Raw genomic sequence first — 60,948 nt, 5'->3', positions numbered from 1 at the left:
AGTCTAGCTACTGTGGAGAGAACGGTTGGGAAGAATCAGGACAGCAGGCTGGCTGGTGAGGAGTCTGGGGCATTCTCTGAAACGCAGATAGTGGGAAGGCTGGAGTGAGTTGATTCTGGTGGGGAGCAAAAGAACCAGATGCAGTCAGAGACTTTTAACAGCTCACTTTCAGTGAGCAGCACTTACTAAAATGCTGGGCACTAAGTTCTTTTTTAATGGTTAATTCATTTCATCCTCACAGTGAGCCCCAAGGCAGGGACTTTGATTACCCCATTTTACAGAAAAGGAAACTGAGTCGCAGAGAGGTGGAGTTCCTGCAGCTAAGAAGCAACATCTCCAGGACTGAATGCAAGCAAGTCTGTCTGACCCCAGAGGCTGAGGACCCACCACAACAGCCCTGGAAAGTGGCAAATTAGGAGGTAAGGCCAGGTGGGTGGTGGGGGGAGCAGTAGGGTAAGGATAAGATGTGGCCCCTGGGATTATCATCCTGGGTAAGGGACAAGGAGGCCCCTGGAGCCTCGGGGTGTGGGGGGTCAGTTTTAGTGTATGGTGGGGGCGGAAGCCAGTGGCAGTGGGCTGAGGAATGAGGGAGGGTGAGACAGAGAGATAGATGGCTCTTCAAAGATTTATTCTGAAGGGAAGGAGAAAGAGAGAGACAGAGGCAGTTAGAGGGGTCAAGCAGTCAGAGAGGGATCTTTTCAGGCAGGGAAACTTGAATATCTTTCTGCTGGAGATGGGCTGGAAATGGGTGAGCGAGCTGGACAACGGGTCATGCAGGGGGTGCCTGAAGGGGATGGTCACGGGGAGGAATCACAATGTCAGGTATCACACGCCGACCTGAGCAGAGAGCTCAGGGAAGGGCTGCCTGGGAAACCAGGCAGCTGGGAAGTTGCGGTGGGTTTGGTGGCAGGAGAGGACAATAGCTTCTGCATTCCCTGGGAAATAGGAAGCCAAGTCAGCCCTTGAGGGTTTGGGGAGGTGGGGTTAGAGGCATGGAAGGTGGCATGATCAGGGAGTGTGAGCTGACTGCGAGGGATGCCCTGGAGGGGCTGGCATCCAGGGGTCAGAGGGTGAGGAGATGAGGAGAATCCAGGGCTTCACTGAGCCAGAGTGTAGAAAGGCAGGCTCCTGAGGCAGAGGGCAATGGGAGGAGGCCATGAAGGGAAGGGAAGGGAGCAAGGATGGCCCATTGTGTGTGTGAGGAACAGAGTCACATTCCTCTAAGCAAATGTGATTGGGGGGGACAGCAGGAGGGGTGCCCCTGTGGAGGACAGACAAGTGGGTGCTCTCCACAGAGCTCCTACAGCCTCTCAGGGGAACCAGGCAGAGCCTGGGCCTCCTCCAGGAGTCTCCTTTGACGTTTGCCTTGACTCTAAAGAAACTGCTTCAGGTGAAATCACAGGAACCCCCCCTCTCTTCCCCTGCAGGCCACAGTCCTGCCCAACCCCTTGGGAGAGGCCCGGCCGCCCCCTGTTAGAAAGTGATTCCACCCTGGGCGTTTGCATCAGCCCAGCCAAGGGAAAACCTCCTCTGTAGGCTGGCTGATTGCAATCATGAAGGGAAATGAGCTGATGGCTCCAAGCCCTGGGTGAGGCATGGGGAGGCCCTGGTAGGGCTGGGGCAGGATGGGGTCTGTAGGAGAGAGACCCTGTGAGTCTCAGTATGGGTCCTTGGGCCTTGTCCTGTGGATCCCTGCCAGCCTGGCTGGGTCCTGCCTATGGCCTAGACACATTCAGAGTGGGGTGCAGTGTCTGAGGTCGTGGCCCCGGGGACCCATGCATCCAGAGATTCACTCCTGCTCCTTCCTGTCCCTTGCCCCCACAGGCCTGCTGGACTTTTCTGGGTGCCCACCACTGTCAGGGACCCAGGCCTGAGTCATCATGACAGGCCCTTCTGCCACCCTCTCCATGGCATCTTGTGTCAGATTTAGTCTCTCTGTGACCTCAGTTGTGCTTCCACTGGTGGCCCTGACCACACCATCTGGTTTGATCAATACAAACGGCAGCTCAGGGCTCCTGGCTGGCCATGCAGTACCATTAGGTTTCACATGCCCACCTGAGCAAAGAGCATAGGAAAGAGACACCTGGGTGAGCCCAGATGGAGAGGCCTAGTTTTCCTGTCCCACCCAGTTCTATACTCCTTCCCTGGGGCCTGTACCGTCTCAACCGGTGCACCCTCAGCTTTTTATTCCAATCTGCAGGGACATGGCCTTCTTGGGGGCACTTCTGTGCCAAGTGGACATCCTCCCCAAGCCCAGTCCAATAGAGAAGATAGGTGGGGAAGCACAGTTTAGGACGATAAGCCTGGTGGGGTGGGGAGTGAGGTGGCAAAAGGGAGCCCAGAAATGGGGCAGCCTCTCCTTGCTGGACTGTGGGGCAGCTAAGATCTCAAGGATGGTCTGGAGCCAGGCAAGTCACAGAGGAAGCGTTCCCAAGTAGAACTGTCTGTTGGCCTCAAGCCTACTGGGCACTGCTTCAATATCGGGGGGGGGGGGGGGCGGGGGGCCATATCATTCTTGTTATTGCTAAATGTATAAGCATTCAGTGCCCATCTCTCTCTTGTTTCTCCCTGGAACACAAAGATTTGGGACATGCATGCATTCCTGTTGTGCTCATTATATTTATCTCAAACAAAACCAGGAGCAGAGAAGGGACAGGCATAAAAGGCCCTCAGCCCCACAGTCCTCCTTCTCCAAGAAGCTGCCCCCAAACTGTGAGATGACAGTGTTGGGACTTAAGTGCTAATATCAATGTTTCAGGCTCTTAAAAAATACAGTTGACCTTTGAACAACATGGGTTTGAACTGAGAGGTTTCACTTATACATAGATTTTTTTTCCCAATAAATACATATATCGGAGATTGGCAACAGTTTGAAAAAACTGACAGACAAGATGCGGAGCCTAGAAATATTGAAAAAATTAAGAAAAAATTATATCATGAATGCTTAAAATATATGTGGATACTAGTCTGTTCTTATGTAGGTGAAAAGTGAGTGAAATATTTAACACAAAATTAATAATGTGTTAGTTTCCTTACTGTTTCATATCTTTGCTTTCAAAGGATTACATTATGGTACAATATGCCTCTTTTTCTTATACCTGGAGAAATTTCACATCAGCCTATCATCACAGTTAGGTGTTTTTTTTTTTTTTAAATGTAACAGTATTTCCAGTACTGTATTATGAATATGACTGCAATACTGTATGCCATAACAGTTGTGTGATGGTTCATTCATTGGTGGATAGGCTAAGCTACCATGAAGTAATCCTGTTTATTACACTGGGCTACAGTAAAGCAATCATTTTGCTCCTTCTTCATTATCAATGCCTGAATTATTATACCTGTAAAAAAATATGAATTTCTTTTCCACATTATCTTCTCATTTTTGATGTCTACTGTTAGTAATACACATATTATCTATAGTGTTTGGTATTGTATAAGATAGCATTGTTGTAGGTACTGACAGACAGTTCATCTTAGAAACAGACTTCATACACTTATGGAACCAATAAATATAGTGCATGCATGCTGAGTCACTTCAGTCATGTCCCAACTCTTTGCAGTCCCATGGACTGTCTCCTGCCACACTGGAGTGGTTTGCCATGCCCTCCTCCAGGGGATCTATCTACCCCACCCAGGGATCAAACACACATCTCTTACATCCCCTCCATGGGCAGACCGGTTCTTTACCCCTAGCGCCACCTGGGAAGCCCCAGTAAATACATTACTATACTGTAAATGTATTTTATTTTCCTTGTGATTTTCTTCTCAAGTGGCACAGTGGTAATGAATCTGCCTGCCAGTGCAGGAGACTCAGGTTTTGATCCCTGGCTCGGGAAGATTCCCCTGGAATAGAAAATGGCAACCCACTCCAGTATTCTTGCCTGGAAAATTCCACAGACAGAGGAGCCTGGCGGGCCACAGTCCATGGGGTTGCAAAGAGTTGGGACCAACTGAACATGCACGCACATGGTTTTTTTAATGACTTTTTTTTCTGGTTATTTGATTTTAAGAATACAGTATATAATACTTGGGCTTCTCAGGTGGCTCGGTAGTAAAGAATCCACCTGCCAATGCAAGAAACTCAGGAGGTGCGGTTTTGATCCCTGGGTCGGGAAGATCCCCTGGAGAAAGGAAATGGCAATACACTCCAGTATTCTCTCCTGGGAAATCCCATGGACAGAGGAGCTCGGAGGGCTACGGTCCATGGGGTTGCAAAAGAATCGGACATGACTGAACACGAACAGATGATGTTCCCAAGCAAAATCTTGTCTTCCTGTCAAGCAGAAAGCAGGAGACCAGTGAGGGTGATTGGCGGAGAGGCAGAGCTGTCGGAGGACAAAAGGACCACATCCCAGCTGGGCAGAGGCACAGACGAGCCTGGGGGAACTCAGAGCCAGGCTGCCCTCTCACCTGCAACCACTCTGTCTGGGGGGACAGTAGCTCTTATCTTCCTTGGTAAGGTTAAAGTGAAATCCTTTGAGGAAATTCCCTGGTGGTTCAATGGTTAAGACTCTACGCTTTCACTACCAAGGGCACAGGTTTTGGTTGCTGGTAAGGAAACAAAGACCCTACCAACCTTGTGGCCAAGAAGAGAAGAAAGAAAAAAATATCCCTTTGAGAACAATTTTTCAAGTTTTACTGATCTTGAGTTCCAGAAAATTATGAATAGATTGATTTGTTTGTTGTGGAGGTTTCTATATCAGAAAAGGGTATCAGCCCATCTGGGGCTTTTTCACACACCCCACCATCACCCCATTTCCCAATCTCTCCCTCCTGCCACTCCACAGGGCTGATAAGAGAGGCCAGGCCATTTCAGATTTCCACAGGATCAGGGAGGACCCCAGTTGCTCCCAGCAGCTCAGAGATGTGGCGGTTCCTCTGCCTCCGGCTTCTTCATTTTCCTTCCCTTCAGCTTCCCAAACCCCTGGCCCTTAGAGACCCCTGAAACCAACCTCAGGTCTGATTCTCCTGGTATGTCCCCTCTGGAATCCAGAATAACCTTACTAATCACCTCTTTGAGTAACTGGGGCCACGCTGGGCATGGGGGAGGGACGGCCCAGCTCAACCTCAGAATAGTGGTGCTCATGGGTTCTCTCTTCTCCCCTGCAGGAATCCAAACACTTTATCAGTGGCATGTGTTGAAGGTGAGTGCTGAATCTGAGGGCCCACTGTCTCTGCTGGTATTATGCCATCGTGTTGCTGGTCCTTGCTCTGGGCTTGAGTGCATTGGGGTCAGACACACCTGCATGGTCTCATCTTTACTGGCATGTTAATAGATCTCAGTTCAGTTCGGTTCATTTGCTCAGTTGTGTCCGACTCTTTGCAACCTTATGGACTGCAGCACACCAAGCTTCCCTGTCCATCACCAACTCCCACTCAAATCAGCTTGAGCTCCCAACTCACTCAAACTCATGTCCGTTAAGTTGGTGATGCCATCCAACCATCTCATCCTCTGTCATCCCCTTCTCCTTACTGAAGTCTTAACTTTACCTTGTGTCTTAATGGCAGATATGTCCATCAGTCTATTCTTTGCCTCGTGTGGAGTTGTGTAGTGGATGTTTTTCCCCAAGTGTGGGAGTTCTAAAATTTTGTTTTCGCAAAGCTGGCTTTCTTTCCTTTGGGTTCTTCTCTGGCGGCTGGTTAGAAAAGAGTTCTCCATTCACCCAAGCCCCCTCCCCAGCCCACCTGGAGCTAGAGGATGGGATGAGCCCTGCCTTGACTGGGCTTTGCCAGAACACGTTCTGACCACCTCAAGTGTATGCCCTTAGGGCAGCTGGGTTCTTCCTGGGGTTGGGGTCAGGATAGAGCTGGTAAGGTGGAGGGCTGTGGGAGATGGTAGAGGGCTCTGCTGGGGACCTTGCCAGAAAGGAGGAAGGAGGGGTGACAGACAAGACCACAGGAAGGACACCCCTCCCTGGCCCTGCCACACACAGTCTTGGTCCCTGCAGAGAAAGGCCCATCTGGAGTCTAACCTGGCTGCCTTTTGGAACACCAGAGAGAAGTCTGTCAGTGTATTTAATGTGTTTCTAACTATCAGTAAAAATCTGAAGAAGCTTGAGATATGTGAGGCTGGGGAGGGTCCCTCCAGCTCTGGGGTCTCCACGTCTCCAGCAGAGCCCATTCCAGATCAGAATGAGTGAACTTGTCTTTCTTTTTTCCAAGTCAGAAGCAGCATTGCTGCCCCTGTTTCCCAGTTCCTGTCCCTCCTTGGCAACCAAACCCCCCTGGGCTGGGGGCAGAGCTGCTACCTGATACCCGCTTAGTCACAGAGGCCCCATTGCCTTCCCAGCTTCCCCCAAAGGCTGACTGCCTTCTCTTGTCTCTGGTCCACAGGAACTCCTATAAGCCTTGATGGTCCCCATGGCCACATCCCAAGTAAGCTGCCAACTGGGCTGGGGTGCCCACCACCCAGACTTAGCACAGCACCTGCCTTACCTTCTGCCTTTCCCACACCTGACCCAAATGTCTGATTTCTTCAAAGGGAGTAGAGAATATCCTAGCAAGAGACTGTAACAGGTTTTTGAGGAAGTTGAGTATCTTCCTGAAAACTCAGGATGATGCCCTTGAGTCCTTACTGAGCTTCCCACAAACCCTCACAACCTTGTGTAGAGTCCTTGAGTCCAGGCCTTGGACCTCCCAGGGCACAAACTGGGCTCAAGTCCTGGGTCTTAGTCCTCCTCCTTATGTTCCAGTTACTGCTCTGCTCCATCATGGATCTTGGCTGTTGAACATCTGGATTCTGAGCCGGGCTACTCAAGTTTGGTCTCAGGGTTACCAACAATTGTGTCATAGGTTTATGTCGCAATTTATCTTTTTTAACCTACCCTATTATGGAGTTATCTATCTTAATAACGGAGGCCTCTAAGGGGCCTCTGAGCGGAGCTCACAGGGAGTGTGACATCATTTTCATTTGTGTCTCAGATTTCAAGGGGCTCCTTCTCTGGGAAAAACAATCGCTTTGTAAAGAGTCACTCTGTGCCCCATGTTGCATTTCTAGAGGTTTCTCCACCTGACTAGGGTCTGGGTCATGATTCCTACACTCTGTGGTCAATTTCTTTAATACTGTGGGTTTGATTCCTCTTGGGGTTTTGGCTTCTAGTGTTTCCCTAGTATTTTCCTGTCCTATACCCTGATTGGGCTCACCCAGATCCTGCTTCTGGCTTGGTCACCCCATGGACCTCACCCCCTGCTCATTGCTCTCTCCCCACCACCAGCATCTGCTTCTTTGTACCTCTCATCATTCCCATTGGCACCCACATCCTGACCCAGGCCTGGCTGCCTGAGTCCCCACCACAGCCCAGGCCAACCTCCCAGCCTATTTCCCACCGCTGTCAGAGAGGCCTTTCTGGACACCTTTCCACTCATATCACCCCTTCTTTGTCCCTCCAGTGGTCAATCTACTTGGCCCAGGCTCCAGGAGGAACATAGCCTAGTTTCCCTCCTAAGGGAATCCTCCCCTGAGGATCCACAGTGCTCCTTCCAGGCCAGGAAACAAGTGATCCTTGTCAGTTTGGGATCCTAGTCCCCTGAAATCCTCTCACCCCTGTTTAAATAGACCTTTAGTTCTCTCTCACACTTCCTTCCCTCCTCTATCTCCTGGGAGCCATACTCAGGGCGGGGGGGTCTACCGCATAAGAAAAGCATAGCCCACAATACGCAATATGAAATGTGCTCATTTTTATATTCTAAAACCCTCCCATCAGATTCAGTATAAATAGCTCTAATGGCCATACACTTAGCGACTACAGTGTTGCCTACTCCTACCTAACTGGTTGTTGATTAGATGCCATTGCTTTTTCTGAGGGCTTGCCAAGTGGCTCATTGGTAAAGAATCTGCCTGCCAAATGCTGAAGATGTGGGTTTGATCCCTGGATCAGGAAGATCCTCTGGAGAAGGGAATGGCTACCCACTCCAGTATTCCTGCCTGGGAAATCTCATGGACAGAGGAACCTGGTGGGCTATAGTCCATGGGTTCAAAAAATAATCAGACATGACTTAGGGACTAAACACCACACCACAGGCTTGTTCTTAACTACCCCCTCAAGATTAAATGACAATTTAACAGGGTAGGATTTTACTGTATTGCCGTGGAAAAGAGAACCAGCACTGAACCCTGTGTTTCTCTGAGCCAAGAAAACTGTTAGAACAGAGGGTTTAGAACCTTCTGTGCTACCACAGTTTGGTGAAGCAAGAATGTATAGTTTCTTCTGGCCTGAGTGGGCATTTGGAAGTTCAAAGGGCTGCAACCCTAAGTGAAGAAGGCTGCCTGCCAGGCAAGGGGACCCATGAGGAAAGGATCACAGGATGACCACAGTGATGGAGCTGGGGACTCAGAAGAGGTCAGGCAAAGGGCTTTCACTTGACGGGGAGCTGTGAAGTAGGGAGTTCCTCCCTGTCCTGTAGGGAATCCTGAAGGATGCATATGTGTGCCCCACAGGGACCCCCACCCACCACAGAGAACCTCACAGCCAGATAAGCCCAGGCTGAAAAGCAACATCAGACAAGAGGATGGCAGGAGTGCTTGTCATGTAGGAGCCGTGAGTCTCATTCATCCTCCTCACCCAGTACACCCAGCCCTGGGCAGGGGAAGAAACGCAGTCAAATTGCGTCTAAGTTGCACTAATTCTCTTTTATATCCCCAGTGGCTCAAGAGTTGAGAGTCTCCCCAAGAAGTTGACCAGTCAGGAGAGGACTGGTCAGGTAGGAAGGGACACACTTGAAGGCAGTGATTAGAAAAAACAAAAATGATGTTCCTTGTGTGCCCTGCATCATGGAAATCTTTCCATAGCCCTTGCAGTTCCCGAGCATCCTAAGCCCAGCTGCTGTGGTCTCTACTGAGGCCCCTCCATGCCTGTCACTCGATGCTGGTAATTTTCACACATTTGTTTCCCAATTCAAACACCCTGGCTAACTAGCTCCTTCTGTAGGAGACCTATGAGCTATGGATAAAATTCCACTCCTGCAGAAGTGGGGGGCAGTTCCCCAAGACTGAGAGAGGAAGGTGTGGATGCATTTTCATCACACATTTTCTGTCTCTGACTCACACACGTCTTCTTCAAGGACACTTCTTTGGCAGCTTAAGCTCTTCAGATCCTGGACAGTTACCCTCTCTGAGCTGTGCCTGCCTCCCGGGTCCTACACCTCCTCCTCCCCTCTGTGCACAGGACCCAACATTTGGTTTCTAACATAACTCATCTTATAGTGTATCTGCCGGAGTGTAGATTGAAACATTTGCTTGACTCTTGTGTCTTCTACCTGTACTAGAATTTCATAGATTTGTGAAAGACTTTTTCAACGCTGATAAACTTTTTCAGGCTTAACTTCTGAGTCACATTCCTGTCTTTCCGACAAATGTGCCTAGTACTCCATGAGCCTGGGGTGAGTTTAGAAGGCCTGTAACTGGGAATGCCACACTTTATTTCTGCCCAGATAAACATGCCAATAGGACCATGATGTCAGGGACCGAAGATGGGAAGTGGATTTGGAGCCTGTGGGTCTCTCAGGACTTGGTAGTTGTGATTGTACTGGCCTCTCTGATGGTTGTTTTCTCTCATTCTTCCTTTCTTTGGCTGTATCACTTAGCATGTTGCATCTTAGTTCCCTAATCAGGGATTGAACCTGGACCCCTGGCAGTGAATGCAGAGGGTCATAACCACTGGACTGCCAGGGAATTCTCTAATGGTTGTTTTCTTAACTGAAATTGCATTAGTTCCTTGCTTTGAAACGCCTCATCTTTGTTAATACACCAGTGTTCATAGCAGCTATCTTAGTCTGTATGGGCTGCTTTAACTAAATACCATAGACAGGGTAGCTAAAAAATAAACAGAAATTTATTTCTCACAGTTTTGGAGGCTGAAAAGTCCAAGATCAAGATGCTAGCAGATTTGGTGTCTGATGAAGGGCTGTTTCTTGGTTTATAGATGGTTGTCCTTTCACTGTAACACATGGAGTAAGAAGCAAGGGAGCTCTCTTCAGTCTCTTTTATAAGGGCACAAATCCCACTCATTTAGTCTCTGTCCTCATGCCTTAATCATCTTCAGAGTCCCCACCTCTGGATACCATGGGGATGAGATTTCAGCATATGAATTCTGGAAGAACAAAAACATTCAAGCTACAGTAGCAAGAATATTCACAATAGCCAAAAGATGGAAACAACCCAAGTGTTCATCAGTAGATGAATGGACAAACAATAATATGGTAAATACATACAATGGAATGTTATTCAGCCTTCAAAAGGGAGGGAATTGTGACACATGCTACAGCGCGGATGGAACTTGAAGACATTGTGCTAAGTGAAATAAGCCAGACCCCAAAGGACAAATACTGTAGTCTGTTTATATACTTGAGGTACTTCAAGCAATCAGATTCCCAGAGACAGAATGTAGAATGGAGGTTGCCAGGGGCTGGGAGGATGGGGAATGAGGAGTTATCCTTTATTAGGTGCAGAGTTTCTGTTTGGGAAGATGGAAAAGGAGAAGGATGGTGGTGATGGTTTCACAACAATGTGAATGCACTTGTTGCCACTGAACTGTACACTTAAAAATTATTTAAATGGTAAATTTTATGTTATATATATATTTTATTATGAAAAAAAAAATCTAGCCTGAATGCTTTCTTAACTGACCTGGGACTCTTCTTGAGGTTTATTTACTCAGTGTAGCGACAGGGCCCTCAGAGTACCAGTCACTGCATTCTCTCCACCCCTATCCCTGGCCCTCCTTCAGCTGGGGGTCCTTGGCCCCTCACTGCCTAGTGAATGCCTCCTCATCCTGAGACCCAGGTCATGGTCACCTCTGTGTGGCCCTCCCAGCCTCCTCACCCACCCGGAGAGCAATGCCTTCCCTCCTGTGTGGCTTGGTTACACCTACATTTCTCTCTGTTAATGAGAACATGTGTCCCAGGCACAGACGTTTCCATGGTGAACCACGTCGGCTTCCTCCCATGCTAAAGTCCTGGGTGGGAGTTTGGGGACTAGCCTGGGAGTCCTGGGAGAATAAACATTCTGGGCCCAGACCCCAGGCAGTCAGGTGCAAGCAGTTGGAAGCACCATGTGAAGACGGCTCTAATGGCTGGAAACCCACTGCTTATGGCAGGCTCTGGCCATGATATTTGAGAATGTCAGCTAAGTAGATTTAGATCTGCCATGGAGTTCTCTCAGGGTAGGAGGGAAAGAGGCCGGTGGGAAAGGCAATGAATGGTTTTACCATCTTGCTAAACTCTCTCCATTCTATAAGTTTTTCTCATTCTCTTTGGTTTTCCAGACTTGAAAATTTTTTACTGATCTAGTAGAAATAAATAATACCTCATTGTGATTTAATCTGCCTTGTGTGCTGGTTACTAATGAGGTTAAGAACTTTTTATATGTTTATCAACCATTTGAATTTCCTCTAATGTGAAGTACCCATCCAACATTTTGCTCTGGGATTGTCTGCAACTTTCTTATTCGTAGGATTTCTTTAAACGCTCTGCAGATTGTGTACATTGCATATATCTTCTCCCACACCGTTTCTTATCTTGTCAATCCATGGTATCTTTTGAAGGACAAAAGTTCTTCATTTTAATGTAGTCAAATCTTACCTTTATTAGTAGGGCTTTGTGTATCTTATTTAGTAATTTCTTACGTCCCTACCTCAAGGCCATAGGTTTTCTCATATATAATACTATATAAAAACTTCGTAGTTTTGCTTTTCACACTGATGTGTTTCATTGACCTGGGATGGTATAAGGTAGGGCCCTGGTTTGTTTCCACATTGGTACTCATTTGTGCGTGCATGCACAGTTGTGTCAGATGTGTCCAACTCTTTGCGACCCTATGGGCTGTATCCTACCAGGCTCCTCTGTCCATGGGATTCTCCAGGCAAGAATACTGGAGTGGGTTGCCATGCCCTCCTCCAGGGGATATTCCCAACCCAAGGGTCAAACCTGTGTCTCCTGTGGCTTCTACATCATAGGCAGATTCTTTACTGCTTGAGCCACCGGGGAAGTCCTGATACTCATTTGTACTGTACCGTTTTGAGAAGTCTGTCCTATCTCTATTGAATTGCATTACTATCTAGATCATATTTCAAGGGTTCATTTATATGTGGGTGTGGATCTCTCTCTGGATTGTCTATTCTGTTCCATTGGTCTGTTTGTCTCTTTTTGAACCAATATCACACCATCTTAAATTTTATAATTCATCTTTATGATATATGATATATCTGGTAGAGCAAATTCTCCCACCTTGTCCTTTTTCCTCAAGAGTGTCTTGGCTATTCTTTATCCACATCACTTTTAAATCAGCTTGTCAATTTCTGCCCTAACCCCACCCCACCCCACCTCCCAAAATGTTGGGAGTTTGAGATCGCATTTTTTCCTGTAAATCATTTTAAGCATAATGATATCCTTTTAAGAGATAACCCATGAATTTAGTTTGTCCTTTTTAATTTCTGTAATGTCTCTCAGTAAAGTTTAAAATTTTCTCAGTAGAGAACTTTTACATCTTTCGTTAGATTTATTCTTAGGAAGTTGGTGTTTTGGTGTAATATTAATAATGATACCTTCTTTAAAATTCATATTAATATATTTCTGATATAGAGACACATAATTTTTATAGATTGATTTTGTATCCAATGAATTTATAAACTCTCTTATCAATATTTAAACTTTACCTATAGATCTTTCTAAACTTTATACATATACAAGTAAATCGTCTGTGAATAATGACATTTCGCTTCTACTTTTCTTATTTTCATATCTTTTTTTCTTCTCTTTCCAAACTATACAGGCTAGGACGTACTATACAGTGTTAAACAGAAATAGTGCTATCATGTATCCTTGTCTTGTTACAGATCTCAAAGAGAAAGATTCAATCATTTTACCATTAAGTATGATGTTTCCTCTAAGTATATTGCACATATCCCTTATCAGATTCAGGAAGTTTTCTTCCATTCCCAGGTTTGCTGAGAGTTTTTGTTAAGCATGAATGGATATTAATTGTATCAGAAAATTTTCCACCTATATTGAGATGATCATGTTTTTTTTTTCTTTAATCTGTTAATGTGATGAATCAAATTAATTTATTTTAGAGTTAACATAATCTGTATTCCAGATAAACCCAACATGGTTATCATATATTATTATCATTTTTATGTATTGTTAGTTTGTGTGTCCTAGTTTTCATTAGGATTTTTGCATCTGTGTTTATGAGTGAGATTGAGAGGAACACCATGTCATGAGAGGAACACTGATTTGCTTGGTACAAGCCCAGTTAATACTTGTCATCCTGATATCATTATTAATAACATTTTCTTTCACTCTCAAATGTCCCCTTGTTTGGATGATAAAGAATATCATCATTCTAGTAAGACTGCCTTCTCAAAGAGAAAGACTCAATCATCTGTCCAGTTTTGGTATCTTAGCAATGTTTCTTCGTATTACATTTCCTGGAAGAGATTGTGTAAGATTGGAACTATGTCTTCCTTGAATATTTTGGAAGAAGTCACTGTTTGAACCCATTTGGGGTCAGAGTTTCCTTACTGAATCCATCATTTTGTAGATTATAAGATTATTCATGTTTTCTATTTCTCCTTGAGTCAATTTTGAGGTTATAATTTTACCTTAATTTGTTGTTTTCTTCTAAATTTTGTTTGCATGCTGCTGCTGTTAAGTCGCTTCAGTCGTGTCCAATTCTGTGCGACCTCATAGATGGCAACCCACCAGGCTCCCCCGTCCCTGGAATTCTCCAGGCAAGAACACTGGAGTGTGTTGCCATTTCCTTCTCCAATGCAGGAAAGTGAAAAGTGAAAGTGAAGTCGCTCAGTCGTGTCCGACTCTTAGCGACCCCACGGACTGCAGCCTACCAGGCTCCTCCATCCGTGGGATCTTCCAGGCAAGAGTACTGGAGTGGGGTGCCATTGCCTTCTCCGTTTGTTTGCATGTGACTTTCCAAATTGTGCTACTGTCTTTTGAATGTCTGCAGTGTCAGTAGTGATGGTCCTCATGTTGGTTCTTAATTCTTCTCTCTACTTTTTATTATTTCACTAGAGGTTTGTTAATTGTTTAAAATTTTTCAAAAAGCCAGTTTTTGAGCTTTGTTGATCCTTCCTAGCATATGCTCTGTTTATATTTCATTACTGTTTGCTCTCTGTCTATGGCCATACCACCCTGAACGAGCCTGATCTCTTCCATCTGTTCTTTAATTTCCTTTCATTCACTTTCTTTGGGTTTACTTTGCTGTTCTTCCTCAGATTTCTTGACATGGATGACTAACCTTTTATTTTACACTCTTTACTTTTTTCTAATATATGTACTTAAGGCTCTGAACCAAATAATTTTTCCATAAAAGGCCAGATAGTAAATATATTTGATAAATCTTTCCCAAAATGACTCAATTCTGACATAATAGCATGAACTCAGAAACAGGCAATAAATAAACAAATGGAAGAACTTGCGTTCCTGTAAGTTTTTGTTTTTTGTTTTTTTTTTTAACAAAATAAGACTGGGCTGGATTTTGGATTTTGGTTAGGTTTTGCCAAGCTCTGCTCTAAAATTTGTTCTATGTACTGCTTTAGTAACATCTAACGAATTTTGGTTAAATTGTATTTTGAATTTTTTTATTCAGTTCAAATGTTTTCTAATTTCCATTTTGAATTCTTTGACATGTGGGCTATTTTTGAAGTGTATTTCTTAAGATCCATGTGTTTGGGGTTTCTAGTTTTCTTTCTTTTTTTCCTACTAATTTCTTCTTAATTTTTAAAAATTAATTTCCTTTTTTGTTGTTGTTGTTGTTGAACTGAGCTGGATCTTAGTTATAGCACATGGGCTTTTAGTTGCAGCATATGAGATGGAGGTCCTTGACCAGGGATCGTACCCGACCCCCTGCCTTGGAAGTTTGGAGTCTTAACCACTGGACCACCAGGGAAGTCCCTCCTTGATTGTTTTTTGGTAGGATAATATGTTCCTTATCAGTGCTGCTCAATAGAAATACAATGGAAAGCCACATATATAATTAAAAATTTTCCACATTTAAAAAAGTAAAAAGAAGCAGGTGGAAATTAGTCTTAATAGTGTGTTTCATCTAACCTCATATATCCAAAGTAGTATCACTTCAACATGGAATCCATATAAAAATAATTCATATTGTATTTTAGATTCTTTTCCTTTTTTTGTCCTGTCTTCAAAATACAATGTGTATTTTCCACATACAGCACATCATAATTAGGACTAACCATATTTCAAGTCCTCAACATGTGCCCAGTGGTTATGATATTGGATGGTGTAGCTCCATATTATGTCACCCTTGGAAATCTGTTAAGACTTACTTTGTCCTCTGCGCTTAGTCACTCAGTTGTGTCCAACTCTTTGCGACTTCATAGACTGTAGCCTGCCAGGCTCCTCTGTCCATGGGAATCTCCAGGCAAGAATACTGGAGTGGGTTGCCATTTCCTCCTCCAGGGGATCTTCCCAACCCAGGGATGGCACCCAGGTCTCTCGCATTGCAGGAGGATTCTTTACAATCTGAGCCACCAAGGAAGCCCAAGAATACTGGAGTGGGAAGCCTATCCCTTCTCCAGGGGATCTTCCTGATCCAGGAATCAAACTGGGGTCTCCTGCGTTACAGGTGAATCCTTTACCAACTGAGCTACCAGGTAAAGTAAGACTTACTTTATGGCTTAGTATACAGTCAATTTTTATAAATATTCCATGTATACTTGAAAAGGTTCTGTTTTCTTTAGTTACTGAATAAAGCATTTTTATACAAAATGCATTTATCAAAATTTGGGACATTTTCTCACTATGTTGTTCAAATCTTTATATCCTTACTTAATTTTGGGTATATTATTCTGTCAATCACAGAGTGGTATGTGAAAATTCTCCACCATGATTATGAATTTGTCTAATTATCCTTATAGTTCTGTCAGTTACCTTTATATATTTTGAAATTATACATATAATATTTAGATTGTACTTTCTTGAACTGTTCATTGTTATAAAGTGACAATGAATTTTAAAATCCTCTCGTTTCTAAAAAGATATTTGTCTTAAAGCCAATTTTGTCTTACTTCACTTTCTTTGCTATTGCTTGTGTGTTATATCCTTCTGTAGTCTTTTGCTTTCAACTTCTTTTACACTTTAGATATGTCTCTTTTTTTGCTTTTTTTTTTTGGCTGCACCAAGCAGCATGAAGGATCCTAGTTCCCTGACCAGGGATCAAACCCGTGCACCCTGCAGTGGGAACTCAAGGGTCTCAACCACTGGACAGCCAGAGAAGTCCTACCCCTTTTGCATTTTAATCTAGTCAGACAGTCTATCTTTTACCAGAATGTTTAGCTGCTTTTAATTTGAATCTAATATTGCTGTCATATTCTGGATAAATTTTATCATTTTACATAGTGACTTTCATTTGTCCTGTCTTATTTATTTATTTTTGTTCTTTTGGGTTAGTTTTTTTCTTAAAAAAAAATCAAGTTTTCTCCTCTACTAGTTTGGAACACCTCTAGCCAAACCATAGAGAAGTACCCTTATACACTGAGATCCCTTCAATCCCTCTGGCCAAACTTGAGGAGCGAACAGGACTTTGGCTCCATCTACCCCAAACGCTCCTTCCTACCAGCCCAGGAGACCTTTATCAAGTTGGGCAAGAGACCTGGCCCTAAATCTTCTTGCATTCGTTCCCTGTGTCCTGAATACCTTAAGAGTCTGAGCTTTTGAAAGTCTAGAGCTTTTTCTATGTTTCTGAGGTAACAGCTGTCCTTGAAAGTCCCATGCACTTCATATTCCAGCTGCTGAAACTGGGGAAGCCTTGTGGGGCAGCAGAATTTACTGGGAAAACACAACTAGCTTAGTATTTCCAAACGTTCTCCTTTTATGTAATTGTCATCGGGTCTTCTTTCTTTGGTTTCTTGGGAAATACAGGAAGTTAATAAGGAAAGCCAGGAGCCCAGGGACCTCAAATGACAAAGGAGGGGAGTGAGGTCTGGGTGGCCGTTTTGTTCCCCCCACCCAGCCTCATCTCTCCCTTTTTTTCTGTGCCAGTGTGTGCTCTGAGCCCACTACCCAAGAAAGCTGCCCTGAAAGAGGGCACTGCTGGAGGCTTTGCTTCAGCTGGAGCATGTGGGCATTCAAGTCTAGAGATTTCACTCTCCTGCTCCTCAAAATGCTTCAGGGTTTCTCTGTTACTTAAGGCCTTGGTTCTTTATTCCTCCACCCTCATCTCCCACCATTCCCTCAGCCCCTGCAGCTCATGCTCCTGTCTCTCCCATCCAGGCCTTTCTTCTCTTGTTCTTGCACTCTAGAATGAATGCTGGTGTCCTCCCCTCCCCCCACCCCCACCTTCCCGCATCTCCCTCCTCCTGCTCTCTCAGGCTTTAGCTCAGATACTTCTTCCTCCAGGAAACCTCGACAGCTGGGTCAGATACCTGTTCCGGGCTCAGAAAGCCCCTGTGCTTTTCCTCAGTGGACTGAAGACTTTATTCTCCCCTTTTCCCCCACTCCATGCAGCTTGTGGGATCTTAGTTCCTCGACCAGGGATTGAACCTTCACCTTCAGTAGTGAAAGCGTGGCGTCCTAACCACTGGAGCACCTCTTTTAATGGTCATTTGCCCACCTTTATCACTACACTGTTTGGATTGTGTCTTCTTTGCTCATATAATCTCAACTCCATGTCTAGGTGACAACAGTCCCATCATAAAGTCTTGTTGATTAATTGAGTGGTTGAATGTCTTCTTTCCTTTCTCTCTGTTCTTTTTTTCTCTTTCTCTCCTTCCTTTCTTCCTTCATGACTTGTTCATTCGTGTCTTTTGCCCATTTTTTCACTGGCGGGTCAAGTGTTTTCCTTGTAAGAGCTTTCCATATATTAAGGTTAGCAGCACTTTGTAGGTGATATTTGTGCAAAACATTTTATACAGCATGTTAATTATGTATTAATGTAATTCATGGTGATTGATATTTCATATGTAGAAGTTTTAAATTTGCATGCCACAATGTACACTAGCCTTTCTGGGTTACTTTTGGAGAGATATTAGGCAATGGGAGACATTAGGAAGCCTTCTGGAGTACTGGAAATATCCTAGATGCTTATCTGAGTATTGCTTACAGAAGTGTATACATATATAAAAAATCATTGAATTGCACACATAATACCTGTACATATTGTTATATATAAGGTATAACTCAAAAAGAAGTTTAAAAATCAGTTTCCCTTTTTACTTGTGAGTTTTGTTCACTGATTTTTTAAAAGCAGTTTTATTTAGATACTACTGACATACATTTTTTAAAAATAATTTTAAAATTTTATTATTTTTGGCTGCACTGACTCTTCATTGTCTTGTGTGGGCTTCGTCTAGTTGCAGTAAGTGGGGGCTTCTCCCTAGTTGTGGTGCACAGGCTTCTCATGAGTTGGCTTCTCTTATTGCAGAGCACTGGCTACAGGGAGTGTGGGCTTCAGCAGTTGCATCTCTTGGGCTCTGGAGTGCAGGCTCAGTAGCTGTGGCAGGAATTTGATTGCCCCAAGGCATGTGGAATCTTCCTGGACTGGGGATGGAACCCATGTCCCCTGCATTGGCAGGCAGACATGGATTTCATGTCTTTACCTCTTGACTACCAGGGAAGTCCCTAAACTGCACATTTTAAAATTGTACAATTTGATAAATTTTAGCATATGTATTCAAGTGTAAGGGCTTGATAGTTGGCTCAGTGGTATAGAATCTGCCTGCCAGTGTAAGCGACGTGGGTTCGACCCCTGGGTGGGGAAGATCCCCTGGAAGAGGAAATGGCAACCCGCTCCAGTATTCTTGCCTGGAAAAATCCCATGGACAGAGGAGCCTGGAGGGCTACAGTCCATGGGGTCAAAAAGAGTTGGACATGACTGAGCGACTGAGCGCAGCACACAACACATTCAAGTGTAAAACCGTAACCATAATCAAGATTGTGAACATATGCATCGCCCCAAGAAGTTTCCTCATACTCCTTTATAATCTCTTCCTCCTACCCATTCACCACTATTTACATTTTCTAGAATTCTATGTAAATGGACACAAATAGTATGTAATCTTCTTTGTCTGGCTTCTTTTAGTCAGCATAAGTATTTTGAGATTTATCTGTGCTGGTGTATGTATCAATAGTGCCATCCTTTTTTTAATGATTTTTTTAATTGAAGTATAGTTAATTTATAAGATTGTTTTAAAGTACACAGCAAAGTGATTGTGTATATGTATATACACATTTATATATATATATATGTTTTGTTACATTCAGTCACTCAGTTGTGTCTGCCTCTTTGTGACCCCATGGACTGCAGTACACTAGGCTTCCCTCTCTCCAGGCTATTCTCCTGGAGTTTGCTCAGACTCATGTCCATTGAATCAGTGATGCCATCCAACCATCTCATCCTCTGTCACCCTCTTCTCCTCCTGCCTTCAATCTTTCCCAGCATCAGGGTTTTTTTCAGCGAGTTTCGGCTCTTCACATCATGTGGCCAAAGTATTGGAGCTTCAGCTTCAGCGTCAGTCCTTCCAATGCACATTCAGGATTGATTTCCTTTAGGATTGACTGATTTGATCTTCTTGCTGTCCAAGAACTCTCAAAAGTCTTCTCTAACACCACAGTTTGACAGCATCTGTTCTTCAGTGCTCAGCCTTCTTTATGGTCCAACTCTCACATCTGTATATGACTACTGGAAAAACCATGGCTTTGACTAGACGGACCTTTGTCAGCAAAGTGATGTCTCTGCTTTTTAATACACTATCTAGGTTTGTCATAGCTTTTCTTCCAAGGAGCAAGCGTCTTTTAATTTCATGGCTATAGTCACTGTCTGCAGTGATTTTTGGAGCCCAAGAAAATAGTCTGCCACTGTTTACATTTTTCCCCCATCTATTTGCCATGAAGTAATGGGACTGGATGCCATGATCTTAGTTTTCTGAATGTTGAGTTTTAAGCCAACTTTTTCTCTATTTCAGCTTTAAGAGGCCCTTTTGTTCCTCTTCTCTTATATATGCTCTTTTTCAGATTCTTTTCCATTATAGATTATTACAAAATATTGAATATAGTTTCCTGTGCTGTAGAGCAGGTCTTTGCTGTTTACCTATTTTATATATAATAGTGTGTATATCTTAATCTCAAACTTCTAATTTATCTCTGCCCCTCTACCCCGCTCTCTCCTTTGGTAACCATGTTTGTTTTCTATGTCTGTCAGTCTATTTCTGTTTTGTAAATAAGTTCATTTGTATCATTTTTTAAGATTCTACATTTAAGTGATATCATATGATTATGACTTAATTCCCTCAGTATGATGGTCTCTAGGTCCATCCATGTTGCTACGAATGTATAGTACCTTCCTTTATATTGCTGAGTAGTGCTTCGTTGTATGGCTAGTCAATAATTTGTTTAACCATTTATCTAGTGATGAAAAATGTGGGTTGTTTCCAGTTTGGGGGCTACTACACATAAAACTGCTACAATTCAAGTGCAAGTCTGTATGTGGACATATACTTTGATTTCTCTTGGATAAATTCTTTCACTGATTTTTATTCTTAGAAAATCCTCTCCCACCAAATGAGAGGATATATATTTTATTTTCTATTTGGGTTTTTTTTTTTTTTACATTTCATTTTAATCAGCTGGAGTTAATTTTATTGGGTAGTGTGAGGTAGGGATTTCAACAGACTTTTCCTCCCAAAATAGCCATTTTCTCTATCACCATTTAATGAAGAATTGGTTCCTTCCTCCTTGATTTATAATATGTAGTTCCCCTCCCTGCTGTTGTTCCAGGAATTGGGACAATTGTAGGAAATTCCCTTCCCACACACTTCCAGCCCCCTGTAATATCCCTCAATTAATTCTGAGTATCCCCATAGCATATCTTGTGGTTACACAACTCATGCTGATAAAGTTCACACACTTTCTCAGATATTGGAGTCACTCACACCCAAGTTCAACTCTCCACTGATTGGCAAGAGATTTGGGCATCTGTCCCATTTGTGAAGGGATCAGATATTGCCAGAGTGGGCAGACAAGAGTGACCCATGCTGAAGATGGCAAAGCCAACTCATGAGACCACCCTTTTAGCCATAACCACTTCCTTTCTGCTTGACTTTGCAGGATGAGGCTGGTAAGAATCTTGGTTAGAGATGATGAGTCTTGCATGCCAGGCTGAAAGTCCTGCTCTGCGCACAATCCTTCACTGGGTACTGAGGATGTAGAGGTTCCTTATCTTTAAGCCCCGCACTCAAGAAGCTCACCAACAAGTAAACAGACAATTATGGTTCATTCACTCATTCCATTTATGTGTTGTGTGGGTGTGTGGGTGTGTGTGTGTGTGCACATGCATGGCGCACGCGCTCAGTCGTGTCTGACTCTTTTTTTCTTTTTTTTTTTTTATTAGTTGGAGGCTAATTACTTCACAACATTTCAGTGGGTTTTGTCATACATTGATATGAATCAGCCATAGATTTACATGTATTCCCCATCCCAATCCCCCCTCCCACCTCCCTCTCCACCTGATTCCTCTGGGTCTTCCCAGTGCACCAGGCCCGAGCACTTGTCTCATGCATCCCACCTGGGCTGGTGACCTGTTTCACCATAGATAATATACATGCTGTTCTTTCGAAACATCCCACCCTCACCTTCTCCCAGAGAGTTCAAAAATCTGTTCTGTACTTCTGTGTCTCTTTTTCTGTTTTGCATATAGGGTTATCATTACCATCTTTCTAAATTCCATATATATGTGTTAGTATGCTGTAATGTTCTTTATCTTTATGGCTTACTTCACTCTGTATAATGGGCTCGAGTTTCATCCATCTCATTAGAACTGATCCAAATGAATTCTTTTTAACAGCTGAGTTAATATTCCATGGTGTATATGTACCACAGCTTTCTTATCCATTCGTCTGCTGATGGGCATCTAGGTTGCTTCCATGTCCTGGCTATTATAAACAGTGCTGCGATGAACATTGGGGTGCACGTGTCTCTTTCAGATCTAGTTTCCTCAGTGTGTATGTCCAGAAGTGGGATTGCTGGGTCATATGGCAGTTCTATTTCCAGGTTTTTAAGAAATGTGTCTGACTCTTTGATACCCATGAGTATAGCCTGCCAGGCTCCTCTGTCCGTGGAAGACGAGAATACTAAAATGGGTTGCTATTTCCTTCTCCAGGGGATCTTCCTGACCCAGGGATAGAACCTGTGTCTCTTGCATCTCGTGCATTGGCAGGCAGATTCTTTACCACTAATACGACCTAGGAAGCCTTAATATTCATTGACCACTAGCTAAATACCAGATGCTCCTCTGAGGGCTTAGGATACACAAGTGAACAAAACAGTCAAAGATCCCTGCCCTTGTGCCGCTTGGCAGGGAGAAAGACAATACAATGATGAGGTCCTAATAAAAAGTATACATATGATACGTTAGAAGGTGATAAATGCTTTGGAAAAAGTAGATCAGATAAGGGATCTGGGAATGGTGAGGAGGGAGGGACAGTGAATTAAAATATGGTGGCCAAGGTGGACCCTTGAGGATCTTGGTGGCAGTCTCCTTGAGAATAGACTGTAGTGCCAGGACAGTGGGAGCAAAGAGAAGTGTCCCCACCCAGCTGGTGAGGGGTGATGGAGGGCTTCCAGTGCCTCTTGAAGGATATGATGGGAAGTCAGCTGACAGGAAAGAAGACAGCAGGGAAGAGTGTTCTAGGCAGAGAAGGCAGCGTAGGCAACCATGACAGAAAGAGTGGCCCTGTAGAGCGCCACAGATGGCTCACTCCAGCTGGAGGGCCGGGGCAGGTGAGGGGGCAGTGTCCCCGCTGAAACCAGAGACAGCTTGAGTGAAGCTCACAGCCCAGGAATGTCAGACTGCAGGTGGGCCCTCATCACAGTAATTGCATCTGTGCTCATTGCTTAGCGGATCTGTGATTTTTTTTTTTCCAGAGCCAGGAGCTGGAGTAGTGGGGAGCTCTGCCGGCCTGTATTGAGTGCAGGTCTGCCAGAGCTATCTGGTCCCTCAGAGCCAGAGCTTCCCCGCCCCAAGATCCCAAGCTGACTGTCGCTAGTCATGCCCTGCTCATAGAGCACACACCTTGGGAAAGGTGGGGGTGGGGACAGTGTGCCTGTCCCTGGGTCTCTGAAGCTAGTCTGGCAGGGTAGCCACTGAGACTGTAGCTGTGGCTTCTGATCTCAGAAGGAGGCAGGAAGCTGTGGCCAAGGCCCCAGTAGCATTTGCTCCTCTAAAAGGAGAAGAAGTGTGTGCCAGGAAATGTGTGCAGCAGCCCCTTCCTGGCCTGGGCCTGAGTGGCCTCAGTCTGGCCAGTTCCTGGATCTGACCTGAGGCCTTGTGATGGCAGCATTGCCCACTCACTTCTTCCCTCCACAACAGAATGCCCGCTTTTGGGGTGACAGTGGTCAGGGTGGCCAGTGACGCCAAAGCCTCTGGGCCCCAGCAGTAGTGGAATCTGTGACCACAGGCCTCAGGGTGACTGGAGACCTCCCCACACACACCCCGCCCCAGGGCCTCTCTGGGTTGGGGCTTCCCATGACTGTAGCCGCAGAGGTTTCTCAGGCCCTTTTTCTCTGACGCTTTTTCCATAGAACAGCTAGGAACGAATGTGAACCACTATCTGGAGCCCAGGTCTCTGAAAGCCTCACGGATTCTCCCCTGCTCCCCGTCATCTGCCTCCACACCCGAACTCTGTCCAGAAGCCTAGTCGAGGACTCAGGTCTTCCATTGCAGTGGGACTCAGCCATCTTCTGCTTCTATGATGGCCAGAAGCACTGCAGAGATTCACACTCTGTCCAAATGCAATGAATGTTAGGTCTTGGGATATAACAGTTAACAAGACTGGGCCTGCCATCAAGGAGCAACGAGGAGAGGGAGAGAGACAGATAATAAAGAAGTGAACACATGCACAAACAAGACAATTTCATACAGGCATAAGTGCTGTTAATAAAATAAGGCACTATGATAGGGTTTAACTGGGTGAGCACCATGAGACGGGGTCCTCAGATAAGGCCTCCTGAGGAGGGGAACATCTGAGTTCAGACCTGAGTGACAACTAGAAAAGCCACTCTAGGAAGAAGTGAGGGTATAGAAGAGCAGTGCCAAGGCCTTGCATGGGAGTACGGGGAGACTTTGAGGAAGATGGAGCTAGTGCAGCTGGGAGGGGGCAGCGGAAGGGGATGTGTCAGAAAGGTAGGCTGGGCTAGAGCACGAACAGCCTGTAGGCCTGGTAAGGACTCCGAATTCTATTCCAAGTTGCAGGATTTTAAAGCAGGATAATGATGTAATCTAATTTAGGTTTTTCAAAGATTCATCAGGCTGCTGAGAGACAGTAGACAGTAGTGGGCCAAAAATAGGAGAGCGTGAACTCTCTATATATTTTGAAAACAGAACTGAAAGACCTGCTGACAGACAAAGGGTGTGAGAGTTTGAAAGGAGTCAGGGATGAGTTGGAAGATTTTGACTGAACCATTGAATGGATTGGGGTGCCATGAACGGAAATGGGCAGGACCACAAAAAAGTAGGTTGAAGAGTTGTGGGAACACGAGAGTTCTGTGTTTTCTTTCATATGTTCATGATGCTTCAATTAGCAAATAACAGAAAGTACAAGTAAAACTGGTCTAAACATCAGGTGGGATGTATTGACTCTGATTCCTGAGAAGTCCAGAGTTCAGGCATGTTTTGATCCTTGAATCCTCAGTCTGGCTTTGTCCTCAACCTGGCTTCCTGCAGTGAAATAAAATGGCTATACACCCACCAAAGAAGGAGCTTCTACTACCCAACCATTAAACAGAGTTTCTGAACTTTTGTTCAATTTGGTTGGATCAATTTAGGACCCCAATCGCTGTCGCAAGTGGGAATAGGATTATACTAATTTTCTTCACCAATCAGAGACAGTCTCTGGAGCTGTGGACAGGAATGTATGCTTACAAAAGGTAGGGGGGTGGGTAGGGATGGAATGGATGCTGAGGAAGCACCCCTAAGGGCCACAGAACCATGGTTCATTGGAGATGTCTCTTAGATGTGCAGTGGGAACTACCAAGGGGAAAGCTGGATGTAGGATCCGAAGCTCATGAGAGAGGTCAGACTAGGAAATAAACATTTGTCATTGGTGTATAGATAGTACTTATGGAGCTTCCCTGGTGGCACAGTGAAAAAGAATCCACTTGCTAGTGCAGAATACCTAGGTTTGATCCCTGAGTCAGGAAGATCCCCTGAAGAAGAAAATGACAACCCACTCCAATATTCTTGCTTAGGAAATCTCACAGACAGAGTAGTATGGTGGGCTACAGTCCATGAGGTTGCAAAGAATCAGACATGACCTAGCAACTAAACAACAACATGATAGTTCTTGTAGCATGAGCCTAGAAGAGGATACCTGAGGAGTATAAATGGAAATCTGATAATTCATCCCTGGGGTATGCGAACATTCAGAGGAAGGACTGCTTCTGAAGAGAAGCCAGCAAAGGGAGAACAAAGTTGCAGCCAGAGAGGTACAAGGAAAGCCTGGGGAATTGTAGTCATAGACTTAAGAGAGGGAAGTATACAGGAGAATGTTTTCCTTCAGCTGAGTTGAAAGCTGCTGAGCAAAAAAGCAACATGAGAACAAAGAACTGGATGCTGGATTTGATAACCTTGACAAGTGACTCATGGGAAGACAAACTATAGATGAGGAAGTAAAGTATAGATATAGATGACTTTCAAGACATTTTGCTGTCAGTGAGAAAGAAAAAAGGTGTGACATGTGGGAGGGTCATGGAATCAAGTCAAGCTTAGTTCATCATGATTGGGTCCAGTGCCCATGTGGTTCACAGCTGCAATCCAAGAGGAGCAGCCAGACCACAGGATGGTCATTTTCTTCTCTCTTTTGGGTTGAATGTGGACTTGGAGCAGCCCTGGGCTAGGAGCCCCTTTGCCTCTCAGACCACTTGGTGTCAGAGCATGCAGCCTACCATGTCGTGACTACCCACATATCCATCTCCTCTCAATGCCCCAGGCTGGCACAAGGATAAAGGACTGAACCCCATTCACTGTGGCACCAGCACAGGAGGAAAGTCCTGGGTGTTGACAAGAAAGGCTGATAGCGAGTTGGAAGGGCTGGGGAATGGAAGGGCTGGGCAGCAGTGCATATGGGGCTGGACAGGAACTGAAGTAAAGGGTGAGGGACAGGAAAGCTCCAGTGGCCAGCATGGTGGCCAAGAACAGCATGAGTTCTGAAAAGTCATGAGACCTTGTTTGTGTGGGATGTATATAGTTAAGGGTGGTGAAAAGGGAGAGCTGGGATCACTGAAGAGATTGACCAGAAGGGGAAGGCAAGAACAGGATCCTAAAGGTGTCTGGGTCATACTGGAGTCTGTGCTAAGATGATGGTGGTACTTCCCTGGGAGAAGTCCTATAAGTAGTCTAAGCTGTTGCATGTGTCACGATCACATTTTGAAGTATTGCTCTTCTGAGCGCTGTTGTCTCTTAGCTCATGCCATAAAGAGGAAATGTGTGCGCATGCATGCTCAGTCACTTCAGTCATCTCCGACTCTTTGAGACCCCATGGACTGTGGCCCACCAGGCTCCTCTGTCCAAGGGGTTCTCCAGGCAAGAATACTGGCGTGGGTTGCCATGCCCTCCTCCAGGGGATCTTCCTGACCCAGGAATCGAACCTGCGTCTCCTGCATTGCAGGCAGATTCTTTACCCACTGAACCACCTGGGAAGCCCCATTAAGAGGAAATACCAAACTCCAATATAGAACTTCATTCAGTGAAAGAAGCCACATGGGACATGGTCAGCCTGCAGAGACCATCACTCTAATTCCCAGGGGTAAGATATATCCAGACTGACTCTGGGACCTCAGGTCTCTTGGGAAAAGAGACTTGGCTGGACTGATTGTTTTGAGGGTGAAAGGGGGATATCTATAACAGCTCAGCATGTGGGAAAGAATCTTGGCCACCCATTGCCTGGACACTAGAAGGAGTCTAAAAGTGACAACATTTGATAAATGAAAGTGAACAGTGATCAGATAATGAGTGATCGATTCTGAAACCTAATTTTCAAAAAGGCAGCACAGGTTCAAAGGAAAAAAGAAAAAAGCCAGGTTAGGAAAGGTTGAGTCAAATAGTGAGCAACCTCTGTCCTCAGTGGAGGCTAGGGCCTCAGCCATGCCTGGGGATGAGAGGACATCCCCTGACCTCATGGGAAAGACACTGTAATCAGGATCAATATGATTTTGTGGGGGAGGATATTAAGAGAAAGACCTATAAGATGTTCCTTTGCCTGGACTTTTCTTTCCTCCCACTATCTGGATTCCACACCCACTCCTGCTCATGTGGCCCTTCCCCAGCATCTCCTCACTCCAGCCCCAGAGCAGCCAGCCCACCCCTACCCAGCCTGTCTTCTCTTCACCACCTCCTACACCGGTCCCACTAACCCATTCTTTGATTTTCATTCTGGGCTACAAATATGATATACATTCATTAGAAACAACTTGGAAAACTCAGAAAAGTACCAAAAGGGGTACAAAAACCACCTTCAGTGCCAAACTTGGAGGCAGTTACTTTCTCCTGACACATCATTTTGTATCTTTTTTGACACCCTTACAACCACATCTTATTTTATTTATTTTTTTAGCTGGAACCATGCTTACAGTCCAGTTTATAAATTTTATGAAACAGATTTCATGAGAGTAGGAATGTTATCTATTTTGTTCACTGCTGTTCAGTAGCACGTGGTGGTCACTCAATAAATATTTGTTAGAAGAGTGGATTTTATAATTTGTTTTCACTTAATGCAATGTAACTGTTTTCTGGCATTTTTTTGTGTATTCTCTTATGCTGTTATTTTTTTTTTTTTTGTATGCAGTATATTTTACTCCCATGAAATAAAACACATTTTTTTTTCATATTTGCTGAAAAGTAAAACAATAATATTGTACGAAATGTTATACATTTCGGGTGGGTTGTACATAGATAGCAGTTTCAGAAACATCATTGCATCCACCAGAGAAACTATTCTAAAACTGATATTCACACATTTTTTATAATAATAATATGTTAGAAACATACAGTGTGACATTTAGTATATACATTCCTTTGCTTGCAAGTGAAAAATCCTAATCGCTTCTGTATAACATGCTTTATTTTAAAGCCTAACCTTTAAAAACACTGTTGTGATATTACTAACAACTGCTTTTTATAAAATTAATTTGACATTTCGATATATATACATCCTTTCAGTCATTTTAATGTTAACAATGCTAAACTTAAAAAATAACAAGCTTATAGTAATGTTAAAATGTCATATCGTCAAACATTTGTGTGTCCTCGCAACTGCTAGAAATACTTTTAGTGAAAGATGTCAGACGTTGAGAAAATTCCTTTGAAATCAAAGGAGCTCTCTTTAATTCAGTGGTTTCCTTTTCTCCCTGTATCTTCTCTCTCTCTCCCTTTCTTTCTTAGTGCCCACGACCTTCTAGCATAATTCCGTCTTTCACGGGCAGAGCTGCCCCATGCATGGTCCCAGGATCCCCGTGCAGTGGGGCGCGGCTCACTCGGGCCGGTCCTCCGCGTACCGGCAAGCACTCAGGTCGGACGCCGGGCTCTGCACGCTGGCGTAGCCGAAGCCGGAGTGCTGCTTTGCTTTCCGTCTCAGGCTGGCCGGGCTCGAGTTACACGTGTCCCTATAAACGGACGGAGGAGTCGGCGGCGCGTAAGGGCAGGCGGGCCTCGGCACCGCGGAATTCATATGCTGTTATTTTTAACTGCTGCATGGTATTTTATCCTATGTGTATACAATATTTTTTAATCTAACCCACTGTTAGTAGATATTGAAGTTGCCTTGAATTTTTTTATACTACAGGTAATACCTGGCTGAACATCTTTGAGTATTCATATATAGGTATTTCTACACATTACTTTCAGAAGATAGATTTCTAGAATTGAAATTGCTGGATTGAATGTGCTTCTATATGTTTGTCTAATTGCTCTCCCACCCCAAAAGGCTGATTTACATACATGTCCTTAACCCTTTTCAGTGGAATCTATTATCATGTTTTAAACTTATAGTGAAGATGTACCTTATTTTTACTGAATTTTTTTGATTACTTGTGAAATTGGCTAATTTTTATGTTTACACGCTATATATATTTTTTTTTCTTTTCCATATTACTTAGTTTTCTTCTTGCACCTTATTTTTCTCAGACTCTCTTCTTTTTCTATTTGATTTCTAAGAGCTCCTCATATAATAAATATTTCTGAGTGGCAAAATTTTAAAATTTCATGTTGTATCTTTGTTTAGTCTTTGAGCTTTCTGATAATTGATCTATTTCTGTGCCATAGATTTGATTTTTGTGTTACTCGTTATATTATTTTTTGTAGTATTTTAGTTTTTAGTGTTATTCTACTTTCAAAAATGTCTCTTGGTCAGTATTGTGGATTAACATTCTTCGAATTAAATTTAAACCCATTTTGTTACGTTTTAAAATGAGAGTGCATTAAATATAAATATAAACTTTGGAGAGAATTGGTGTCTTTGTAGTATTTAGTGTTGTAATCTAAGAATATCATTCATCTCTTAATTCATTGGAGCCTTCTTTTATGTTCATCTATAAAGTTTTATAGTGCTCTTCATCTCAATCCGGAACATACCTCGTTTATTCCCATTTTCTATTTTTTATTGTTGTTTCTTTAGTAAAGGAAATATTTTCCTGTAATGTTTGTTTTCACACTTCATAAATATTCAATCACCTTACAAACACTTCTGTGCAGTACAATAGTTTTTAGTTTCTTCTCTTGGAGTTTCTACCCTCTAGGTGCTCACTTTTGGTCTTTCCTCCTTCTCTCTTCTATTTATATACAGGTGGAGGCAGAACTAAGTTTGAATACCTCAAATCAGAGGACAGGTCATCATGGGCCCCTGTTCTCAGAAGAATATGGATGATCTTCTCCCAGTGGGATCATTTGTGCTTACCTTGGAAAGACGAGTCTGATCTGGAGGCAAAGATGTCCAGAGTGAGACAGGAGGGACGCAGTTCGCCCAGCCAAGGAACTTCAGAAACAGGTCTCCTGGGAGGAGCAAGAACTAGGTAGAGCAGAAAGCACCTGGGGGGAGTTGTAGGTAATATGGCTAGAGACTCAGTATAGAAACTGGCTGTGGGTGTTTGGAGCTACCGGAGGCCCTGAATTCCTCATCTGGCAGGAAGATCTGCCCTTGAGGAACATGGGAATGGGAATGGGAGAGCCCAAGGGAAAAGAAGGACTGAATGTGCATATGTCATGGGGCAGGATCTGTGGAAGAGCACCAGAGGGAGCAGAGGTGCTTGAAAGGAGAGGACCTGTCTGCCAATCTCCTTTCGTCAAGTGCCCATGTCTGCTCTCACACCTGAAGGCATCCTTCCTGAGCCTTTCCATGGGCATAAGTTTAGAGGTCCATCCTCCTGGCTCCTAAAAGGCTCATGCTGACTCAGGAACACACACACACACACAAAATGTTGTCCCCAGCACAAACTGTGTCTACTCCACCTAAACAGGTCTTGTTGATATTTACAACTGCTGCTTTAAGATTTCTCTTTCATTCTGAAATCCTACAACACCCGACTTAATTATTGAGTGTCTTCTGGATACCAGATTAAGAGCACATAGCAGCCTGTGTAGTGAGTGGAGGAGGTGGCAGGTGGCAGGCATCTCCTGTATGCAGAGGGCGGCCTTGTGGGTTTCAGTCTGATGCTCCCACAGGTGTCAGTGGCTGAATCACCTCCCTCACTCCTTACCCCACGTTCTCGGGAAATTCACCTTGTGAAACTGTCCTGTCTTCACTACACACTTGGGCCCAGCACGTCCATCCGGCATGTTTCAGATTCCATTACCTTTTTTTCTTTTGGGGGAACTTTAATTCTACGGATTAAAAATACTTTTTTGACATTATTTTGAGTGAGGTTGGAGTCATACAGCACATGTATGCAGGATGCACTGGTATTTTAGGTGGATTCCCTGCTGTGTGTCATCACTGAGACCTTGTGGTTCACCCGGTGTTTCTACAAATGCAGGGGATGTTCCCTTTCTTTCTCTCCAAGGTTTACCCCCACACAAACCACAGTGAAGCTTTTAATAGCTTTGGGGATGACAGCAAAGACTTGAGTTATATTTGGTATCTTTTCCCATTAGAAAGTAGATAGACTCCTGAATTCAAATATCTTCTTCCCAAGAAATTAACTCTTGCTTTTTTCCTTTTTACCTAGAAAATCCTCTATTTCTAACTTTAGGAGATTTTGCTGAGAAAAGATATTGAATTGTTGTGGACTCCTCTTTAATATGACAAAGGACACAGGCTTTGGAGTCAGATGGCTTTGGACAAATCTCAGGTTAGCTCTGAAATCTTGAGCAAGTTCCTTCAGCCCTCTGAACCTCAGTATGCTCATCTGCAAAATTAGATATTTTAGTAAAATTGATCACAAGCAATAATAACGTACTCAAGCCAGATAAAGATTGACTCGAGGTCACTGGGAAGTACCTCACTTGCTCCAAATGCAGGAATGTAGCTGGGCCTCCAGGGTACACCAGAATCAGGAATACAGCCACAGTTGGAAATGCAGGTCACAAGTTCAGAATCTATCAAGGACTGGCTAAAAAAAAAAAAAACCTTTCCCTAGGGACTTTTTTGAGATGCAACACAGTTGGGCCTGAGGCCTCTTCTGGTCTGGTTTTTTTACACTGACTTCCTTCACCCCTCACTGGCCCATGGAGAACTCAACAATGAATTTCTCTTTGTTTCTCATCTTTGCTTCTCTGGGAGTATATGCTTCATTTTTCATGTTCTCTGCAGATGTGCACTCTCTGCAGAAAAGGACTAAAATTCCAATTCAAAATTCCCTTGGATGAACTACACTGGGTTCAGCCATTGTACCGGTTATTGGTCATTTGGACCAATCATGGGTGACGGGTAGAGTCACCTGTGTGAACATGGCAGCTCTTATTGTAAAGCTATGGATGGATTGAAGGTCATAGTGCAACTGGTGCAGAGATAATCCTGGCATCCTTATAGAGTTGCTACGGTAGAATATGAGCTCATCATATAATTACCCCTGGGTGGTGCTCAACAACTCTTTAGGTACTGCCCTGATTGCTTGTTTGATATCAGCCTGGCACACTAGAGGTACATGTTGTTTTATTTTAGTGTAAATTCAAGTTACATATTTAATCATCAGTTAAAATTTTGTTTAGGAGATTTTGTGCCTATATTTATATCTGGTATTAGCCTATCAATTTTTCGTTGTTTAAAAATTTGATGTCACATCAACTTTTGGAATTCTATGTATATTTACTTTGTAAATTAAATGATAAAATTTTTTTATAGTTTCAAATACTTTATATGATATAGGCATTATTTATGTCTTCAAATGAAATAAAATTCTCCTTAGAGGGTATACCTGTGCTCAGTCATGTCCAACTCTTTGCAACCCCATAAACTGAAGCTGCCAGTTTCCTCTGTCCATGGAATTTCCCAGACAAGAATACTAGAGTGGGGTGCCATTTCTTTCTCCAGAGGATCTTCCTGACACAGGGTTTGAACCTAAGTCTCCTGTGTCTCCTGCATTGGCAAGCAGGTGGATTCTTTATCACTGAGCCACCTGGGAAGTCCTCTTTAGGGAGTAATGGTTAACATATTAGACTGGGAGTCAGAATGTCCACATTTTAGTCTTTGTCTTAATTTTCTGTGTGACCTCAAGCAAGTCCCTGCTCCTCCCTGGGATTCTATGGGATTAGGGAGGACAGGACAGCTGGCTCATATGTTTTGAGCCACCACTCAGCTGGTTCTTCTGGGGAGTCAGCCACTGGTCATTGGGGTTGGTTCTTTTGGCAGTCCCCTTCTGTACCTTTCTGGTGCCTTCTAGCAGATTTCTAGCCAGTGGTATTTTCCCTGCCTTTGAAGTGCTCTATGTTGTGCTCTTGTTTCTCTCCTGGCCCTGAGAGCGGCCTCTTAAAGTACTGTTTTTGTTATTTGTGGGTCTGAGCCCACTGGGCAGTGTCTTTGACATTGATTTTTTGGTTCCCTGTAATAAGCTCTGAGACTGGGAAGCAGCCTGACTCCCTCCAGGGAATGTACCATCCTGTTCTGAAAATTCACTTCTCCTTAGACTTCCCAGCACCGGCCCCTCCCCAAGAGCTCTTCCATCACTTCTAAAAAGGCCTGCCTCTGCCTGCCTCCCTATAGTCTCTAACATCTTCCTGGGCTAACATGAGCCTCTCTCAAGGTCCTCAGGGCCACCTCCAGTCCTGACCACGTGGCCTTTGAATGACCACCAGAGAAAGGAAAGACTTGGGCACATGCAAGAAGACCACAAATCAGGATATGAGGAGTCTGGTAGCACTGACCCTCTACTCACACCTTGCAATTCATGCCATGTAAGAGGGGACATCATTCTCATTTCTGTCATGATCTTCCCATGACATGCTTCTCCCTCTCCAGCATTCCAACCCTTTCTGAGCCAAGAGAGAGCTCTGGAAATGCTCCTTATTAAAATAGATTTTTCCTTGTTACAGAAATGCCTATTCATTTTAGAAAAGTTGAAAAATACAGGTAAATTCAAAGAAGAGAGAAAAAAAGAAACTCTTATAACCCCACCAGTCAATGATAATCACTATTAACTTTCCTTCCATTTTTTTCCATGAATGTATATTGCCTAGAAAATCCCATTGACACAGGAGACTGGCAGGCTACAGTCCATGGGGTCGCAAGAGTTGGACATAACTTAATGACTAAACCACGATACGTGCTTTTAAACATAGGTGGCTCAGATGGTAAAGAATCTGCCTGCAGTGCAGGAGATCTGGGTTCAATTCCTGGGTCAGAGAATCCCCTGAAGAAGGGAATGGCAACCCACTCCAGTATTCCTGCCTGGAGAATTCCATGAACAGAGGAGCCTGACAGGCTACAGTCCATCGGGTTGCCAAGAGTCGGACACGACTAAGTGACTTCACACTACAACACATGAAAATCATCCTGAATATATTGTTTTGTAACCTACATTTTTTACCTGGCCACATGCCGCGAACATCTCTCTGTGTCATTCCACAGTCTTCTGCATCATCATTTTTATGGGCAGCAGAGCGTCCTACGGATGTACAAAAATGAATTCTGCTTTGGGATTGGACTTTTGGATAGTTTCCACCTTGGCACTATTGTAAATAATACTGCGGTGACAATCCTCATGGACAAAAAAAATCCTGATTTTTTTTTTTTCCCTCCATGTTAATTCCTAAGCGAACCTGCTGGTGGTAGTCAGAGTTTAAGCATTTTTTAAGGTTTGTGACCCAGCTTGCCAAGCTTCCCATCAGAAAGGGTTTGCAGTAAGTCAGACACTGAGGTGTCCGCATTTTCTCCTGATCTTTACCCTGCTTTTATTGTTGAGTTCATCTGGCCTGGCGGTGGGCTAAGCTGCCTAGGTTGCCACCAGGAAAAAGGGGCTGGATTCTGGCTAGATGGGAAGAGTGATAGAAGGGAGGGACTTCCAGGTGAGTGAGGTGTGGATTATGGAAGCCTGGTCCTTCCTCCTCTTACAGGGATCAGCACCCCTATGACCTAGACTTTGGAAGAAGGAGACGGAAAAACAGCGGCATTAAGGCAGCTACTTCACATCTCACCTGAATGAGCAGCTAGGCAGAGAAGGGCAGCATTTCTTCTTTCTGGAATTGCCTGTCTTTGTCCTTTGCTTATTTGTCTTTTTATTCTTGATTTGAGTTATAGGTCAAACCCTTCTTCTGTTGCCAGTGTTACAGTTTTTGCAAGTTTTCTATTTATCTTTTAGATTTTTTAATGGTGGTTTTTTTTAACACGGAGACATTTAGAATTTGCATGTAGTCAGATCTTCAAATCTACCAGTCTTTTCCTTTGTGGTTTCTGCCTTCTTTGTTGTGCTGAAAAAGATTTTCCCTACCCCCAGATGGTATAAGCATTCAACCAAATTTTCTTTGAAATGATTCATTTGTTTTATTTCCAAAATCTTTCAGGTATGGTTTGTTTTCCATCAGTCCTGACCTTGTGTGAGCTGGAGACATATGCACAGGTGTCTCAGGGACCAGTAGTAGCGGCTTGATCAGCCCCGTGGATGCAGGACAAATTCCAAGGGCTTCATCTTTGTCTTTCTCTGGCTCCCAGGAGCCCTCTAGTTATCTAGTTGACCTTTTTAAGAGAAAAGAATATAGCTGCCTTTGATTGGCTCATCAGAGAATTTTCAATCAAAAGAAACCCAAATGAGTGGGTTAATTGATTTCTGACAGTTTGGCAATGGCACTTCCATAGCACAAGTACATTTCATGTGGGCTGACTTTTTGTTTGTTTGTTCATTGCGGTATCCCCAGTACCTACACAATGCTTTGCACTTAGTGGGGACTCAGCACAGTACTTGTTAACCAAATAGTTAACTGAATGAATGCATGGACATCATGTATCCTTTTTTTTTTTTTTTTTAAATTTAAAGAGGTAATAAAATAAGGAAAGTACTTATGTGGTCAGGTTTTAAAAAGTAGCATATGATACCAAATAAATTTATCCTTCATTCATTTAGCAAATATTTATTGAATTGTTCTATGCATGAGAAAAATGGTTGATGTAATTGATTAAATGAGTTAACATATTGTGTTAGTCTTCCAGTACTGCCATAACAAAATACCACATATTGGGTGGCTTAAACAATAGAAATTTATTTCCTCATGTATCTGGAGGCTAGAAGTCCGAGATTAAGGTGTTGGCAAGGTTGGTTTCTGGTGAGGCCCCTCTCGGCTTGCAGATGGCTGCCTTCTTGCTGATTCTTGACAAGACCTCACTCTGCCCGTGTGTCCTTGTGTCTTGTCCTCTTCCTGTAAGGACACCAGCTCTGTTGGATTAGGACTCTCCCCTTATGAACTCATTTTACCTTAATTATCCCTTGAAAGGCCCTGTTTCCAAATACAGTCATATGGCAGACTTCAACATGTAAATTTGGGGAAGACACAATTCAGTCCATAACTCATATGTAAATCATATGTCAGAAATGCTGAGGAATAGTGGCTGACCCATATTAATACTAAGCACTATATAAACACTTATTATGAAATACACAAAATTGCACTGGTGATTATCCTTGGGGAATAATTTCCAAGCATTTCTATGTTGAACAATTTTATTAACTTGGGGGAAAAGCACTACTATTCAATAAAAGACATGAGTTGAACACGGTTTGCAACCATGTCATCATATATTCAAAACCTTTGCTCTGGATAGGATTTCAAGTTCTTGGCTCAGCTGTCCAGATTTGTGGCTGTCATAGTAAAGAGAAACAAAGGTCTGGCTTGGCTCAACCAGGCTCAGCAGCCAGCATCTCCGTCTCCTAGCGTGTACTGTGGTGGGGGTGGTGGGCATTGTATTGTGTGCCCAGTCCCAGGTCCACCTTCTAGAGGGCTGGAAAGACCTTTAACAGTGGGGCAGTGAGTAGGTCAGCCTGAGTACTTGGTTGCAAACAACAAAATTCATACTCACTACTTTAAGCAGAAAGAGTATATATTTTAAAATGTTAGGAAGTTGGTAGGACTCAAGAAGCAGGGTTAAATCTCAGCTCTCAGAAACAGCTCCCAAATCTATTACTCATCACTCTGCTACCTGCCTTGTGTCAGCAAGATGGAGCCCACATGTAGGACTCTCACCTGCTCATTGCTGGCTTTTGAATCAAAGGCTCATGAGGGTTCATCTCACTGGTATAGTCTAAGTCACTTATCTACCCCTTCCTGCAAGAGCGGCTAGATAAGAGAGTTTTCTGGGTTCTACCTTGGGAAGGAGGTACTTACAATGTGGGGAACTATCCAAAAATAGGAGAGTGTTCAAAAATATTGGAGAGCTCAAATAACAGAGGGTCCATCACTGTCGGAGCAGCATGGCCCAGATGTCCTAAGTGTAGGAAAACCTGGGTCCAGGGTGACTGAGTCCATCCTTGATTGGCTGTCAGGGTCACTAGAAGGCTGGACTTAGAATGGACACGAGGCCCCAGAGAATAGAAAGTGGCCACTTGTGATGATGAAGAGGCATCAGAGTTATTTCCAGTTAGTTTTGATGCCCAGAAACCTCTAGATCCACCTCTTATACCAGTGAACATAGAGAGGGACAGAAACTTGCTCAGGGCTGCTCTGCATGACAGAATCAGAGCCAGGACTGGGAGTGGTGTCCTATGTCGCACCCTTTATGCCTGGCAAGATTTAGAGCCCTACTCAAATATTTCCCTCTCCCCAGGATGTCTCCCCTGGGTGGGATGTGTGTCATCATGTTCACCACCCTGGACTGCTATTACTGCTGCTTCCTACTTGCCTCTCCTGCCCCCTCAGTGCCCAGCAGGGGGCAGGCACATTATTAGTAAACAAGAGCTGAATGAATGAACAAACGAGTCTGGAGGCGAGAACTGCTATGTGACCTGAGGCAGACGCTCTCATCGCTAGACTTCAGTTTCCTGCTCTGTTAAATGTCATAATGTTCTCTGCATTCTTTGGGTCAAGCCCTGTGCCAAGGCTGAAAATATGATCAGGATCCTGCCTACCTGCCCTCTCAGAGATGCTGATCTGAGAGGAGATGGCATAAACAGCACTGACCATTCCTGTGGCTGGCTGACCTTGCTAACAAAGAGAGAAATCCAAGGGTCCTCCAGCTCTTGCCTAGGTATCTCTGGGCCCCCAGTTCACTCCTGTTGGGTTCCATGATTGCCACACCCATGTAGAGTCACAACTTCCCAAGCTCACAAATGGTGCATAGATGGAAAACCGCAGAGTGGAAAGGAAGTCTCTGAAGCCCAGGACAGGAAAGAGCAAGACCCCTCACCTAGTGACAGGAACAGACCCATAGAGGAGAAGGATCTGGTCTTGCTATCCCCATTCCTCAGGGAGGACCAAACCATGCTCAGTGAAAGAAAAAGGAAAACACAATGAAGCTGTAATGTGTCACAGCTTCAGCACAGGTTTATGAATTAAAATATTCACAAGTAGCAGAGGCATCTGTAAGAATAGTAACTGGATGTTACATCCTGAAGGAGGTCAGACTAAATGTATCCAATGACATCACTCTGGAGAGGAGGCCGCCTGGACTTATGCAAAGACCTGGAACACTTCTGCAGTTGAGTGCTGCAGAGGAGGGCTGGGTGTCCGGCTTGAGGCTTGACTTTTGGGCTCCTCGCTCTGCAAAGAAATGCTTTGTTGGTTCCGTTGCCTGCTCACCTCTGTAAGACTGCCTGGTCTGGGGAGATACCTTCTTTCTTCCTAGCATTCTACCTTCCCCTGAGTTTCCTCCTGAGTACCAAGAGGTCTTTAGTTAATCTGATGCCAGTGGGAGTAAAGTGAGGGTATTCTGACAGCCATGTGAGACCCTCTTGGACGATTCCTGCCGATCTGGGAACATGAACAATTCCACAGTCCCTGCTATGCTGTGCCTGAGTTCCAGCAGGAGCATCTCTCCCTGGAGTCCCAACTTTACAGTAGGGAAGAAGGTGGAAGTGCCTATTGTAAACACAGGAAGTGTCTCAGAGGTATATATCTGCACACCTATACACACAAGGTGTGTATAGACAGGCTGGGCACACACATGACATATATTGCTACTACAGGCCTGTGCCTGTACACAGACTCACACCCTAGCTGCCTAGCTGTGAGCGCACATGCACACAGGGTAGGTAGGCTCTGGTGGGTCTGAAGAGAGCTCTGGCCCTTCCACCGTCTGCTACCTGACCTCTGCTCTCTTGATTTCCTCCCCTTTTCTGCCTGGGTCAGCTACTGCCTGGCTTGGGATGGCTGCATATAGACTGGCTTGGGCTGCCTGAGCGCTGTCCTCGGTGCTGGAGACCTGGTGGTACATGCATATTTTGAGAATAAGCAAGAGTGTTGCAGAAAGTAACCTTGAAATCCAGTGTGGGTGTTCACTGGAGCCAACCAAAATAACTACATTTATTCTCCCAGAAGAATGTGCAGCTGGGCTTCCTTTCAGTCCCAGACACTGAAGCAGAAGGTGTTCAGTCGAAACCAAGTCCCACTAAAACTGAGTTCTCTTACTGAGTTTATGATTAATCTCACTATCCAAACCTTTATCCCCTTTCTTGTCCTGTCCGAGCTCAATCTTGCACTAACTTGAATAGTCATCAACCAGAGTCAGATGATTATGATGTCAATAACGTCATTAGTGTACTAAAAATGCTATTATTAGATATTATCACTAGTGTACAAACACAAGTTTTTTCTCCAAAGCAAGATGAGCTAACAGACCCTGAGTCATGGACTACCTGGACAGAGAATCAAAAACCAGAGTCATCCTGACTCTGAAAACTTGGATTAAGAAATGGATGATGATTAATACCATCCTCTTTGTTCTTCCCCTTTAAAAAAAAATAAAAAAGAAAACCCTAACTCAAAGACCAAGCTGGAATAGATTTGAGGCTTATCTTCCACTCTTTTGCTTGGCATTCTGCAATACATGCTATACTTTCCTTTACCACAGCCTGGCATCAGTAGGTTGGTTTTGTTGAGCATGAGGTGAGCAGCCCCAAGTTTGGTTAAGTTACAGTCTTCACAACCACAAAGGGACCACCACCCCATGTAGGCATCTTGTCCATGCCACACTGGCTGCTGGCCAGTGGTGGCTCTCAGATCCTGTATAGCAGCTACTTGAGTGCTTCTGTCTCATGGACAGCCCCACGGGCTTACTGCTGACCAGGCATTGTTGACCCATGGAGCTCTCAATTTTGTGATGAAAGATGCAAGGCACTGACTTGTTGAGATGTCTCTGGCAAGTAGCAGAGCTCATGTGTGACAGCAACAGGGTATTCTTCTCTGTGGTATTTGGTTTCATCTTTGGCAAGACATTGATTGGGATTTTCCCTCTTGGATTAGGAGACTGTGACCCTGAGAGACCACTCTGCATTGATTTGTTTGTTTGCTTGATATTTGACAACACCGGCTGTGAACAGCTAATAATAGATAATTGGGGCTCTTTTCCGTCTCGTAGTCCTCTAGGGTGTATTTTGCAGAATTGAGAAATTTTTAGTTGTGCACCTGTGAAAAGGAAAAAAATTATATTTTATTGTAACACTTTTTGACTTCAGTACTCCTTAAAATCAGGAGAACAATGATCCCTAATGGTTCTCTAAATTATAATGCCATCTACCAACTAGAACTGTAAAAAAGAAGGACACATGAGGAAATTCCTTATGGGTGAGTTTTTATGCTATTGGATTGAAGTGAGGCTTTGGAAAATGGTTTTTCTTTGAGGCTTTGGAGTTGGTTTGATTTTTATCTTATATACATGTGTGAGGGTATATTTGTGTTAAAGGAGGTGCACTATTTTAGTTGGCAGACATGGGCAACAAAAGTTCAGTTCCTAAAAATAGCCCTTTATGTTGCATCCTAAGAAATGGGACCACCTTTATTTATGGTTCTGTGACTGAACCCAAACGTACATTGGTTAGCACCACATGGTCATGATATTCTTTAGGCTCTGGAGAAAATATGAACAAAATGAGGTTCATTTGACAGTCTAAAGCTGATTTTGCTGGCTTGGTAAAACATCATTTTTCAGAACTTTTACCCTAAAGGAACAAGTCCTTCTAAAAGGAACTCGCTTTTCTCTCCCTGTGCCTTTGTGATGGGCTCTCTAGGGTGAAACAGATCACCAGCCCAGGTTGGATGCATGAGACAAGTGCTCAGACCTGGTGCACTGGGAAGACCCAGAGGGATCGGGTAGAGAGGGAGGTGGGAGGGGGGATCGGGATGGGGAATACATGTAAATCCATGGCTAATTCATGTCAATGTATGACAAAACCCACTATAATATTGTAAAGTAATTAGCCTCCAACTAATAAAAATAAATGAAAAAAAAATTTATTCCAACTGTTATTTATAAACTAATGAGTTTTATATTGTAATATGTGTTTCATAACTAAGTTTTAAAATGAAGCTATGAAATCTCTGGTTGTGTCTATCTATATGTCCATGTATATTTTATAAATTTGGATGGTCTTACCAAAATTATTTTCTAGATGAGCTCTGTTTAATTGGCTTTAAGGAAATATAAAAATAAAAGTAACCCAAATGAATTTCCAGTTCACATGAACTGGAAAATATTCCATATTAAATTGGTAATTGGTATTAAAGTTAGTTCAAGTTTATTGGTTTAATTAATACAGACATATCTTTAGAGGCACCAACATTAAGTATAATAGTTTTATTGTACCTAGGTTTACTAGATGTTGAATAAGATCTTACTATATCTGTTGCAAAATTTGTCAGGAAACAGATAATAACTTGGTATGATGAAATTTTTTAAATATTTTTTTAATTTATTTTTTGGCCAAGCCACATGGCGTGTGGGATCTTAGTTTCCTGACAAGGGGTAGAATCCATGGCGCCTGCATCCCTGCACTGGATTCATGGAGTCCTAACACGACCACCAGGGAAGTCCATGATGAAATTTTTATAAGTAAATTAGATATAAATGAGATAAAAGCTTTTAGGTAGACTCTTTGGGAATTATCATGGTTTAGGAAGCACTTCCCCAGTGGCTCAGAGGGTAAAGCATCTGCCTACAATGCGGGAGACCCAGGTTCGATCCCTGGCTTGGGAAGATCCCCTGGAGAAGGAAATGGCAACCCACTCCAGTACTCTTGCCTGGAAAATCTTGCCTGAGTCGGACACGACTGAGCCACTTCACTTTCACTCACTTTTAGTTAGGATTGTCTACTTAAAAATAGTCTCTCCAGATTTGGGTAACGTGAAACTTTAAAGTTTTGCTAAATTAAGTGTTGAAAGTTTTTAAAATATCTAGGTCATTCCTAAATAAAATAAGATACTGGAACATTAATTGTTGAACATAGGCTTCCTTTTACAGAGACATTAAAAGTATCAGAAAAACATCTACTGCTGCTTTATTGGCTATGCCAAAGCCTTTGACTGTGTGGATCACAATAAACTGTGCAAGATTCTTAAAGAGATGGGAATACCAGGCCACCTGACCTGACTCCTGAGAATCTGTATGCAGGTCAAGAAGTAACAGTTAGAACTGGACATGGAACAACAGACTGGTTCCAAAATGGGAAAGGAGTACATCAAGGCTGTATGTTGTCACCCTGCTCATTTAGCTTATATGCAGAATACATCATGAGAAACGCCGGGCTGGATGAAGCACAAGCTGGAATCAAGATTGCCGGGAGAAATAACAATAACCTCAGATACGCAGATGACACCACCTTTATGGCAGAAAGTGAAGATGAACTAAAGAGCCTGCTGAGCCTCTTGATGAAAGTGAAAGAAGAGAGTGAAAAAGCTGTCTTAAAACTCAACATTCAGAAAACTAAGATCATGGCATCCGGTCCCATCACTTCATGGCAAATAGATGGGGAAACAGTGGAAACAGTGAGAAACTTTCTTTTTTGGGGGGGAGGCTCCAAAATCACTACAGATGGTGACTGCAGCCATGAAATTAAAAAACACTTGCTCCTTGGAAGAAAAGCTATGACCAACCTAGACAGCATATTAAAAAGCAGAGACGTTACTTTGCCAACAAAGGTCCATCTAGTCAAAGCTATGGTGTTTCCAGTAGTCACGTATGGATATGAGAGTTGGACTATAAAGAAAACTGAGCACTGAAGAATTGATGCTTTTGAACTGTGGTGTTGGAGGACCACAGTTGTGGTGTTGACAGTCCCTTGGACTGCAAGGAGATCCAACCAGTCCATCCTAAAGGAAATCAGTCCTGAATATTCATTGGAAGGACTGATGCTAAAGCTGAAACTCCAATACTTTGGCACCTGATGTGAAGAACTAACTCGTTGGAAAAGACCTTGATGCTACAAAAGATGAAGGTGGGAGAAGGGGACGACAGAAGATGAGACGGCTGGAAGGCATCACCGACTCGATGGACATGAGTTTGAGTAAGCTCCAGGAGTTGGTGAGAGACAGGGAAGCCTGGCGTGCTGTAGTTCATGGGGTCACAAAGAGTTGGACATGGCTGAGCGACTGAACTGAACTGAAAGATATTTAGAACTATTAATAAATAGGTTCGGTGTCACACCAAGACATTTTTGGTAAATAATACACACGTTTTTAGAAATTACAAATAATATTTATAAGTTGGCCAACGTACAGAATGCTAATGAGAGACAGGTGACAATTGCTTGCTTACGTCCTTGTTTTCACTAGAAGTTAAGGTTTTTAAGAGTTGAGAATTCCCATTAATATATGTAATTAAAACTAAAAATTAATAAGAAAAACATCTTTGTATGCAAGGTAAAAGAAGGTATGGAAACGCATTTTGTTAAGGGAAGATAATTATGTCTGAAAGCTGTTTATTTCTAAATAGGAAAGAAAATAAGGGACTAAAATATATAGCTATAGAAAGTTGTAGAAGGTTTGTGAGGGGTAAAAACACCTTTAGAAAAGAATTCTATGTGTGGTCAGGACTAACTAAGATTAGCATGAATTTAATTAAGTAAATCAACTTTGATATTAAAGATAAGATAGTAAAAATCCTGAATTTAATTTCTCAGTTAAGAGAGCAAAGGAGTTTTTTGGTTTTTATTTTTGTTTTTTATTTTATTTTTTACTTATTTATCTTTGGCCGTCCTGGATCTTCATTGCTTTGCTTGTGTTTTTCTCTAGCTGCAGTAAACAGGATTACTCTCTAGTTGTGATGCAAGGGCTACTCTCTGAGGTTGCTTCTCTTGTTGCAGAGCACAGGCTGTAAAGCGCATGGGCTTCAGTAGTTGTGGCATGTGGGTTCACTAGTTGTGGTTACCAGGTTCTAGAGTACAGTCTCAATAATTGTGGCACATGGGCTTAGTTGCCCCTGGGCATGTGGGTTCTTCCTGGGCCAGGGATTGAACCCATGACTCCTGCAACGGCTAGGGGATTCTTTATCACTGAGCCACCATGAAAGTCCCAATAGATTTTTGTTTTGTTTTGTTTTTAAATATTGAGCTGCTTTAGATAACAGATTGTAAGTTTCTTTACAAGCTTTTAAGAAATTTGTTGTAAATTTTTATATTTGCTTTTGATAACTTTTATCATCAGTTTGGTCAAGTAGATAAGTACTATTTCACAGTGACCTATGACCCTATTTGATTAAGTATTTTGAAACTTTTTGGCATTTTTGACAAACTTCTGAGAGATCAAATTCTAATGAAAATGATTTGACCTCTAGCTAACCTTGAGTTTTCCAAAGGGCCCCTGAAGCATCTCAGTTCAGTTCAGTCGCTCAGTCATGTCCAACTCTTTGCAACCCTATGGACTGCAGCATACCAGGCTTCCCTGTCCTTCACCATCTCTTGGAGCTTACTCAAACTAATGTCCATCGAGTTGGTGATGCCATTCAACCATCTCGTCCTCTGTCGTCCACTTCTCCTCATGCCTTCAATCTTTCCCAGCATCAGGGTCTTTTCCAATGAGTCAGTTCTTCACATCAGGTGGCCAAAAAGATTGGAGTTTCAGCTTCAGCATCAGTCCTTCCAATGAATATTCAGGACTGATTTCACTTAGGATTGACTGGTTTGATATCCTTGCTGTCCAATGGACTTTCAAGAGTCTTCTCCAACACCACAGTACAAAAGCATCAGTTCTTTGGTGCTCAGCTTTCTTTTGGTCCAACGCTCACATCCACACATGACTACTGGAAACACCATAGCTTTGACTAGATGGACCTTTGTAAGCAAAGTGATGTCTCTGCTTTTTAATATGTTGTCTAGGTTTGTCATAGATTTTCTTCCAAGGAGCAAGCGTCTTTTCATTTCATGGCTGCAGTCACCATCTGCAGTGAATTTGGAGCCCCCCAAAATAAAGTCTCTCACTGTTTCCCCATCTATTTGCCATGAAGTGATGAGACCAGATGCCACGATCTTAGTTTTTTTGAATGTTGAGTTTTAGGCCAGCTTTTTCACTTGCCTCTTTCATTTTCATCAAGAAGCTCTTCAGTTCCTCTTTACTTTCTGCCATAAGGCTAGTGTCATCTGCATATCTGAGATTATTTATATTTCTCCCTGCAATCTTAATTCAAGCTTGCACTTCATCCAGTCCAGCATTTCACATGTACTCTGCATATAAGTTAAATAAGCAAGATGACAATATACAGCCTTGACATACTCCTTTCCCAATTTGCAACCAGTCCATTGTTCCGTGTCCGGGTCTTACTGTTGCTTCTTGACCTGCATACAGACTTCTCAGGAGGCAAGTAAGATGGTCTGGTATTCCCATCTCTTGAAGAATTTTTCAATTTGTTGTGATCCACACAGTCAAAGGCTTTAGCGGAGTCAATGAAGCAGAAGTAGATGTTTTTCTGGAACTCTCTTGCTTTTTCTATGATCCAACGGATGTTGACAATTTGATCTCTGGTTCCTCAGACAAGCAACTCAGAGAGAGACATTAAACTAAGTAGGATTATTTGGTATGTTAAATTACATGGGAAGCATTGTCAAAGAGTGATAAACCACCTCAGGTTATACTGTATGGGTAAACATTATTAATATATATATTTTTAAATTATATGGAATTCTTAAAAAAATCTGATATTTTCTGATAAAATGTTATCAGTCATAATTCTAATTATTATCTTCCAATGCTGTCTGTCATAGCACTAACCAAGTTTCTTTGTCAGTTGCATTGTAGTAAGTAAGATCTTTAATGCCTTTTGAAGTTTTTGTCATTTATAGACAGTTATTGTTGTACTCTGATGCTTTTGCAAAAATGCTTCATCTTCAAGAAGATTCATAGAAAATACAGTTTTCTGATAACTTTCAGATCATGCCACTGAACTGGGTAAGAAATTAAAGAATCCCAATGGCTGTATAAAACTGTTAACAAAAAGGATTTGTCACATAGCACTGAGTGAGCTGCTGAATATAATATTTTTATGGTCTTTATCTGAAATATTACAGACTTTTAATCTATGTTTTTTAGATACGAGGAAAGCTTTCCCCTTAAGCTAATTATGACTTCCAGCAGCTTGAAAAATTACACCTTTATAAGCAGAACTGAAACATTTATCTTTTCTCTCTCCCTGATCCCTCTAGAAATCATAAACTCTTAGGTTTCCAGCAGCCTTATCAGGTGAATAAGGAAGATCACCTCCTGATAGGTGCAGGAATTGCAAGGTATTTGGCGGGAGAGGGGGACTTGATAAGAGAAGAATTCACTCAAATCTATAGATATTATAAGCAGAATCTGTGACAAGCCCTTGGCATGACTTTCCTGGCCTTGAGAATCCTTTTAAAAAGTTCAATCTAAGATTCCTTATGAAAAGTTCCCGGACAGCCAATTTAAAACAGTCTATATAATCAATTGTTGTTGTCTTAGTTGCTAAACCATGTTCAGCTCTTTCACAACCCCATGGACTGTAGCTGGCCAGCCTCCTCTGTCCATGGGATTTCACAGGCAAGAATACTGGAGTGGGTTGTCATTTCCTTCTCCAGGGAATCTTCCCAACTCAGGGATCGAACCCATGTCTCCTGCATTGGAAAGCAGACTCTTTACAACTGTGCTACTAGGTAAGCATATGGTCAATTATCCTTATATAAATAATCAGGCCAAGTTTATTAAAACCAGATGCATTTTGCAAACAAATTAGTTTTCATTTGGCTACATTTGGTAGACACGAGGGTAATTTTAGAGAGAAAAAGATTATGTTTCAGTGGATGTTAGATTCTGGTTCTGTTGAGTTCTGTGAAAGTGAAAAGTGAAAGTGTTAGTTGTTCAGTAGTGTCTGACTCTTTGCAACCCCACAGACTGTAAGCCCGCCAGGCTCCTCTGTCCATGGAATTATCCAGGCAAGAATACTGGAGTGGGTTGCTGTTTCCTTCTCCAGGGGATCTTCCCCGGGTCAAACCTGGGTCTCCCACATTGTAGGCAGACTCTTTACTGACTGAGTCACCAGTTGAGGTCTGTATTTACTGCCTAAGACTCATTTCCCAGATAATTCTTTGTTCTTATGTTACATTATTATAAATTTTATTGAATTATTAAAAGAACACTCTAAATTTGTTTCTGAACCTTATCACAGCAGTCTGTCTTTGGGTGAAGAGAAAATGCCCCATGACCTGCAACCAGGAAATTATGCCTACTGGAAAAGGCATCAGTCAAAGGACTGTCTCCAAGCTAGATGAAAAGATCCTTACTAGGGACTCCTAACTAGCTCATGCACAGCAACACTGAAGGGAATTGACTCTTGAATTAATACTTCCCATTTAAGAAGAGTTTCTTCACTGGACTGATCTATGGGAAGGACTACTAACTGCAAATGACACCCACATCCAGACAAGAAGACGACGAAAACAGTGGTAGTCTGCTGACCCAAGAATCTAGACCAGATCTGTAAGACCCATCCTACTAATTCAGTTGAACTGTTAACCAAATGTTTGTCCACTGTCAAAATTGAAAGTTATTATTTTACTTCTAACCATACTGTTGTCCCCAATGTTCAGGATAGAAGGAAAATTCTCTAGTGAAATTATCAGAGTATAACTACTCATGACATATATCACTGCTTGCTGTAAGTCTACCACTAAAAATACATGTACAATGATGGTTTGGCAACTTAGTATAATGGATAAAATGCATATCCTATAAAATGTTTCCCCATAATCAGACCTCTGAACTTGTTCACTGTGTTGGATTAGTTTTCCTCCAATGTAGAAAACTAGGAAGATCCCTCTCTCTAAGTAGATAGATAGATAGATATAGCAGATATAGATATCTATGTAGATATGCATGTAAACAAGAAGGTCTAGCATTAAGGGACATGATGGATTCAGGGAGGCAGTAATCATCCTGGCATCTATTAGGGACCACTAATAGGGACAACTATTTTGATCTGTTGAAAGATTTGCAAACAAAAGGGTAAATGACCAAAAAATTGTTCACATATTGAGGTCTGGGGACGTCATTCTGGCTTACACATCATTTAATTTAAATTGGAACAGTCTATTCTGTGGCTTATTGAACATACATTGTACATCTGCTTTAACCATTAAGGAAAAAATACATTTAGAAGTGAAAATAGAGTAACTGTGGTTCAAGCATTCAAAACAGAGCTGGGTGGCCATTTGTGGACCTGGTTTCAGATTGGTTCCTATATTACTGAGAATTTGAATTTTCTGAACTAACCATATCAGACTCAAGGACACTATCAGCTGTTCTCAAAACAGTATCTCCTAGCAGCTGCCAACTCAACCTTATGAAATCTTCCTCTTACCTTAGGAATATTAGTGACAGATGAAACAACTCAAGCCATAGCCTCCCAGCAGAAGGCATTAGATTCTTTAGCCAGATTAATACTAGACAATAAAATTGCTTTAGATTAGATTTTAGCAGAAAAAGGAAACAAGTGTAGTAGCTAATAGAATCTGTTATGTATATGTTAATACCACATCAGAAGTTAAGATTTACTTAGATAAAATTAGGAAATTCATTACCTGGTGACAAGTCTCCCCAGTAGCACTAGGTTCAGGCTGGTTTTCAGGCTTATTCTTCTGAATTCCTTAGTGAGTGAGATCTGTTTATCAAGGTGCATTTAAGTTTGGGTTGTCACTCCTCTTCCTGCTTCTAACCGGGTACCTGATTATAAAATGTATTGTAAGCTGTTGCACCAAAGGTGCAAGACCTGGATCTGAGAAATATTTCCTACTTGGTATGCAATGTTTCCATTTCCAATTGAGTCAGGACTATGCCCCCATTTCAACAGGAAATGGCCAGAATGGTCATCACTCTTCCCTCAAAGATTTGGCAGAAAGTTAAAACAGGAGTGAGGATTGAAGCTGTGTCTCCCTAAAATTGAATTTTCTTACCGAGTTTATGATAAATCTCTCTATCCAAAACTGTCTCCTTTCTTGTCCCCTCTGACACCAACGCTGTGCTAACTAAAGAGTAATCAACCAGAGTCAGATGACTAAAATTGCTGTTGTTGATATCATTAATGTAACTAAAAGCTATTAGAGAGATCATCATTAATATACAAACTCAGTGCTCGCTTCAGCAGCACATATACTAAAATTGGAATGATACAGAGAAGATTAGCATGGCCCCTGCGCAAGGATGACATGCAAATTTGTGAAGCGTTCCATATTTTTCTGTAAAAAAAAAACAAAAACAAAAAACTCAGGTTGTTTCTTCAGGGCAAGATGAGCTAACAGACTGCAAGCCATGGACCACCTGGCCAGAGTATCATAAACCAGGGACATCCTAACTATTGAAACTGAATCACACACCTGGTTTCAGGACTTAATGAAGCTCAAGTTCTTGATATCTCATCGCATAAAGAATTCAGTGAGTCACAAAAGTGATAGGTAAGAAATGGATTTATTTAGAGAGAAGAACACGCCACAGAAAGAAGGTGGGCCATCTCAGGCAAGAAGGCCTTAAAATATGGCCTGGTTAGTTTTTATGGGCTGGGTAATTTAATAGGCAGGATTATTCCAGTTATTTTGCGGAAGGGGTGGAGGTTTCCAGGAACTGGGCCACCGACTTCTTTTGGGTCTTTGATGGTCAGTCTTGGAACTGTCCTGGCACCTATGGGTGTGTCACTTAGCTGCTGATTTGTTACAACCAGTGTATACTGAGGATTAAGGTCTGGTGGAAGTTGACTGGTCTACCATCTTGGACCCATTTGGTTCTAGTAGTTTATGTTATCCTCCTGCATGCATGCTAATTCGCTTCAGTCATGTCTGACTCTTTGAGACCCTATGGATGGTAGTCCACCAGGCTCCTCTGTCCATGGGATTCTTCAGGCAAGAATACTGGAGTGGGTTGCCATGCCCTTCTCAGGGGATCTTCCCAACCCCAGGATTGAACCCATGTCTCTTAGTCTCCTGCATTGACAGGTGGGTTCTTTACCACTACCACCTGGGAAGCCCCATGTTGTCCTCAGGAAATGCCATTCTTTCAAAGGCTGTGCCCTGGCCCCTTCTCTCCTGTTTCCAAACTGCGATGAAGAAATGTCACAGAAATGTCACAAGAAGATCAATTTCAGCCTGTTTGTTCATATCCCTTAAGAAAAAACCCTAACTCAGAGACGAACTTGAAGTAGATCTGGGGCTTATCTTCCACTCCCTTGCTTGGAACACTGCGATAAACACTGTATTTTCCCTCACCAAAACCTGGTGTCAGTAGATTAGGTTTGCGGTGCCTCAGGCGGGGTGAGTTCAGTTCGGTAACACAACTTGTCAGCTGGCAGTGGAGCCATCCCTGTCTTTGGGTGCCTGTGTGGCCATTCTTTGTAGCTGTGAGGGGCCTCTTGAGAGGCCTCATGTGCCACATATGATTGTGTGTGAAGACCAGGATTACCTGTGTTTTGGTGAAACACCTGTGATTCCATGTGGCTTTCTGTGACCTCATGTGACCCCGTGTGGCAGCCTGTGACCACATGGAGCCTCCTGTGACCTTGGGTGGCCTCAGATTCAATCTTCCCAGAAGGAGAGATGTGCGATCTGGGGCTCTCAGCGAATATGGGCACTATCCCTCCTAACAGCCACTTTTCCAGATCCTACTTAGACTCTTATCGCCCTTTCTCTTCTTTCGTTAAGAGGGCTTGACACCCAGAGGCTCCCATTGTCTGCAAACTGAGGTCCTAGGGGGCGTTAGCGTCAGCGGGAATCGGCGCAGCAGCACGTGCGCCTACTAGGACAGGCGACCACAACCGCTCTGCCACCCAGAGTCTGCCCTGCCTTAAAAGCCAGGATCGCGCGGGTAGGGGGAAGAGTCGTGCATTGGCGAGGTGCGCGGCGTCACCACCCCGCGCGCGTCGCCAGCGCGCCCCTCTTCCTGCCCGTTTCCCCAGAACGCCGAGTCCTGACGTTGGGCTGGGGTGGGGAGGGCCCGTCCGCTCTGCAGCCCGGCCCCTCCCCCGCCCGGGGCCTCGGCGGTTCCGACGCCGGGGTGAGCGCGCGGGGCGCCGGGACCCGGCCCGCGGCGGACCTGACTGCGAGCGCCAGTGCAGAGCGCGCTCCCGGCCCTCCCCCTCCCGCCGAGACGCCGCAGCCGCGCGGGAAGGCGGGGCGCTGCGGAGCCGAGGGGCGGGGGCTAAAAATACCCGGCGGCGGCGGCGGCGGCGGCGGCGGCGGCGGCGACTGCTGGGGCTGCGGGGCTGCGGGCCGGGGAGGCCGTGCGGGGCCGGGCTGGGTCCCGCTGACCGACATGCTGACCTTCTTCCTCGTGTCGGGGGGCTCCCTCTGGCTGTTCTCGGGTGAGTCCCCCCATCCCCGTCCTCGTCCGTGACCCCCATCCCCGGCACACCGTGGGATCTTGGTCCTGGGTTGGCTGAGCCCCCAGCCCCGGCTTCTGAGCCATCCTTTCAGGACTCCGCTGGATCGCCCAGGTTTCCCCCTTCCAAATTCTGGCGGGCTCCGGGCCGCGTTTGGGAAGCAGCTGTGTCAATAAAAATGAGGGACCTTCCTCACTGCGACCCCACAACAACCTCGTCTTTGCGACCCCACAACTTCCCTCCAGTTCTCGTGGCCTCCCCACACCCCCACCCCCAATATGGCGAGGACCATCCGCTGAGCAGACTAGGCCTGAGCCCAGTCGTACCCCCAAGTCCAGGCACAGATAGTTTATCCTTGTTCATCTCCAGGGTCCAGAACTGGAGGGTGTTGGGCCCTGAGGTCCCACAGCAGGTCAAGGACATGACCCAGAATGACCTGGGGCATCCCAATCCTGGTTGAGAGGGTCTCCTCACGACCCCTCCCTGCCCACCTTTGACCCTCTGTAAAGCAGGGTTCACCTGGCTCCTCAGCTATGCCCAGGGCTTGTGACCCCACTGTGCCAGCCCCCAGCCACTCCCCCTCACAGGAGTCAGCTTCTTACCTCTGCATCCTCTCAAGAAACTTTGAGGACCCCCCTAAGTCCCTGCCCAACACCCTTCCTCCCCCACACAGAACCTGGGCTCTCACCCAGGATCCATTCATCCACCAGTTTTCCTGCCTGCATCAGTCAATACCCTCTGAGCTTTGATTTCCTCTAGGTTATGGTACCACTAAAGGGTCTCCACCTACCCTCTTCTACAAATTCAGCCTGATAATGTATGTGCAGTGCTTGAACCTTAAACTGGCTTTAAACTGACCTAGCCCAGAGCAAATGCTTTATGAAATGTTAGTTTTATTGTTATTTCACATTCAAACAGCAGTATCAGAGGAAGTAGTAAGGTTCTTTCTGAGCAGAAGGGGAGGAAGTCGACCCTTTTGAAATTCTTAACTGAAACTTTGCCTGTTATTTAATATTCACGGCAAATCATAGGAGGTCAGTGGTGCTGGTTTTTTTTTTTTAAACTGAGGTTCAGAATTGAGGTTAATTGACTTGCCAATGTCACACGGATAATATCTGAAAGATTAGGGTTTGATCTGAAGTTTTAATTGATCCATCATTGCTAAGTGCTTCGTGGCATCAGGCTTGAACTGGAGGGTTGGTGGGCGTCCCCTTCCATCATTGCCCTGTGTCAGGCCACAGGGGCCGCTCCCCTGAGCTGGGGAGCGAGTGAGGCCTCCCTAATCCCCTCAGCTCCCTAAGCTCCTTCTGTCTGCCGGGTCTGAGGACAAGCTGGACAGGGCCCTCTGGGTCTGATGTGTGCATCCAGCAGACAGGGTTGGAGCTAGAGCTAGGGTTAGGAACAGAGGGCCAGAGGTATCAAAATAGCGATGATGATAGTAACAGCCCCTACTTACTGCACGGATGATGCTCTCAGAGCCCTTTCCTTGTGTGAGGACCCCGTCGCGCTACCCTTAGGCGACCCCATCACCACCACCAACAACAACAACCCCCTGGCCATAGGTCCAAGGGTAGCTCTCTGGAGCCTTGGTCTTCTGTGGCTACAGGGAGGTGCCTGAGAACTGCAGGAGTCATCAGCAGCCTCTGAGAAAAAAAATCCTTTCGGTGCAAGATGCTCATCTGAAAGTGGGATTCAGCCAACCCTAACTCAAACTGGCCTTCAGTCCTGCTTTGTTGCGGAATGTTTCGCAAAGCGATCAGGTGCTGCCTAGAGTGGGGAAACTGCCTCACTGAAGGGCTTTTGAGGGGCCTCGGAATGGTCAAGTAGGGAGGCTGTTGGTACAGGGAGGCAGCTGCTTCCCTAGAGGCCAGATTTCTCAATGAGTACAGGAAATTTCTCAAAAGATGCCACAGTTGGTGTAAGGGTGAAACACTGAGGCTGCTGTGTGGCGCCTACTCCAGCCACACATCATGGCATTCCCAGATCATTCTACCTTCCTTGAGACTCTGCCTAGACCCAGCCTTTCTCTGAGGCAGGGAGGACACCTGGGCTAACACTGACTACACATTCTGATCCCATGACAGCTGCCAGAATCCTCTGGCTCAGCTGGGGCTAGGAGAGGCCCCCATGAAGTGATAGTACTCTTTGTAGAGTTATGTGCCATTTACCACCCAGTCTGGCCCTGCAGAGACACGGGGAGAGCCTCCTGGAGGAGATACTGCCTGTCTGGGGGAAGCAACCATGTGCTCTGAGCCTTGGGAGAGCAACGGCTATACTGAGGCCAACCCAGACCCCACCTGTGTGTTGAGTAATAAACAGGGAAACAAAATAGGCCCCGGTGTGGTGAGTCAGATGCCCTGGCCCAGGAAAACATGGTCTCAGTGCTGTGAGCACTCAGAGGACTTTGAGAACAATAGATTGGCACTTCTGCCTGCCAAATGGCACCCTTGTACACAATAGAAAGAGGCTCCCCTCTTGGTGGATGAACTTCTAGGCTGACGCAACCCTGTGTCCTTCTACAGGATCCAGTCTGCACAACCATATACCCGACCATCGGTGACGTCTGAGTGGGCTTCTGCAGCATACAGGGGTGTTTGTCAGAGGCAGGTAGGCCAAACCCCAGGTAGAGAAAGTCAGGTCAGCAAAGATGTGCAGGAAGAACTGTGGTGGGAGATGGGTCTTTTAGGGTTTTTTGCTTGAGTATTGTGGGTTGTCAGAGGGGATGGAGTCTGGATGGGAGGGGATTCTAGGGAAGATGGTTTTATTTCTGGGGCAGAGAAGCCCTTGATTTACCTGCAGTGGCCAGGCTGAACCAGCAGGAGGAGAGTGGAGGCTGGGAGAGCAGTGGGAGGCTGTTGAGATATTATGGATGAGAATAAGTCTGGCCAAAGATGGTCCAGTTGAGGCTAGGTTCCAGGAAGAGGAATGGTGGCAGAGACTGGTGTGGCAGCAATCTGGCTATGGGTATCCAGGGCAGTTGCAGACTTGCACAGCCTAGCTCAGTTCAGCCCAATCAGATTCTTCCTCCATCTCTGCTCGCATTAGGGTAGAGGACTGGTGCGAGGTCTGGGGCCATCCCAGGGGGCCCAGGAAAGCAGCCAGGAATTGGACAGACAGTGGACTCCGGGCAGGACATCTGAGGGCACACCTCACAAAAGAAGGCCTGGATTTGCATATGGTGCACCTCTGTGTGGGAGAATTCTGACCTTACTGCCCTCTCTCGCTCCCCAGCCCATGGTGGGGCAGGGGGGTACTCCCCATGAGCGCACGCTAACACCAGGGGGCAGTAGAACCCAGCCGCTCTGCTCCCTGGCTGGTTTTCTGTCCCTTGAGGTTGTAAGGGCTCTTGGGTTGACCTTCAGAAGGCAGAACCTGGCTCAGCTGCAGCCCCAGATGGGATCCAGGGCTGTCCCCTACACACAGCATTCAGGATAAGTGAGCATGAGGCTCTGATTTTTTACAAAAAGAGGCTGAAGTTGCAGGCATTTGTATAACAGAAGCTGCAGTGTGTAATTAGCCAGTGCCTGGCACATAGTAGGCACTCAAAACATTCATTGAATGAAGCACTGTTGGGGAGGAGCGGTGTTTTCATCGCAGAAGCGTTGTTGCAAACGTGCTGACTTGACTGCTGTTTTCTTGAGCGTATATCGTGTGTCCAGCACCATGTTCTACAGTCCGCAAGCTATCATTTAATTCCACCCATGACACTGTGGTGCTGTTAGCCCCCTTTAACAGATGCAGCATCAAGACACAAGGAGGTTCAGTGGAGAAGCCACCCCTGAGAGCTGTGAGTCAGACCACATTCTCAGACTCCAGGCCACAGAAGGACCTGGAGGATTGGAAAGAACCCAAGCCCCCCCAGCAGGCTGGTCGGTGGGCACAGACAAGGGAGCAGTCCTTGGACGGGGAGTGTTTAAGAAGACAGGTGTAAAGAGCAGGGGCTGGCACATAGGAAAGGGCTAACTAAATGTTAGCTAAAGTTGTAACACCTTGAGCTAAGCCTTCCTCAAAGGAGATGCAGGACTCTGACATGCCAAAAGGGAGTGGGGAAAGAACAGACATTCCAGGCAGAAGGACCCATGAGAGAAAAGACTGAGAAGACAGTTGAATGAAAGCCTGGCACAATATCTACTCAGCCAATGTGGTCTCCGGGGCTGGGCTCTGCAGGCCTAGGAGGCCAGGCCGAAGAGGCTTTATTCTGTGTGGTAGCCGTTTCAAGGGCATATGGCCAAAACTGAGCATGTGGATGGCCAAGGTGAACGGTCCCTGCACCCTTCAAGCCACGCGCATCTCCCGGGGGCACAGCTTCCACTAAACTATAGTCTTTGGCCTCTTCTACTGTGATCTCCTGAAGGCAGAGCCAGGGTGTCTCCTGCCTGTGCCCCAAGCCAGGGCCAGTACACAGTGTGTGTGTCAGTGTTGATTGCATAAGTGAATGATGAGAAAAATTCCCTGAGAATAATTTATCTTAATAATGATGTGCTTTATAATCTTTTGTCTCACCACAAGTCCACTGACTGACCGCAGACCTTGAATGTGCTCCTACTGGGTGCCACGCTCTCTGCCTAGCTGGGGGATGTCGTCAATACCGGGAAAGTCCTAGGGGGAAGCAGGTATGAACCCCTTGCAGCCAGAGCCATAGCAGCCTTCATTGGAGAGCTCAGAACAGAAGGAGGTGCTCCAGAAGTGCGTTCACGAATGAGTGAATAACTGCACTTGTAGCTGCAGGGTGATGGGCTTTGTGGAAGGTAGTCTTCTGTGAGGACGAGATTCCGTCATTTCCTTAGAGCTCCACGTTTCCAGTCTCCCAGTAGGCTGGGAGCTCACTCTGGACAAGCAGAGCTGAAAGGAGGCCCCAGCCCCGGTCCTCAGCTCACTGGAGGATCTCGTCTGATGGCCCCATGCCCTGTGTTGGCCTGGTCAGAGTCCCCACCAACCACTCATTGAGCCTTAGGAGGGGAGCACTGAGACTGAGGTCCTGTTTTGGGCCTTTGGGGTTGGCCTTCAGGTTAGGCCCAGAGGTGGTGCCACATAATTGCTCAGTTGCTCTGGGATCCCGTGGTTGGTGTGGTCATTCTCTGACCTAGCTACTTGGTGTGGTTTCCTGATTCATGTGAGGCTTGGGGTCTGTGACGAGCAGAAGTAGGAAGATGGGAAATGGGCTGGGACAAATGTGAGCCAAGCCAAGCTGTCTGTTCAAAAGTTCAATCTGTAATCTAAGAGCCTGAAAGATTTTAGATCCCGAGAAGTTCCATCTGTGCCTGTTCACCAGCTCTTCCTGGAGATACTCTCCTCTCCCGACAGCTACTCCAGGGAGTAGGGGTGCTTGGGGGTGGCCATGGAGAGTTGGAGGTGGCTGGCTTCTGATTCATCATCTGCTCATTCAGGCCTGCATTCCAAGGTAACTGCCACCTGGGGCTTTAGAGCAGGAAGCCAGGCCAGGATGGTGCCAATGAGGTAACAGTCGGCATCTGTTACCAGATCCTGGGGTAAGCAAACCTGGGCTGGTATCTCTCAGGGCTGGGAATAGCTCTAGTGACTATAGCTGTTGGAGGAATGGAGAGATAGGACAGGCTGGCCCGGGCTGAATGGGCAGCTCTGGGATAGTGCCCACCAATCAACACCAGGAACCCTGACCCACTCTCTGAACCACCACAGTTTGGCCCACCAGCACAGAAGGTGGCTACCAGGATTAGCCCTTGGTAGCCCTGTTTTTCCCACTAGTATCTTTTCATTGTTTGAGTTGATTTTTGTTTTCTCTAGATTGTTCTCATGGCCAAGAATCCCCAGTGGGGTTCCTCCTGACCACTAACCCTTCCCCCAGCCTTGGCTATAAACCATTCTGGGGACTGACTGTGGGATCCTGCCACATAGACAGGAGGGCTGTGGGGAAGGGGAGGGGGCAGTAAGGTCAGCCAGAGGTTGGACAGCATGGCCAGCTGGAGCCACACAGCAGAGACAGTCAGAGATGGAGATAGAACGGTAGTCAGAGCTGGGGCAGAGAATGCAGCAAGATGGAATGTGGGCCAGCCAGTGAGACTGGAGAGTAAGGTTGGCCTGAGGGTAGATGGTGAGGTCCTAGAGGTCAGTAAGAGGAAAGCAGGTGTCCATGTGGAGAAGGGGGCCTCCGGGAGAACCTATCCAGGCCTACCATGACCCCTTGACTGTGGAAGGGGTGGTGCTTCTGGCCATTCTTCTGCATGAAGCCACCTTTACCCCAGGATGCTGGAGAACGTACCTTCCATCAGGTGTGTTGGGTGTGCTCCTCTGGGGGACACCACTGACTCACCTGTACTCAGCCTCCACTCAGCCTGCAGGCTGCCTCCTCCTCAGCCTGGCTCTGCCTGGAGTGGTGCGGAGAAAGGGAAGGCGGCTTTCCCTTGGCCCAGTGGGCTGTTGGGAGGTTTGGGGATGTGTGTCCCTGATCCCCTTGCCACAGGTCAGACGGCAGGGAAGGCTGTGACCTGTGAAGCCCCCTTTTTCATCTGGATTGAAGTTTCGTTTCTCTTCCTCCCCTACTTCCTGCTTCTCCTCAGTGGGGCAGCCCCATGAACTCTCTCAGGGTTTCTTGGGCATGCTGTGTGATCCCAGCTGACAGCGGGAGGACCCAAGGAGGGTGGATGGTCATCAGAGATGGGCGTTTTCTCTGGGCTAAGAGGCAGACAAGGCCTGTTTCCCTTGGGTTGCAGGATACCTGTGGAACATCCACAAACCCTCCTCTTGGTTCAGAATCAGCGCCGAGGTGGTTTTGTCCTAGATTTTCTCTCAGGCTAAATGATCATATGTGTGTTTGAGATCTTGCTGTGTCATTGTCACCTGTTGATGGGAGTCTGTGTAGCATCCATGCTGCATAACCTGTCCACACAGGTTAGCCTCTCCTGTGTGTCCGGTCTCTAGGTGGATGCCTAGGGTGTGCACTGTTTTCTACCTGGTTTATTCACTCAGTGTCATCCACTGCAGAGGAAATCTGCAGCCACACATTGCAAACAATGTGGAAGCTGAAGGCAGTACTGTGAGTTTTTCAAGTTAAATGACTATGCTTTATTCTGAGATGATGTTCTTCCATCTGTCTTGTAATAAAATATGTTGGGAATCTGGTTGGGGTTTTGTTTTGTTATTAATACATTCCTTTAAAAATACGTAGATAAATGCAGATATTTGTGCCATGGTTAATGGACAGCTCCTGGTGACGCTAGGGTGTCAAACAAGCAGCTCTGAAAGTCTGAACAAGACTGAAGTCTGACCTTGTTGTGGAGCTCTGTGGGAGATGGAGTCCCAGCTCTGGAGTGTGATTGTGCATGTTGGGCTCTGGGATACGACCCCACCCACAGCCCACGGGTGCTTGTGGCAGCAGGCAGGGGTACCCGAGACCCCCGTTCCTAAATGTCTTCTCTGTGCACTGCAGGGGCTCTTGTTTACTGTCACATATTTCTTCCCATTTCTTTCTCCACATTTCGCCTCAACTCCATGAGAATTACCAAAGTTCCAGATACCAAAAAGTTGCTTCCTGAGGCCCAGTCATGACTATTTCTGAGAAGGACATAATAGCCAGAGCCTCAGAATGGGCCGATCCTGTTTCTTGGCCCCGCCTTCCCCGACCTGACGCAGTGATTTTCTAAGCAGCCACAGGGGCCTTCAGCTGCCTCTGGAGAGCTGGGGGATTCAGTGAGAATCCAGGTGATGACTCCTCAGTGGGTCAGTGTGAACAACGTCTGTCAGCCTCCCTAGGCCAGCCGGGACCTGGTTTAGCTTTGGTCTGAAAGAGATTTTTGTTTTCTGGTGAGAACAGCCCCAGTCTGGCCAAGTGCCGGAGGCAGCGGTAGGAATACAAACCCTTTCATGTGACAGACCCGAGTATAGAGGTGCAGGCCTGCCAGCAGCAGGCCCTCCCCTGCCACGGCTCCTCCGGAGGCAGTCATTTGCATAGTCCCCCATTCATCCTGGCCTTGAAAAGGAGGCCTGAGTTCTCAGTCCTCCCTGACCAGCGGTGGGCTGGGCTGCCTTAACTCTGTGGACGCCACCAGCTCTCCCCAGCCAACAGCAGGTCTTGGTGACTAGAGGGCAGTGGAAGGCAGAGGCCTCTGCATGGCCCTGAGTCACTCCAGAGGGGATGATTCAGGAGGTGGCAGGGTCCCACTGACCAGCACAGACTTTCTGCTGAACTGAGCGAGATTCAGATTTGTTTCTCCTTGTGCCATTCTCAAGAGGAACTTGGTCAAAGAATGAGGAAGCCAGAAGATTAAGCTGTTTATCAGAGTCCCAGAAAACTTTAACCAAAAGCAGAACTCCCTTTTCTCTGCTCATTGTCATTCCTGTGAAATAAACCATGACCCCGGAAAGGGTGGGTATAGGCGCCTTGTTGGCTCCTGGCCGTGGTAGTGGTCCCTCTGGCTGAAATCTGGAGGCATGGCTTGCCTGGGACACTCTGGCATCCTCAAACCCCACGGTGCTAGGTCAGGTGAGCTGGTGGGCACCATCAGCCTGTGGCTGATGTACAAAGCACGGGGTGATGTATAGCGCAGATCATAGTCTTTTTCTCTCAGCAGCCACGTGCCGTCTTCTCAGCTTCAATGCCTCCTTCCCAGGAGTCCCCGCACATTACAGGCCTCTTTCTGGGACTCTGTTGCCTTCTCAGAACTCTCCTTCCCACCTTGCTCCTGATCTCTTGCTCCCTGTCCCTGACTGAGGATGTGTTTTAGGTTCTGTCTTGTGACTCTCACCCCAAGCAGGATGTCTCCAAGCTGCTCCTGAGTAAGAAATGGGCAAGCGAGTCCTTTGCTCTTTTGCTCGCCTCACCTCAGTGACCCCAGCCACCTCTTAACAGGACCCTCAACCCACCTACGAGGAACTTCCCCATAACTGGAGGGAGTCACATCCTGTCCCACCTGTAACCCTGGCCACCGGCGGTTGAGCTCTGAGAGCAGGACAGCATGGCCCTGCCAGGAGCAGCCCACGTTCTCTTTCTGAGCCTGAACCTGTAGGGTTTGCCGTGTGTCCTCACTTGGGGCCAGTGACGAAATGGATCACTGCTCCCAAGGCCAGGGCTCTGGTAGCCCTAACCTGGATGGGCGGGGCAGGGCGGGGAAAGGATCATGTTGCAGCCACGGGACTTGGCTCCCTGCACGGTGGGGCCTGGCCAGGGTGTATCCTCTGCCTGTGTAGCGCTCATGGCCCTTGCCACTTTCCCTGTCTGCCGCCCCCGGAATTAGTGTGGAAGGAAGGACAGTGAGGCCCAAGGCTCATGCACCCTGTCAGTCCTAGTCATCGTCCCCTGGAAATACTGCTAAAGGGAATATTGCCATTGTCTTAACTTCTGCTGCTCCTTCTCATTCTGAGAATTTTTGTCCAGTCTGATTCCTGGTAATGACAACTTTTATCTCAGAGCTCTTAAAAGACACTGTGTTTCTCTTTGCTCCTCTGCGCTCAAGGCTATTTGTATTTTTAAGTGTCTGATTAAGTATTGTTTGAGCCTGGCTTCCCGGTGTGGCTGTCAGGAATGCGGGCCCATGTTCCCTGACCAGGGCTTAGGGTGAGTGAGATTCCTGAGAGGTACTGGGCTGAGGATGGGGAGCAGAAGGTGATACGGGCCACCTCCAAGTGAACTGCTGAAGGGAAGCCTGTCCAAGGCGGGTTCAGGCTATTGAGACAGGGGCCTTGCGCAGCAGTTGGGCACAGCCAGCCTTTAATTAGGCCTTTCTACGTCAGGAGTCTGAGTTAAACCTTCAGAACTACACTCAGGCTCCTCAGGGAGGTTCGGCAGGTGAGC

The 60,948-nt window shown here is 45.1% G+C and overlaps 1 protein-coding gene, 1 long non-coding RNA gene and 1 other non-coding gene across 5 annotated transcripts in view; all 3 read left to right on the top strand.

Moving 5' to 3' along the window:
• The first annotated feature begins 304 nt into the window (after positions 1 to 304).
• Positions 305 to 28,451, top strand: LOC122439410. Its single transcript, XR_006268856.1, has 5 exons — positions 305 to 419; positions 5,113 to 5,147; positions 6,337 to 6,378; positions 21,082 to 21,091; positions 28,409 to 28,451. It is a non-coding gene; the product is annotated as an uncharacterized LOC122439410 (long non-coding RNA).
• Positions 28,452 to 48,946: 20,495 nt separating this feature from the next.
• On the top strand, positions 48,947 to 49,053 carry LOC122441047. The gene has a single exon (XR_006269192.1). It is a non-coding gene; the product is annotated as a U6 spliceosomal RNA (small nuclear RNA).
• A 1,734-nt stretch (positions 49,054 to 50,787) lies between these two features.
• ACSL6 (acyl-CoA synthetase long chain family member 6) overlaps positions 50,788 to 60,948 on the top strand; it is a 62,057-nt gene continuing 51,896 nt past the window's right edge. Inside the window, exons 1-2 of one of the 3 annotated variants that reach the window (XM_043465992.1) lie at positions 51,016 to 51,164; positions 53,705 to 53,789. Coding sequence is in view for 1 of the 3 variants with exons in the window: in XM_043465991.1 (XP_043321926.1) it covers positions 51,116 to 51,164 (49 nt within the window). In the remaining 2 variants the exon portion in view is untranslated. Of the gene's footprint in view, positions 51,165 to 53,704; positions 53,790 to 60,948 lie in introns of all 3 variants that reach the window. The other 2 variants (XM_043465991.1, XM_043465994.1) reach the window with 2 other exon arrangements.

Source organism: Cervus canadensis, chromosome 4 (genome assembly GCF_019320065.1).
Source record: "Cervus canadensis isolate Bull #8, Minnesota chromosome 4, ASM1932006v1, whole genome shotgun sequence".
NCBI lineage: Eukaryota > Metazoa > Chordata > Mammalia > Artiodactyla > Cervidae > Cervus > Cervus canadensis.
This window is presented reverse-complemented; position numbering and strand designations above follow the sequence as displayed.